The sequence below is a fragment of the Colossoma macropomum genome, unplaced genomic scaffold (assembly GCF_904425465.1).
Source record: "Colossoma macropomum unplaced genomic scaffold, Colossoma_macropomum, whole genome shotgun sequence".
NCBI lineage: Eukaryota > Metazoa > Chordata > Actinopteri > Characiformes > Serrasalmidae > Colossoma > Colossoma macropomum.
Window position 1 is genome coordinate 550,242 of NW_023494799.1, and position 72,089 is coordinate 622,330.

At 42.0% G+C, this 72,089-nt stretch overlaps 4 protein-coding genes across 7 annotated transcripts in view; 3 read left to right on the forward strand and 1 right to left on the reverse strand.

The window, feature by feature from the left end:
* Positions 1–4,185: 4,185 nt before the first annotated feature.
* nmur1a (neuromedin U receptor 1a) lies at positions 4,186–7,386 on the reverse strand. The gene is made up of 2 exons (XM_036586956.1): positions 6,501–7,386; positions 4,186–4,574 (listed from the first exon to the last, which is right to left on the reverse strand). The coding sequence occupies exons 1-2, from the start codon at positions 7,384–7,386 to the stop codon at positions 4,186–4,188; spliced, it is 1,275 nt and encodes a 424-aa protein (XP_036442849.1).
* Positions 7,387–27,593: 20,207 nt separating this feature from the next.
* On the forward strand, positions 27,594–41,619 carry LOC118819140 (hydroxylysine kinase-like). The gene is made up of 5 exons (XM_036586804.1): positions 27,594–27,654; positions 29,391–29,696; positions 34,045–34,187; positions 40,145–40,325; positions 40,900–41,619. Exons 2-5 carry the CDS (start codon positions 29,393–29,395, stop codon positions 41,322–41,324), a joined length of 1,053 nt encoding a protein of 350 aa, XP_036442697.1. The 5' UTR covers positions 27,594–27,654; positions 29,391–29,392; the 3' UTR covers positions 41,325–41,619.
* A 16,804-nt stretch (positions 41,620–58,423) lies between these two features.
* Positions 58,424–65,168, forward strand: LOC118819246 (hydroxylysine kinase-like). Its single transcript, XM_036586957.1, has 4 exons — positions 58,424–58,727; positions 59,566–59,708; positions 64,004–64,184; positions 64,705–65,168. The coding sequence occupies exons 1-4, from the start codon at positions 58,424–58,426 to the stop codon at positions 65,166–65,168; spliced, it is 1,092 nt and encodes a 363-aa protein (XP_036442850.1).
* A 6,393-nt stretch (positions 65,169–71,561) lies between these two features.
* Positions 71,562–72,089, forward strand: part of LOC118819213 (hydroxylysine kinase-like) — a 13,210-nt gene continuing 12,682 nt past the window's right edge. Inside the window, exon 1 of one of the 4 annotated variants that reach the window (XM_036586909.1) lies at positions 71,562–71,635. The gene's annotated coding sequence lies outside the window, so the exon portion shown is untranslated. The remainder of the gene's footprint in view (positions 71,636–72,089) is intronic. The other 3 variants (XM_036586912.1, XM_036586913.1, XM_036586908.1) reach the window with 3 other exon arrangements.

A 72,089-nucleotide genomic window follows, 5' to 3' on the forward strand; every position in this document is an offset into this window, starting at 1 on the left:
GAAGTATGTGGACACCTGACCATCACACCCATATGAGCTTGTTGGATGTCTCATTCCAAAACCATGGGCATTAATAAGGAGTTGCCCTCCTTTGTGGCTCTAACAGCTTCCACTCTTTTGGAAAGCTTTCTACAAGATGTTGGAGAGTCTGTGGGAATTTTAGCTTGTTCATCCAGAAGAGCTTTTGTGAGGTCAGACACTGATGTTTGACGAGAGGGCCTGGCTCACAATCTCCGTTCTAGTTCATCCCAAAGGCGTTCAGTGAGGTCAGGTCTCTGTGAGGGCCACTAGAGTTCCTCTGCACCAACTGGTCACTCCGTGTCTTTATGGAGCTGCTTTGTGCACAAGGGCTCAGTCAGGCTGGAACAGGAAAGGCTCTTCCCCAAACTGCTGACACAAAGCTGGAAGCAGATAACTGTGTAAAATGTCTTTGTGCTGCAGCATCAACATCACCCTTCACTGGAACTGAAGGGCCCAAACCCTGAAAAACAACCCAGCCCATTATCCCTTCTCCACCAAACTCTACTGTTTATCCCTCCTCCACCAAACTCTACTGTTTATCCCTCCTCCACCAAACGCTACTGTTTATCCCTCCTCCACCAAACGCTACTGTTTATCCCTCCTCCACCAAACGCTACTGTTTATCCCTCCTCCACCAAACTGTACTGTTTATCCCTCCTCAACCAAACTCTACTGTTTATCCCTCCTCAACCAAACTGTACTGTTTATCCCTCCTCAACCAAACGCTACTGTTTATCCCTCCTCCACCAAACTGTACTGTTTATCCCTCCTCAACCAAACGCTACTGTTTATCCCTCCTCCACCAAACTGTACTGTTTATCCCTCCTCAACCAAACGCTACTGTTTATCCCTCCTCAACCAAACTCTACTGTTTATCCCTCCTCCACCAAACTCTACTGTTTATCCCTCCTCAACCAAACGCTACTGTTTATCCCTCCTCCACAAACGCTACTGTTTATCCCTCCTCCACCAAACTGTACTGTTTATCCCTCCTCCACCAAACGCTACTCTTTATCCCTCCTCCACCAAACTCTACTGTTTATCCCTCCTCCACCAAACTCTACTGTTTATCCCTCCTCCACCAAACTCTCCTGTTTATCCCTCCTCAACTAAACTCTACTGTTTACCCTCCTCCACCAAACGCTACTGTTTATCCCTCCTCCACCAAACTCTACTGTTTATCCCTCCTCCGCCAAACTGTACTGTTTATCACTCCTCCGCCAAATGCTACTGTTTATCCCTCTTCCACCAAACTCTCCTGTTTATCCCTCCTCAACCAAACTCTACTGTTTATCACTCCTCCACCAAACTGTACTGTTGGCTCTGCATTCCGGTAGGTAACGTTCTCCTGACATCCACCAAACCCAGATTCATCATCAGATTGACTGATAGAGAAGCTGATTCATCTCTCCAGAGAACACGGTTCCACTGCTCCAGAGTCCAGTGGCGGCGCCACTCCAGCTGACACTTGGCATTGCGCATAGTGATCTTAGGCTTGTGTGCAGCTGCTCAGCCATGGAGACCCATTTCCTTCGAGCTCCTGATGCTCAGATCTTATGCTGATGTGGCTTCCAGAGGCAGTTTGGAACTCTGTAGCGAGTGATGGGTAATTTTCACACTACTTAAGCACCCAGCAGAACCGCTCAGTGAGTTTCTGTGGTCACACTGCTGATGCTTCCACTTCACAATAACAGCACTTACAGTTGTCTGGGGCAGATCTAGCAGCACAGACATTTCACAAACTGACTTGTGGCAGAGGCGGCATCCTATGACAGTGCCATGTTTAAAGTCACTGAGCTCTTCAGTGCAACCCTCTACTGCCAGTGTTTGTCTATGCAGACTGAAAGGCTGTGAGCTTGATTTTTTACACCTGTTAGCAATGAAACACCTGGACTCAGTAATTAGGAGCGCCGTACAGTGTGCGTCAGTAATGTGATAAATTGGGCTAGTATTTGATTTTTTTTTGAGAATTTTCCTCAGCCAATAGATGATATTTGGAGAAAGATGGGCTCATATTTTGGCAGCAAAAGTGGTACTTTGTGTCATTGATCCACAGCGTTAATCTTTAACTGCTAAATCAATTACACAATAGATCACAATAAATCAGATTTACAGGACATTTTGTTTAGACCTGGAACGGAAATTTCAAAGAAGAAGCTGGAAAGTCAGAGCCCAACTTTACTGAGACATTTAAGGCAAATGAGTGATGATTTAGGCACAATGCTAATTGGTGGGTATAGGCTTCCATTACATGTCTTGCTTCCAGGACAGACTCATTAATTCTGAACATAAACTACTGCAGGAACATCAGGACCATCAGGAACATCTTCATTTCTGCAGATTCACCAGACTAATCAAGCTCAGCTGCACAGTTACGCCTCTTTATCTCCACTCAGAGCAAACGGAAAAAGAACTGACACAGAACGGAACGAGTGAGACACGCTGACGCTGCGAAGACAGGAAATGGAAAATGAGCACAATGAATATGTAAGATGAATAAGACCAACTTAATAAACGTTGCCTTATCTAACAAACATCGGACTTCCTGCACTTGCATATTTTTTGCTGAAATGAATCTACAAATGGATATTCCATCACAGTTTGCAAAATATTTATGTTAATAAAAGTGAATATCAGTGTTATTGTGGTTTGATCCACTGTGAGAAGAAAGCAGGACAAACATGTGGAGGAGAGACAGTTCACAAAGATCTCATCGTCCAGGTTTAACAGCTGTGACTGGATTATGTAGAATCCAGTTTGATGATATGCTAATAACCCTTTTCTTTAGAGTACGTCTCTCTATTAAGTCTCAGGGAAAACAGCACCAAATATTACAAATGAACAGGTGAGTTTTGTGTAAAACATCCAACAAAGTCTAAACAAAGGTTTAGTTAAATATTAGTGGACACTGTATTTTAGTGGGCATTGTGACGTTATCCATACTTAGTGCATGTATATTGTGGCGCAGAAGAGCAAAATGAACCTAGTTAAGAAAAAAAAACACAGATTCAGGTTCCTTGGACCTTTAAAGCACATCTACGATCAGGACATCAACAACTAAATCAAACACCACTAATACATCAGATTTCAGGTAAATCACACGGTTCACTGTAAAAATGAACTTGCTGAGTGAAATTATTTGACATCATGTCAATATATCTAATATTTCTCATTTCGAAATTGCTGTAAAAACATTATTGTGCAACATTTTCTTCCATTTTTACCTGTTAAGTCATTTTATTGACTTTTATTGAGTTGCTGAAGATAATTTTACTCACTTTAATTACTCAAGTAAAGACAAAATGCCTGAAGGAAGTAATTTGCCAGTGTAATATGCGAAATACAGTTCAGTAGGTCACTACAAATAAACATGTCCAGAAATAGGTTGAATAAACTGATCATATTTTCCAGCAAATCTCATCATGAGAAATATTAAATACTGTAATGAGAGTTAAGATGATTCCACCTAAGATTTATGATTTACAGCATTGCAGTGGCCAAATTTCAACAAGTAACTCTTTATTTATCATAAACACTGAATAATAACTATAAACATAATCATGTTGAATTCTGGGTAATGATGATAAAGGAGTCTCTTCTTCTATAAACAGGGACGTTTTAAGCCACAGTCACACGTGTGGCCATTCTGATGCAGTAAAAACACGAGGTAAACACATTTATATCAGATAATTATATATTTGTGAGTTTAGTGCTGTGGTTAAAAAGTGTAGATGGGCAGTGTGGCTGGTGTGCGCAGCAGCACTTGGCCAAGCCGCTAACATAGCAGTTAGCAAGCTGGCTAACCTGCCTATTATAAACAGTAAAAATTAAAAAATGAAGATAGTACATCAGTCTAATACTGTCGCCCGACTGGCTGTGCATCTTACTTTTGTGTTTGTTTTGAGTCAGTGGAGAAGAAATGTTTGATGCTAACTGCTAAAATTAGCATTTCCTCCATTCAGGAACTGCAGTATACAAAGCTCCGCCCCTTCTGAGGTCAACACAGCCAAAGTAGCAGCACTATTGGTTGAGGACATGTTAAAGTCCACTCACTGGGACAAGTTCCGTTAAACTGAATGCACTTTCGCTGACATCTCAGTCGTGAGTCTTTATGGCAGGAAGTTATCGGCAGTGGTTGTAGCTGGACATCCTGAAGGTCCTTCTTCAGTCAAATGTCGTCTCGTTTTCATGACATTCGTAAAAGTCATAATCCCCGTCCGCAGTGACGGTGCCGTTGCCAGGGGCGACCTCACTGACCACGCTGCGTAAGGTCACCCGGGTCACGCTCAGAGACTGCTTCCTGGGCACTGGAAGCCGCGTGTGGCGACACATCACCTCCTTAAACATCTCCCTGAAGCGAGTGGACATCAGGTTGTAGAGGATGGGGTTAACGGCGGAGCTCAAATAGAAGAAAACCCCCGAAATCACGTGGACGTACTCGTACGCCTGAAAAATCTCCACCTGGCCACCGGCCCACTGGTCAAGGAAACTCCACATCAGACGGTCAGTGTGAAATGGAGCCCAGCAGATACCGAACATCACCACCAGCACGACTGTAGAGGAACAAACACACATTTGATGCATTTAAAGTGATAGTTCAGCAAAAGTGTTCAAAACCCCCAGCAGACGACAATAAGGAAAGGAAGCAGTGATTCAGTGAATTAAAGCGAATTACTAATATGCATTATGTAAATTACACAGTTATTCACAGTTAGCTGCGTTAGCATGTTCGGTCAAGCCGTCTCTTTAAAGCCGCATCTTTAGGCCTAAATATATGTTTCCTTAAGTAGGAACTCCACCAAAGTCTTAAAATATCTAAATAATACATTTTTTTAGATGTAACAGAGCCACTCAGAGTGGTTCAGAGTGGTTTGGCGTGAAACTCTCTGAAAGTTCTAGATAAACTTACCGAGTCAGAACTGTTCACAGTGGTGGTGATAGGAACCAGACGTCCACCTCTAAAAGCTCCCTCACAGAAAGTTCCTACAGTAAATGGTTATGAATTCACTGCCTGATGACTGAGACACTGTTTTATGATAGTTTAGAGAACTTAAACTCCATTCATGGTGGAGGGATACATGCAGGGCGCTGTGAGGCAAAATAGTCCCCAAAGAAAACTTATTATTTCAGATTTTCCACTATTTTCCATCATCAACATTCCATATAAACTCAGAAGACTCGTGTAGGTTCACTGGTGGTTCTGGATAGTAAATAAAATGTCTATATCTGTGTTGTAGTCATGGCGACCCCTGGTTCCTATCACCACCACTGTAAAGACATCTGAACTATTTCACACCAAACCACTCTGAAATACTTTTTGTGAAATTTTGAAATATTGGTGGAATTCCTCTTTCAGTTGTAAGTAGAATGTGAGACGGCTAATCTTGTTCTTATGGACACACAGTGTACATGTAGGACGTATGTCCTCTGAATAACTTTCCAGTAACCAATAAACAGCTGATGAATTTTGCTATAGTTCTGTCATCAAGTGTAAACTGGAAAGTCCTAATTTTGGGAACCCATATGGCAAAAACTATATTCCAAATGTATTTATCAAATATATTTTTGCAATGTATGAAAATGGCCAAAAAGTATTTATTAAATATATTTTAGATGTGTTTATCAGTATTAGTTATTATCTGTGTTCAGTTGAGTGTAATGAAGGTTCCAGATGTAACTAAATGTTCTTCTGTGATCTGCACTGTGCTCTACATTAACTATGTACGTCTGCAGTCAGACTCTCACACACAATGTATTTCACATAAACAAGATATCAGATCATAACTGCATTTCACAGAGTATCAATACCCACAACACTCGCTTCTGTCCTGTTAAAGGATCATTAGATCAGATTTAAAATGAAGATACTGGAACACAAATTCATCTCTAAAGGTATCAGACAGTGAAGAGCATCAGACAGGATTCTGGATATTTTCATACATTTTCAAATTGATCTGATAAACATTTACATACATTTATGTTTGTCTCTGTGTAAATATTTCCACATACATTTTAAAATATATTTGGTTAATATGACGATATATTCTGATACACATTTAAGTGTTCGGAATGTGTCTCAGCATCGACTGCAATGTATTTGAAATGTATTTCAAATATATAAAAATACATGTCCATATATTTTTTTTTTCATATGAGTAGTGTGTATGTAAGCAGCATCCTGACCAATCAGATGGCTGATTGAACTTACAGAGAGAGAGCTAACCTAACAAGCATAACAAAGGGATCAAGCAAGCTGTCTGTCTGACCGCTGCCATTTGTTTGTTTGTTTGTTTAAGCAGCCAGCAGTAAAGACTGGGACTGAGGGCTGTCAATCTGTTTTATTTAATTTCTATGTTTTTTATTCCAGCTTTGCTGGATGTTTAATGTAACACTTATTTAAGCTTCTTTAAGATTCTTTGGGATATTAAATATATCAGCTGTATGAAATGACCATCATACAGATCCACAGATTTACTCACACAGCATCTTAGTGACCTGCTGCCTGCGCGCTTTCTGCTGCTGACCGCGAACTCCGCCGTATCCGTCCTGCTGCGGTCCGTCTGCGGCCTGCAGCGCCTGCAGCATCCTCTCCCTGCGCAGCCGCAGGCCGATCAGCAGGTACAGCACGCTGAGGGTCAGCATGGGCAGCAGGAAGAAGATCAGCGTGGTGATCTGGATGATGAGGTTGTACATCCAGCGCGGTTTGACTAGCATGCAGGTGTCCGAGCCGGGCAGGCCGCCCTGGCCCCGCCCCCGTGGCCGCGGCAGGGTGAAGATGCCGTGCAGGCTGGTGTTGGGCAGAGCGCACACCACCGACACGCCCCACACGCACAGGATCACCCGCCTCGCGTGGGTCCGGGTCATCACGTACTTGGCCCGGAGCGGGTGGACCACGGCGATGTAGCGCTCCACGCTGAGCGCCGTGACGTTCAGGATGGAGGCGAAGCACACGGTCTCGAACAGGAAGGTTTTGAAGTAGCAGCCGCTCTCCCCCAGCAGGAACGGGTAGTTGCTCCACAGCTCGTACAGCTCCAGCGGCATGCCCAGCAGCAGCACCAGCAGGTCCGACACCGCCAGGCTGAACAGGTAGAAGTTGGTGGGCGTCCTCATCACCCTGTGCTGCGTGATGACCGTGCAGGTGAGAATGTTACCCATAACCCCCACGGAGAAGATCAGCAGGTAGGTGACGCAGACGGGCAGGAAGACCGGAGAGCGCCGCGGGCCGAGATACTTCTCCAGGTACTCATCCGGGTCCAGGCAGTAATCCTCCAGCTCCGCCGCGCTGAAGTTCTGAGCAAAGCTGGAGTTACACAGCAGGTCCTGGACACACGTCAGTGCTGCGGACGAGCAGTTGGGTTTGGCCATTGTCTTAGAACTGGAGATGATATTAACATAGCCAAATTTAGACAGCACCAGCTTCATTTACTTTACATATTCATTTAATGGTCTGATGGGTTGTGACGACATTAAACAAGCTGATAGTTCTGGTCCTAAACTCTTTCTGCTGCGTTCAGAACTCTTTTAAAATCCTTCATATTCACACGGCTACAACGTCACACAACAGCTCTGTTTCAATGCACCAACTCACTTTAAAGCCTTGAGCTGATAATGTAATAATGTAATAATCCTTGATTGTTATGCTGCTCACACAGAGCACTGAGAGCACTGATGAAATTAGATCCTGGTTCTGTTTAAACTGAGGGGCTGACAACTTACTTTCTCAACTAGAACGAGGCTCACCTGTGAGGAAAACCAGCAAAGACCAGCATGACTGAAAACCAGCATATGTTGGTGCTTTTGGATGCTGGTATGCTGGTCAACCAGTATAACCATGCTGGGTGACTTGGTAATCAGGCACCAGACCAGCATAAACGATTTTAGGCCAGCATAAACCAGCATAAGCCAATTTAGACCATCATAAACCAGCATAAACCAGCTTAGACCAGCATGGACTTCAAAGTGGTCCAAACTGTTTATTTCAGCAAGGCAGCTAGCTAACAGGCTAAAAGGTAGCTAACACGCTAAAAGGTAGCTAACAGGCTAAAAGCAGCTAAAAGGCTAAACAACTACTCCTTTTATATCGCAGGCTTTAAATACCGAAATACACATGAAGAGCTACTTCTAAAGTGAAGAATATTGAAGACACATTAAACACCTGTATATTATGGTATGTTCATTACTGTATGTGACAAAGTGTTGATAAATCGACTGTTTTATACAGTTTTATACAGTGACGTGTGACTGAATGTTCTTGTCCTCTCCATGGTCTGTGGTTTCTAGGCAACAATAACGGCCTCTAATGGATCTACATTTCTTGGCGGAATAATTTACCAGGCTTGTTCTTAATAATAAATGATTTATTGTAAAATTGTGTAATTTTTATGCTGTTATCATTTAATAAAAGCTATAAGCCACTTGAGGTTGTACGTGATTTTAATGCAAATAAAGAGGTTGTAATTCTGTGCCTTATAACCCCTCACTGTGATAAAATCACTGTAACGCACGGCTCTCGCTGCTCATTGCTTTATAATGCAGATTACGCAGAACACATTCATGTACCTGTTTCTGACTCGTCTCTGGAGCTTCACTTCAGCTTCCACAGATTCATCAGCATTTTCTACAACTGAGATAAAAAGTGTTGAAGAACTGCGTCACCAGTTAAACACATCAGACATCACACAGAACACCTACGCCTGCTCCGTGACGCTCAGATTGGCTAAAGAGAAACTATATGTTTAATAAAGTTATTAAGAAGTAGAGGAATAGAAGTCTTATAGCTCTTCTCACTGTAGTTAAAAAATCAAAGGCTTTATAGAGGAATATGAGTAAAACACTGGAAAGACAAAATAACATTCATATATTTAGGACAGTAGTTTTTCCTGCAGTGAAAAGAACAAGAAGAAATTACAGGAGAATTACTTAATTTCATGCAATGTTTACAGTCTTAGAAATGATGGTTCCTCCAGGGTTCCTTGAGTAAAGAAAATGGTTCTATATAGAACCATAAACACTCACTTTGCATGCTTAAACGGTTCTCTGCATCGTTAAGGGGTTCTACAGATTGATGGAGGATGTGCTGTGGATGGTTCTATATAGAACCTTTTTGAGAATGGTTCTATATAGCACCAAAAAAGGTTCTTCTATCATTACAAGCTTGACACTGGAACAATAGAGGAACCCTTTTTGGTGCTGTATAGAATCCCAACCCTGAATGTGACGCACAACTTCAAAGCTCTGCTCAAAACCCCATATTTGACCTGACGGGTTTTAAATCTTACTAGGCATAGCAACAGTAGCTTAGGGGCGGGGCTTAGTGAGCTTAGTGAGTCAGTTGGACTTTAGGTGGCGCTGTGTGTTTGTTTGGGTGGGTCTGAGTTGAAGTTGACGTTCTGAATGAAGGTGATTCACCCGCTGACACACTCTGAGCTGGAGACGGATTGTCGCGTGTCGCCTCTTGTTGATTTAATAACTTTGTCGTCATTCTGTCTAATTATGCTGACGTTCTCTCTCATTATCGTTAGTATGGGTGGAGACCAATGAGGAACGAGATGAACCGATAAAACTGGAGAACAAACACATTAACTCGTCTACATTAACGTTACTCAGACCAGAGCTGAATCACGTATGAATCACTGATTCATGAAACTGTCCTATGGAATTAGCTGAGGGCAAACAAGCCCCACCCACTGCAGCCCTCATTTAAATATCATCACAATTAAAGGACTAACGAACTAATAAAGATCCAAGACTGGAATTCAGATTAATATTTACAAATTAACATTCTAGCACAAGAACTGCTGAGTATACAGTTATTATTATATCACTATCAATGTTATTAATATTACTGATATTATAGATTATATTCGACATAATTTTGATAATTTACCCACAAACCAATCATTTTGATGAACCGGATGTCAGATTTGACTGAATGAGATTCAGCATCTTTAATTTCCTAGTGCTAATTATTATGTAGGGGTCCTCTTATGACATTTATTTGGTTTTGTGTACCATAAACAATCATAATTCATTTCTACATGATTATTTTCTTTTCTTTATCATTTTAAACAGGCTGTTTTTGTTACTGTGCCTTTAATACAGGAGGTTTTTCATGATATGAGTCCTTTAAAATCTAGACGATGTTGTGTGAACTCGTTCGTCCTCATCCAGCTCCGTTTACACATTTACACACTGCAGTGCTGTGAGCATTAATTCAGGTGTTAATTTACCTGCTAAAATGTAATTCAGTCTAAAAGAACCTGAACACATACGGTTACAGCAAGTGTTTAAACAGCTGCACAGCATTAATCAGTACTGTTTGTGTTTAAACAATCATGTTAGAAACCAGATTAAATATATTCTAATTCTGACGCTGATGAATGAATGTGAGGTGAATCCTGATTCTCTTTATCTGTCTGAGCCGCTCAGAGCTTCAGAATAAACACAGATAAACTGTAAACACTGCAGCTCCTCAGTGAGAGCTTTACAGTGTAAAAAAAACACTGACAGACAGAAAATCACCACTGACTGTATTAACACTAATGTTATTTGTGTTTATTCTGATATTAGTGTTTTTGTCCAGATAAAGAGCTTTTTAAACATAACATTCTCAGATATATTTGCTGTGTATGAATTCAGTCATCTGAAAACGCTGTTATAGAGTCAATGTGAAAAATGACCCTTTGATGTTTATTGTTATTATAAATAATGTTGAGTCTTACCTGAGAGAGAAGTTCTCCATGAAACCTGCATCGGTCAGTTTGTTCTTTCACAGAGCCGCAAGAGAGAATGAACCGCCCCCCCCCTCCCAACACACACAGAGATCTACATCACCACACACACACACACACACAGATCTACATCACCCCACACACACACACACACACACACACACAGATCTACATCACCCCACACACACACACACACACACACACACACGCATACACAAACACACACACAGATCTACATCACCCCACACACACACACACACACATACACAAACACACACACAGATCTACATCACCCCACACACACACACACACACATACACACACACACACACAGATCTACATCACCCCACACACACACACACACACACACACACGCATACACAAACACACACACACACATACACACACACACACAGATCTACATCACCACACACACACACACACACACACACACACACGCATACACACACACAGATCTACATCAACACACACACATACACACACACACACACACGCATACACACACACACACACACACACACACACAGATCTACATCACCACACACACACATTCACACACATATAAGAGAGAGAGAGAGAGAGAGAGAGAGAGAGAGAGAGAGAGGGAGAGAGAGAGAGAGAGAGAAAGCGAGATACGGAGAGATACCAGAGAGAAGAAAACAGTTGTGTGTGTGTGTGTGTGTGTGTGTGTGGGTGTGTGTGTGGTGTGTGGGGGGCTCTGATGTTCTCATGAGGTTCTAATGAAAGTGTTTTATCATGGCTGGATCTGCTCCTCTGTAGAGTCTGATCAGCTCTACCTGCTGGAGCTCAGCGTCTCCGTCTGTTCATTGTTCATGTCTGAGCTCCTCATCGCTGTGAGATATTTACATTATCACACTGTACAATCCTCAGAAATCTGCCTATAGTTTGTTGGTGAAAAGCGTAAACAGTTCAGATTGACTCTCATAATCTGGATTATAATATGGACCGACTGATAAACATCCATCTGAAACAAAACTACACCACTGATATATGCAGCAGTGGGCTACACCCGTTTCCATGGTCACAGTACTGTCGTTTCCACTGTACACCTATTCAAATGGTCACCCTACACCTGTTTCCATAGCCATGCTGCACCTGTTTCCATGGTAACACTACATCCATTTCAGTGGTTACGCTCCACCAAATTCCATGGTTTTGCAACATCTACACCAAAACTACATCCTTGCTGTTGTACATGAGCTGATGATGCCACAGTTGGCCTGATTTGGTCCCTAAAATAAGGAACATCTGTATTAATATATCAGGATGTACTACAGTCTGTCTGAACATATACAGTCTATATATTTACATCAGCACATTTAAAACTAAACAGTAGAAGCCATATCGCCCCCTACACTTCCTGTAGTGTATTACAGTCTGTCAGAGTGACTGTGTGGATCATATGAACATTATAGAGCTTTTTAAATTAAACAGTAGAAGCCATATCGTCCCCTACACTTCCTGTAGTGTATTACAGTCTGTCAGAGTGACTGTGTGGCTCATATGAACATTATAGAGCTTTTTAAATGAAACAATAGAAGCCATATCGCCCCCTACACTTCCTGTAGTGTATTACAGTCTGTCAGAGTGACTGTGTGGATCATATGAACATTATAGAGCTTTTTAAATGAAACAGTAGAAGCCATATCGCCCCCTAGACTTCCTGTAGTGTATTACAGTCTGTCAGAGTGACTGTGTGGATCATATGAACATTATAGAGCTTTATAGAATAATAGAAAATAAGCATTAGAGAATGTAAGTTATGATATTTTGACTCTTTCTAAGTGGACTTTGACTGATCTCTGCATCTGCTGAATGTGACGCCGTGCCTCTCTGTGGTCAAACTGGATGAGTGAGAGGTCCTCAGATGCGGTTTGGCTCAGAGTCGTGTGTGAAGATACGTCATGCTGACCGCTGTTATCCCCTCAGATGCTGATGTGATCTGACAGAAATCTGCAGACAAAGCAGAGCTTTTAGTCTGTGAGCGACTCTGAGGTTGATGTGACCGCAGCTCTGGCCTTTTCCTGCACACAGCACTCACAGTAACACACGCCGGACCAGATTCATAAAACCGGCCGGTAGCAGCGCTACGCTACGCAAAACCAGCGCAGTAAATAAGAGCTGTTCATAAAGTGAACAGCTGATCAGTGCACCAGTGGGTTTTTATTGCTGCAGTATTTTCACCTGTGTCCTGGACAAGAGCCAATCAAAATCCACATGTAAATGAGCTCATACATGTTAAAGAAATACCAAGTGAGGCTCTGTTTGGCTGCCAAAGGAAATAAAAACAAAGAAACAAAGAAAAGCAACATTTTCAGAAACAGAGCTGCAAATTTTAAGGGAGGAAGTGCTGACAGATAATAAATTGTTCAGTAAAGTTGCTTTACGTTTTTTAAAAAATGTTTATACATTCATATTTATATTTACATTTATATTTTCAATTCATTATATTTGCAGTAACAACTTTTACTGGCATACATTACAGTTCAACATTTGGTATTTTTTATCACAATTAAAAATTAAATCGACATGTTTACATTCTAATAATTATGTGAGCCATTTCAGCTTTTGTGTACTATTATTTATTTATTTATTTATATATTTTTACACATGTGGAAATTAAAATTCCACTGATAAATATTACATTTTGAATAGAAATTCAGAACTGAAATTCAGTTTGTCTGGTAAGTAATTACTTTTTACTAGTAAAATATCATTTTCACACATCTAAATTGAATTTCTTTGTAACATTTACAGTAAATTGAAAAATAGTATTAAAAGTTAAAACTGATTGCAATAAAATAAATTTAAACATATAATTAGAATTTCAACATGTCAAATTACACTTCACTGATGTGGAGTTCAGGCTAAACCTGCTTTCTACTCAGGACTAAACTGCTGTAGCTGAATGGGTGGGGCTAGACTGCTGTAGGCTGAATGGGTGGGGCTAGACTGCTGTAGGCTGAATGGGCGTGGCTAAATTCCTGTGAGCTGAATTAGCTTGAATTCTTTCATTTCTGAAAAGAGAGAAACGTGTTTTTCTGTGTTATGGGCTCTTCAAACTGATGTACTTTGTCATGTTTTATATCTTTTCTGCTGTTCTGTTAAAGAGGTCGGCGCGTATCAGAGAGTTTATCTTCAGTAAGACGGTTTGAGGACAGTTTGACAGTTTGAGGTGACAGTAATAATAACAGTGGTGGTAACGCAGTTCTTTTCACTGTAACTGTCTTTTCTCTCAGCAGTGGAGGAAACAGTGCATATTGAAAAATATAGCAGCAGAAAAGCTTCATTATGAACTACAGATTAGCTGTGAATGCTGATGGACGTGTAGCTGTATGTGTTTGGACGTGAGTGTAACGGCACTGTCTGATCCCATCTAACCGTCTCTGACGGACTGCAGTGACGGAAGACCATCTGCTCTGCTGTGAGTGCTCTGTTTGTCCACAGCTCACTGACCTTGAACACAGTTCAGTTACCTGCACTCTCCAAAATGCTTTAATTCCAGCTGGAATTTAAGGCGAGGCTGCTGACGACTCAGAGGAACATGGGTCTGATTCTGAGTGTGGTACGGTTCAGCGGGCTGTCCATCACTGACTGACTGACTGACTGATTCCATTGTTGAAGCAAGACAAGCAGCAGGTGGCGCTAAACACTAGTAAAGGATGGCCTCATACTACATACAGAAGTCTGATATAGACATATATGCACATATATCAAAAAAGGGTCAGACATATATAATTTAAAATGTATGGACATACACTATATGGCCAAAAGTATGTGAACAGCCCTTCTAACATTTGAGTTTAGGTGTTTCATTGCTAACAGGTGTATAAAATCAAGCTCACAGCCTTGTAGCCTCCATAAGCAAACACTGGCAGTAGAGGGTTGCACTGAAGAGCTCAGTGACTTTAAACATGGCACTGTCATAGGATGCCGCCTCTGCCACAAGTCAGTTTGTGAAATTTCTGTCCTGCTAGATCTGCCCCAGACAACTGGAAGTGCAGTTATTGTGAAATGGAAGCATCTAGGAGCAACAACAGCTCAGCCATGAAGCGGTAGACCACGAATGCTGAACCACATAGCGTGGAAAAATCGCCCATACGTAGGAGTTTGAAGGAAATGGGTCTCCATGGCTGAGCAGCTGCTCACAAGCCTAAGATTACTATGTGCAATGCCAAGCATCAGCTGGAGTGGTGTAAAGCGCCGCCACTGGACTCTGGAGCAGTGGAAATGTGTTCTCTGGAGTGAATCAGCTTCTCCATCTGTCAGTCTGATGATGAATCTGGGTTTGGTGGATGTCAGGAGAACGTTACCTACCGGAATGCAGAGCCAACAGTAGAGTTTGGTGGGGGAGTGATAAACAGTAGAGTTTGGTGGGGGAGGGATAAACAGTAGAGTTTGGTGGAGGAGTGATACACACTAGAGTTTGGTGGAGGAGGGGTAAACAGTAGAGTTTGGTGGAGGAGGGATAAACAGTAGAGTTTGGTGGAGGAGTGATAAACAGTAGAGTTTGGTGGAGGAGGGATAAACAGTAGAGTTTGGTGGAGGAGGGATAAACAGTAGAATTTGGGGGAGGAGTGATAAACAGTAGAGTTTGGTTGAGGAGTGATAAACAGTAGAGTTTGGTGGAGGAGGGATAAACAGTAGAGTTTGGTTGAGGAGTGATAAACAGTAGAGTTTGGTGGAGGAGTGATAAACAGTAGAGTTTGGTGGAGGAGTGATAAACAGTAGAGTTTGGTGGAGGAGGGATAAACAGTAGAATTTGGGGGAGGAGTGATAAACAGTAGAGTTTGGTGGAAGAGGGATAAACAGTAGAGTTTGGTTGAGGAGGGATAAACAGTAGAGTTTGGTGGAGGAGGGATAAACAGTAGAGTTTGGTTGAGGAGGGATAAACAGTCCAGTTTGGTTGAGGAGTGATAAACAGTAGAGTTTGGTGGAGGAGTGATAAACAGTAGAATTTGGGGGAGGAGTGATAAACAGTAGAATTTGGGGGAGGAGAGATAAACAGTAGAGTTTGGAGGAGGAGGGATAAACAGTAGAGTTTGGTGGAGGAGGGATAAACAGTAGAGTTTGGTGGGGGAGTGATAAGCAGTAGAGTTTGGTGGAGGAGGGATAAACAATAGAGTTTGGTGGTGGAGTGATAAACAGTAGAGTTTGGAGGAGGAGTGATAAACAATAGAGTTTGGTTGAGGAGTGATAAACAGTAGAGTTTGGTGGAGGAGTGATAAACAGTAGAGTTTGGTGGAGGAGGGATAAACAGTAGAGTTTGGTGGGGGAGTGATAAGCAGTAGAGTTTGGTGGAGGAGGGATAAACAGTAGAGTTTGGTGGAGGAGTGATAAACAGTAGAGTTTGGTGGAGGAGGGATAAACAGTAGAGTTTGGTGGAGGAGGGATAAACAATAGAGTTTGGTGGTGGAGTGATAAACAGTAGAGTTTGGAGGAGGAGTGATAAACAATAGAGTTTGGTTGAGGAGTGATAAACAGTAGAGTTTGGTGGAGGAGTGATAAACAGTAGAGTTTGGTGGAGGAGGGATAAACAGTAGAGTTTGGTTGAGAAGTGATAAACAGTAGAGTTTGGTGGAGGAGGGATAAACAGTAGAGTTTGGTGGAGGAGGGATAAACAGTAGAGTTTGGTTGAGAAGTGATAAACAGTAGAGTTTGGTGGAGGAGGGATAAACAGTAGAGTTTGGTGGAGGAGGGATAAACAGTAGAGTTTGGTGGAGGAGGGATAAACAATAGAGTTTGGTGGAGGAGGGATGATGGGCTGGGCTGTTTTTAGGGTTTGGGCTCTCAGTTCCAGTGAAGGGTGATGTTGATGCTGCAGCACAAAGACATTTTACACAGTTATCTGCTTCCAGCTTTGTGTCAGCAGTTTGGGGAAGAGCCTTTCCTGTTCCAGCATGACTGAGCCCCTGTGCACAAAGCAGCTCCATAAAGACATGCAGTAACCAGTTTGGTGTGGATGAACCCCAGTGGGGTCCTCACAGAGTCCTGACCTCAACCCCACTGAACACCTTTGGGATGAACTGGAACATCTAGAAAAGGAAGCTGGAACGTAAATCAGAAACTCTTCCAAGTAGTGGGCAAGTTATATGGTGTAAAATGAAGACGTAAATTATGAAGTTTAACATAAATGGTAAGAACCCACTAGAACCACAGTAAGAACCACTGTTTTCTTTTACAGCCCAGATTCTATTTAGTTTGCAGCCAATAAACAGGTTCAAATTACACCAACTGGTCACTTCATTAAGTCCTCCTTTTTGTTTCCACATTCAGTGTCCACTTGATCAGCTCCACTGACCGTATAATTGCACTTTGTAGTTCTACAGTGACAGACTGTAGTCCACCTGTTTCTTTGCATACTTTGTTACCCTGTTCTTCAGTGGTCAGGACCCCCATGGACCCTCACAGAGCAGGTACTATTTGGGTGGTGGGTCATTCTCAGCACTGCAGTAACACTGACGTGGTGGTGTTGTGTTAGTGTGTTTTGTGCTGGTCTGAGTGGATCAGACACAGCAGTGCGGCTGGAGTTTTTAAACACCTCAGTGTCACTGCTGGACTGAGAATAGTCCACCAACCAAAAACATCCAGCCAACAGGGTCCTGTGGGCAGCGTCATGTGACCACTGATGAAAGACTAGAGGATGACCAACACAGACTGTGCAGCAGCAGATGAGCTATCGTCTCTGACTTTACATCTACAAGGTGGACTGACAAGGTAGGAGTGTCTAATAGAGTGGACAGTGAGTGGACACAGTGTTTAAAAACTCCAGCAGCACTGCTGTGTCTGATCCACTCGTACCAGCACAACACACACTAACACAGCACCACCACGTCAGTGTTACTGCAGTGCTGAGAATGATCCACCACCCAAATAGTACCTGCTCTGTGAGGGTCCATGGGGGTCCTGACCACTGAAGAACAGGGTAACAGAGTATGCAGAGAAACAGAAGCCGGTTGGTGTTTATGAGACTCTGTATTTCTTTATAAACATTCTTTTGCATCAATAACTACACAAAATAATAAATAATAATAAAGAGTTTAACATACTTATCCACATACTTTAGTTAGACTGTCTTGGAACTTATTATCATGTCCCGCAAAATTATTATCTAGTACCTTGGAGTTGTAAGTTGTTCCTCACACTTACCTGATTAACAGAACGTGTGTGCCGTGTTTGTGGAACACTGTTCCTGGCGTTTGCGAGCGTCTCTGTTTGTTCCTGTGAATAAAGCTGATCTGTTCATGTTACCTGCTGTCTGTAAAGGTGACTGACCTCCATTAGTGGACAGATAGAATAAATAACCCACCTCAGCACATACATCCCTCAGATCGGTCCTCACTGAACCGCAGTGACCCTCAGAGTTCTCCTGACCTCAGTGGGGCTGCAGCATCTGCACACGGAGCTCCATGATTATTGAAGCAGGATGTTCAGCCACACACACTGAGCAAAGAACTGCTGCAGCAGGTGAGCTGATTTTAACCTCATCTATATATCCAATATTTCTCATAACAAATATTATGGTTAAGGTTATTTATACGTTTTTACTTGTTTATCTTGTGAATGCATCTTATTTTTCTTATTAAATATACAACACTGGGCCTCATTCAGCCACCGCAGTTTTGACGTAGACTCTATCATATATCAACGTTCTCTTATGTGGGGTTTGTTCTTAGGTAAGAACAGAATCTACACACACTCAAGAGCACAGAGGTGAGAACAGTTCTGCGCTTTAAGAACACGTCATGAATCTGACGGAGACTTTTTCTTAGGACCTTTATCAAGAACACATTTGAGAACAGACTCCCGAGGATATTGGAGAACGAGGCCACTGACTAGATTTAAAGTGATTTCACTCAGGAAGAGGCGAGTTTTTCTCTCTGTCTCTGTGATGAATGAGCTCAGCTGCAGTCTGGACAGACCTGTAAGAGCCACAACACATTCACTGAGTGAAAATACTGCGTCACATGGGCAGGTACACACTTACAAACAATAGTTCTTCAAGCGTTCTTTAGTGAAGAAAATGGTTCTAAATAGAACCATGAACACTCAAAGAACCTTTTGCATGATTAAAGAGTTCTAGAAAGAGATGCTTCTATATAGCACCAAAAAAGGGTTCTTTTATTGTTGCAAGCTTGACATTTATCACCAGAGACAACTCTTTTTGGGGCTATCATAAAAATCACAAAAAACGATTCTGTGACTGTTCATGGTTCTATAGAACATTTTCCTTAGTAAAGAACCCTTGAAGAACAGTCCTTTCAAGAGTGTAGTGTTTATCTCACAACCCACCAAATACTTTTTTGAGGTGAAATTAAACTCTTTTAAAAAGTTCTAACACTGTCCATCCAGTTTTACTCAATATCACTGCAGAAATGAAGTTTCTCGTGTTAAGCACATTTTAGATCAGAGTCTGTTGTACATGGTTCTATATGGCACCAAAAACGGTTCTGCTACTGTTTTGATGCCAAGCTTCACACAACAGAAGAACCCTTTTGGTGATATATAGAACCATTTTCAAAAAGGTTCTATACAGAACTACCTACAATACATTTTCCGTCAATCTGAAGAACGATTTCACCATGCAGAGAACCATTTAATCATGCAAAGGGTTCTTTGAGTGTTCTTGGTTCTACATAGAAATATTTTCTTTACTAGAGAACCCTTGAAGAACCACCATTTTTAAGTATATAGGTCAGCTTTGTCTAGTGTGAAGTAGCTGATAGATGTGCTTTCAAAGCAGCTTCCTCAAAGCTGCTGGCATCTCTGTCACCATGTCCACGCCAGAGACGGCCGTGATTGGTCAGAGTGTTCAGGTTGTTGGGGAAAGTTTACAAGAACTGAACTGAGGGCTGATAAAATAATGTTGTGTTTTTGCCGTCTGAGTTTGGTGTGTTACACACGTGATCAGACATATTCACTGTTGTCAGAATGAATCGTGTTCAGTGTGTAAAGGCCTTAAGAGTGATTGATAACCTCCTCACGGTTAGCTGAACCACACCACTGTCCACCACCCAATAATGTCTGCTCAGTGGTGGTCTGTGGTGGTCTCACACTGGGGGGCTGATAACCTGTACAGTAACAGATGAGCTGCAGTCTCTAACTGAACACCTACACAGTGCACCTGTACGGCAGGTGTTTCTGATAAACTGGCCAACGTGTGCATTCACAAAGCAGGTGGACTTAATAAAGTTTCAAGTTAGACTAACTGACCTTAGATATGTGTCTGTGTTTATGAAGACGGTGGATTTTAGCGGTCAGTGAACGGCAGCAGGTCTATTTATTTAACAGGCTAAATGTCCTTTAATGATGGATGTCCATCTGTCCGCTCATCAATATTCACCCACTGACCCACAAACTCATCACACTCTCAGCGAGAGCCGCCTGTTTCAGCCGTTACTGATCTGACGGTGAGAAACGCACCGTGAACACCATCACACCGGCGCTCGGGATCCCTTACATACCCCTCACACCGCACAGCGGATTAGACACCATGTATATGATGAGCTCAGGGCTTTCTTTAGCATCCCATAATAACCCTCCTCACAGCACACACCTGTATTTTAAACGCACTGTAACTGAGCTGGAGAATAAAGCTTTGACTGAAGTAACCAGAACTGAGTTCACAGAGAAAACACCTCATTACATTCATCTAATTAGTGTTATTACTGAGAAGTACGGCAGCAGCTATTCAAATTCAAATGCAAATTCAATTGTGTATATAATTCCATTCCCAGGGCGAGTGTGCATTATTTTAGACAGAATTCAAATTCAAGCAAAAAATGTTCTGACATTAAAAAACAGAATATCAGTCGCTCCTCCTCATCGTGGAGCTCCAGCTCTGCTAGAATGAAAATGTATTTGTGATCCTGTTCGCAGTTGCATTTTCACTGTTAATGAGGCTCTCCTGTCAATCAAACGAAGTGGGTGGGGCATCGTGCGGGGCTTTTAGTGCACGATGTGTTTTCAATCAATCAATCAATCAATCAGTCAACCTTTATTTAAAGTCGGAGGACACTGAGGGAGACCCTCACTTACAGTTTAGAAACAGAACAAAACAAAAACCAAACAGAAATCAGGGATTGTAAAAACAGTCAAATGCTAAAAAAGTACTACTAATAATGATATTAATAGTAAATTCAATAGTAAAAAAAAATCAATAAAGCATTAAAACTGCTACTATATAATAACTTAATGAATAACAGATCAATCTGATCAAATATTGCTAAAATAAAAAAGTTTAATTAAGTTAATAAAATAAATAAAGGTACAGAAGATGTAAAATAATAACCTGGCAGTAGCTAAAAAGTAAAAGATGATAATAAGAAAAATAAAAAGCATAACAAAAGTGCAACAATAACTAAAACATACCAAAATCATATTAAAAGCCACTAAAATCAAATAAGTCTCAGGCTGAACTGAGGAGGTTACAGACTAAAAGCTTAAAATGTTCATGTGACTCCAGAGAGTCTTTTGAGTTTCTGCAATGAACTCCAGCTCAATGATGCTGCAGCTAACAGCAGATTTTTCCAGTTTTAAGGTGAAGTGATGAATCTAATGTTCCAGCAAAAGCCTTAACAAGCCTCAGCTAGTCCAGAACGCTGCAGCCAGAGTCTCACAAGAACCAGAAAGTTCGACCATATCAGCCCAGTTTTATCAACCCTACACTGGTTACCAGTTAAATTCTGCATTAATCACAAATTTTTTTATTGACCTATAAAGCTCTAAACGGACTCGCCCCTCAGTACCTGAGTGAACTTCTCTCTCACTATGAACCATCACGCCTACTTAGATCACAAGGTGCTGCTCACTATTAGTACCTAGAATTAATAAAGCTACATCAGGGGGCGGAGCTTCTCATACAAAGCCCCCCGGCTTTGGAATAATCTTCCAGTCAGTGTTTGGGACTCAGACACAGCCTCAGTGTTTAAGTCTAGACTAAAAACCCACTTGTTTAGTGGAGCCTTTGGTGATTAGTTTTCCCTGTTAGATAAAAGGTGCAGATCTGGGGGTTCATGGTCATGGAGTATTATGGTAAACTGGGAGTGTTGGTGCTGTCGTCCTGCTGCTCACGCGCTCACTCAGGTTTGCTGACGGTGGAGCGGAGGGGCACCGACATCTCAGAGAGCCTCATGTCGCTGTTAGTGAGTCTGTCCCTCTTAGAGAGGCTGTGATATCTAGACCTGCCAGAGTCTCTGCTGCTCTGTTACACTGTGATCTGTGATCAGTCTCTCTGTACAGAACTGACTCTGTGTGTTTCCTTTCTCTGCTGAGTTGAACAGCTGCCCATCCTGTGGGTCTGATGCTGTTGCTTCTTCTGCCTTGATCAGGTGCCACTGCTCACCAGCCTTCTGACCGGTTTGACCACCATGGAGCTTCTCGCTGTACAACGCAGAGCAAACCTCACCTGCATGAACTGACCCTCCTGATGCTGCTGCTGCTGCACAGACTCAAACTGTTTAACCAGAGCCTTTGCTTCATATTCACTGAGCTCTTTTCATATTCATAATAACAGATCATCATTACAGATCATCATTCTTCAGTTACTGATGTTCATGGTTCTCTGTGATTCTCTCCTAACAGCAGTTTTCATTAGTAACACTGACTGATTCTCATTGATCTGTTTCTCAGTGTGTCTCTAAAAGGCCTCTTACAGTCATCAGTCATCACTGCTTAATCTAAACGCTTCTGTCCAATCACAGGCTGTTTTTCCCCTTTTTTGTATTTTAATATTTTATACTAATTGTAAAACCTTATTCTCTGTTCATTTTCCTGTGTTATTGTTTTGCTGTCCGTTCTGGACGAGAGGCAATGTTGCTATTGGCGACGCTCATGAGGGCTCAGACCTGTATTTTTCAGTAAAGCTGCTTTGTGTAAAAAGCACTATATAAACAAACCTTGACCTGACTTGACTTGACGTGAATGAGACTGTGGTCAGAATGACCTCGTGACGGTGTGATAGGCATTTTTAACAGTGATGCAGCAAAGAGCCAAAATATTCTCTTCTACTGCAACACGCCTGACGCTGTCTGTACCTGGACTTTCTTCTTATATTATGTTGTTAAAGGCATGATATGTAAAACGTGTAAATGCACAGTCGCTGCTCCTTCTTCACTCAGCAGCTTTAACATACAGTGACAGTTCGAAGTGCTTTACACAAACAGAAAAATAAAGCATTAATAAAATCAAACGTCACCCCGTTACTCGCCGAGAGCCCCAGTCTCCAGCGGTGGACAGCAGCGCTAACTCTTGTTTTGCTTCTATTTACATCACTTATTTCCTTTGCTGCTGAACGTGGTTCTTTGCCAGGAGCTGGAGGCGGTGATGATGGTCGCTGCCAAGAGCTTCAGCCATTTACAAACTGGTATTACGAGACAGAAAGGGCCCAGAAAGGGTTCAGCTGATTGGCATGCTAACTTCAGTAGATATATCTGCACCGTGATGCACAGACGTCTTCAACAAAACACCAAAACTCTTATTTCTTCACATTCTCTTGATCATTTTTGTTAATTCTGGAATGTTTTAAGCTAAAAATCGAACAAATTCCACCTTTAAAGTGTCCCAGAATGTTGAGCTGTGATTCCCGATTCGCTCTTTCTGCTCTCGTTATCTGGTCGATCAGCTGTTTCTGCATGTCACTCAGGCGCGGAATGTAAACAGTGACCAGAATGAAGAATAAAGCTCTTGTACAGAGATGAACGGTGGGTTTGAGAAGTGCATGATTAGTAGTCCTGTGACATGCACACCTGCATTCCTTTACCCAGAAGCAGATTCTTCCTCTCGGTTTAACCGGTTTGCTCTGAGCTGGACGCTGCGGAGGTGCAGTGTGCTGTCCAGGGTCATCTTAGAAAACCAGGTCTCTGTGAAAAAAAGGGCAGGAGAGGTCAGGAAGTTTTGTGGATTGGAGAGGAATAAAGACGGTAAAGGTGTTTGAAACCCACACCGTCTCAGCTTTACGAGCGCGCCCACACATCTGCCTCTCCGCCACCTCCTCGCCAGGTTGGGCAGAGCCAGCGCCCCCCACTGTGAGGATTTAAAAACTCTGATGGTTTTAGAACAAACTCTGGACTGATATCAGGAGAAATGCTGTCCATGAAGGTCAGTAACCGCTCCTGCTCCAACCGTCTGAGTTCGACATACAGTTGACGACATTAACAAACAACAACAAATGCGAAACGTACAAGCAGACGACTGTGGCACCATCTTGGATACCATAACATTATAACATTATATTATTTAATGTTATATTTCACATAATACAATATAAATTATAATACATAATGTAATATGATATCAATTATTATATATATGTCTTAATATAATGATATGTATGATTAATGATAATGTATGTACAATTAACTATAAGCACATTTCAGGATGTATATAAATATATCCAATATTCGTGATTACATTAGTCTCTACTCTCTAATCTCATTACTCAGTACTGCTACCGTACTGTGTACCAGATTATCTCACTAGATCTTTTTGCTTGATCCAAATACTTTTTCTTAAAGCCAGCAAATAGCATCTGCTGATGTTGTGAGAGTTTCACCTGATACAATTACTTTAGTAAGGAATGTTGTGAAATAAGTTTACAGTATTCATAAAACAGTCGCAATAAATCAACTATATCAATTAGATTTAAGATTTCACTCACCTACACATTTAAAACAGTGGTTCTTTGAGACTTCTTTAGCACAGAGAATGGTTCTGTTTAGAACCATGAGCTCTATATGGAACCATTCCATACTTATTGCACCAAAAAGCGTTCTTCTGTTGTTACAAGCTTGACAACACATTCTCCATCAATCTGAAGAACTGTTTCACCATGAAAACAACCATATAAGCATGCAAATGGTTCTTTGTGTTTATGGTTCTATATAGAACCTTTTTCTTTACCAAAGAACTCTTGAAGAACCATGTTTTTAATGATTGTATACAGAACCATTTGTATGGTGAAACGGTTCTCCAGATTGATCCTGTTTGCTGAATAGTGCTACTCCTCACGCTCACTATTGTAGGTCAGAGATGCACGTTTTGTCACAGTTATGAGGTCCATTATATAGAAATATTAAACACATTTTAATTCACTTTCTGAATCATTTCATAAGAGCTGTTTGGGTGCACAACATTTGAATTTTTGGCAATGTAGACATTTTTAATCTTCCAGCCACTGAAACTCCATCTACTCCATCTCCATTACTAAAACGTTATCTAGCGTTGCACCGATACTGATACCATATCACTATGGTGTATGCTGTTCAGCTCTGTTTTTAACTGTTCTGCACAATAAAGATATTTTACACTGACTTAAGTTGTTAAACATGGTTCTCATTACTAATTATATAATAGTAAATACTGAATATATACAGTAAATAAACAAAAACAGTTTTTCTTAAGCATCTAATAAATATAATCCAACAAGTAAATGCCATCTAGCCAAACTGAGTGTATTTTACATTTACATTTACAGCATTAAGCAGACGCTCTTATCCAGAGTGACTTACTTTTGTTGTCTACTCAGAGAAAATATCTAAGCTAGTTAAAATAGGTGAGAGAGAAAGCCAGTCCTGAGCTCAGACACTGCTAGAAACAAAAGTCCAAGTTGATACAGAGAGAAAAAGAACAGAGTTAAACACAGAGCAGTGCAGTACATTTCAATAAGTACTTAACTCAGAGCTCACTTAAGTGCGGTATAAAGAGACGGTCTTCAGTCTGTGTTTGAAGACGCGCCTTGAAGGATGGCAGGTCGAGCTGAGCTGTACTCGAAGCTCAAAAGGCTCGAGGGACAGTTGGAGTTTTGACCATTGCCATCAGGTAGGGAGGGGCTGGTCCGTTTTTGGCATTGTAGGCATCAGCGTTTTAAATCTGGTGCAGCTGCAGGAAGCAGTGAAGGGAGCGCAGCAGTGGAGTGACACATAGGAAGACCAGCCAAGAGCGAGTTGCAGTAGTCAAGTCTTGAGATGACAAGAGACTGAATGAGCACCTGGGTGGCCTCTCGAGTGAGGAAGGGTCAGATCCTCCGGATGTTGTACAGGAGAAACCTGCATGACCGAGTTAGGTTCGCGATATGAGCCGAGAATGATAACTGGCCATCCAGAACCACACCAAGACTTTTTGTCTCTACAGACAGAACAATCAGAGAGTTTGAGGATCTGAAGTTACTGGGATGAATAGCAGCTCAGTCTTGCTAGGGTTGAGCTTCAGGTGTTGAGCTGCCGTCCATGTAGAGATGTCAGTTTGTCAGTGTTTCAGAAGGTGGGAAGGAGCATTAGTTGAGTGTCGTCAGCATAGCAGTGATAGAATAAGCCATAAGAGGAAGTTACATCACCAAGAGAACAAGTGTGGCATGAAAGAGAAGATGAGGTTCATGAGAGGCATGTTCCCCCTTTAGTGACAGTTATTGTCGTTTATGTTGTTGTTCCAGAGTTGAGATTCTGTGTTTTTATGTTGGGGGTTCAGTTAAACCGGGTTGGGAGTCACCGCTGAGACAAACTGTAAGGCCAGGAGTGACGTGATCTCATTTCAGTTAATTCTCATTTTCTGCTCGTCCTAATAAAAGATCCCTTTCCTAAGCAGATCATGGCGTCTCCTGATTCTTCCTCACAACTCATAAAGAAGAGTGACAGCGGGCCTTAAGAGGAGCACAGACTGAAAGCTGGTAAGTTCTTTGTTTGCTCAGAGTTGATTTGTTGTGATCTCTCCTGGTCAGCCTGCTGTAATGAGGGCACAGAATATAGAACAGAGAACATATATAAAGCTTCTGTTACCAGTAACCAGTGGTCTGATTCCTCAACTGGTGGCACCTGATAGGCACTTGAGTGAACTGTAGGCTGTGAAACTGAAGGCAGCTGCCTCGACGCCTCGCTCCCTGTGCTGTCTCCGAAATCAGTGCCTTAGAAGGTGGTGTTGTCCACTGTTTTAGTGCTGATGTTGCAATTGTCTGCCAATATAGTGAAAGAATTTTACAATATCCTTACACCAATCTCAAAAGGAGAAATATATATATATATATAGACCAAACTTAAGGTGATTCACATCAAGATATCAGTGTAGTGTAGACAGTTGCACCGCTTGGGTAGGGTGCTCACTAGTGTGTATGTGGTGTTTCACTGCACGGATGGGTTACAATGCGGAGGTGAAATGTCCCCGTAATGGGACTAATAAGGGTCACTTAACAAATCTTGTGAAGCAAGAAATAACATTTTTTTACAGGAATATTGTAATTTATTCCCATTCATGATGACTATTGTCTTTATTGAGTGTTCCACAGTTGAACAGCTTCACTCTCCACCATAGTTACTGTATGATTTTCTGAAACGGTCAAGTTACTTAGTTAGTACCCAGTTTTATCAATCAGCCTTCAGCATAGTTTATTACGATACAACAGTTACCGTGGCCAAAATACATGAAACTGGAAGCGACCCCCTTTTTCATTACATAGATAAAAACATAGGATATTGTAATGATATAATGACCGCTGAACTGTAAATGTCCCCGGTTTTCACTTCAGAATCGGCTCACTTCACACCTGTGAGCCCAGAGACTCAACTGATTTAAAAATGTGCATCTATGAGGCCTGACTGCTATTTTTTCACAGAGGCCCAGAATCACTATATCACTAATTTAATGGGAACAGAAAAATCACATTTGACCAGAACCTGTAAACCACCAACCTCACTGAGCCGCTAATCAGGAAGCACGTCCAAAAAACTGCTTAGAGTCTTTATCAATTCTATGAAATCATATTAATAAACATTTGTATGCGTTGTCGAGGGTTTTGCCTCTTGAACTCACCTCAGCCCTGCGTGTGACGTCACGAGCCAACGAGCCCAGTAAGCGGTTTTCAGGCAGCTCCGCGGTGAGTACGTTAGCGCAGTCAGACAGACTGAATGTAACTTTAAGAGCCTCTAACTGGTCTGTGCGCTCTGTGCCCGCGGCGCTGAGGCGCTGAGGCGCTGTGTGTGATGTGTGCGAGTCTGTGTGGCGTTTTGATAATTAAATTAATTAAATAATTAAGTCACAGAGTCCTGTATCGGTATTTACTCTCCTGTGGAGCGCAGACAGGTGTGAAAGTGAACGTTAACGCGTTTTATCGTCGGTAAAGTCATTTTACGTTGTTTTTAAACGTTCATCGTGTTGCAGTCGTGCACAGGACGCACAGCCAAGTTCTTGTTCACGCCTGTAGCGGTTTGCTATTTCCCACCTGTATTGCGGCAAGCCACGCCCCCTGTGCTATTTGATCACAAGCCTCGCGCCCTCGCTAGGATCGGCGAGCGGGTAATACTCACAAGCAGTCCGCCAATAGCGAAGGCCCATCCTAACGCAGGCGGGGCATGCCGGAAAGTGGGAAACAAAACAACGCCCACAGGCTAGTGATGGGAATTCCGGTTCTTTTGGCTCGGCTCACTAAAAAGAGCCGGTTCTTTCGGCTCCCAAGTGGCTCCTCAGATTTTTTGTCGCCTAAATTAATGTATTACCAAATTATGTGTAAAATGAATTACTAATGTAAAAACATACATTATATCAAATGTTTTTTATATGGCTTTATTTATATACTCAACATGGAACAGAGTGCTACAGAAATAAATTATAAAATACAAAAATCAAAGACCCACCTAAATTAGACAAAAAGGTCTAATCTCTGATTGTGTATATTATTTGTAAATTTGTACAGTGAAACAACACATCAACAAAACATCACTCAACAAAATATGAATTAAAATGTGCAACAAAAAAAAAGAAAAAGCAGCATCCTTTAGCGAAGTGGTGGTGTACTGGATGATGCTGCAGACGTTGTAAGAGCAGCAACAGTTGCAGTAAACACACTGGCACCTTTATTAATAGCAGGTTCCCTTGCCTGTCTTTTCTCTTCTAATTGCCTCGATGGATGAACAGTTCGCATATGCCTGTGCAGGCTGTTTGTGGAACCTGCTCGATATGAAATTTTAACTTTGCACAATCTACACTCTGCCTTTGAACTGTCTATCACATTAAAATGTGTCCAAACTTGACTACGTTTCCTGTCACTCATGTGTAGTCTGTCTGACTATGTAAAGCGCGAAGCTCTCTCGCTCTCTCTTGTCTTCCGAGAGCACTTTGTGGGAGACTTTCCCTCCTGTTCGTGTGCTCTGCTGTGTGTGTTTGTAACCCTTCCCCTACCGCCTCCCGCTCAGTGAAGACTCACAGACGTCACCACACATCTTGACCAATCACGCTTTAAAACAGATCGGCTCACAATCAGGAGCCGGCTCCAGTCGTTCACTTCAAAGAGCCGGTTCTTAGCCGGTTCTTAGCCGGCTCCAGTCGTTCACTTCAAAGAGCCGGTTCTTAGAGCCGGATCGTTCGCGACCGACCCATCACTACCACAGGCTGGACTTTCTGGTGGAATTTGGACTTTGAGCTTGTAGGACAGCGATGATTATCAGCTCAGGGTTTGTCCCTCCTGCAGACACACACCCAGAGCTCTGAGCTTCTACCAGCTCTACCACCCAGAGTCCACCTGCTTTCTGTTTTAAAGCAATGTTGAATTAAATCAGTTAAATCCATCTTCATCTTCTTCATCATCATCTTCATCATCATCTTCTTCTTCTACAGCCATGTCGGTGAAAGAGTCCAAGCCAAATCTCACCGTTTCCCAAGCTACCGACATCACGGGACGACTTTTTGGCCTGACTGCGTCCAGCGTCCGTCCACTGCCCAGTTACGATGACCAGAACTTCCATGTGGTCTCTTCAGAAGGTGGACAGTATGTGCTGAAGGTCATGAACTCTGCAGACAGCCAGAATCCCACTCTGCTGGAGGTCCAAACCCACACCATGAACTTCTTATGGCAGAAAGGACTTCCTGCCCAGACTGCTGTCCCCACGGTAACCGGTCAGCTGATGAGTTTGGAGGAAATCGGTAGGACAGAACTTTAATTTGCTTAATCCATGTAGAAAATAGTAAATAGTTAAAGGGGAATTTCACTGATTTTTCTAATTTCCTGCATAATTAACTGGTTGAGATGTAATTAGAGTCATTCAGAGTGGTTCAGAGTGGTTTGGTGTGAAACACTCCGTTCTAGAGAAACTTAGAGTCAGAACTGTTCACAGTGGTGGTGATAGGAACCAGACGTCCACCTCTAAAAGCTCCCTCACAGAAAGTTCCTACAGTAAATGGTTATGAATTCACTGCCTGATGACTGAGACACTGTTTTATGATAGTTTTGAGAACTTAAACTCCATTCATGGTGGAGGGATACATGCAGGGCACTGTGAGGCAAAATAGTCCCCAAAGAAAACTTATTATTTCAGATTTTCCACTATTTTCCATCATCAACATTCCATATAAACTCAGAAGACTCGTGTAGGTTCACTGGTGGTTCTGGATAGTAAATAAAATGTCTATATCTGTGTTGTAGTCATGGCGACCCCTGGTTCCTATCACCGTTTCACACCAAACCACTCTGAATCATTTGGTTTACATCGCACACACTGAATTATGGGGAATTTTGAAATACAGTCAGAAAAGCTTTAATAACAAGCACAAATATTGTATAAATCATTGGTAATTAACTTGAAATCTATAATATCTGCTGAGACTGTAAAATCTTCTGTAGATCATTCTGAGATGATGAGGTTCTGTAACTGAAAGCTGCTTCATTAAATTCAGATCTGCCCCTTCTGACTGATTATTATCAATCAATTAAAATAATTAATTGTTATTAGTCTCATAATTCTGTCCAGTTAATCATGAATGAATCACATTTGTCCTATTTCCTCAAGTTTGACCTTAAAGTAAGATTAGTTTGTGTTTATAAAGCAGTGCAGTGTGTTTAAGCTGTGTGACAAAATCAGCTTCATTAGTGTCTATTTAATACTTTCAGTTAGAGCTGCGTGATACAGCAAAATGTAATATTATGATACTTTGGAGGTTTTTACGATACACAATGTGTCACTATGAGTTCAATAACTTCAACATTTCACACACTGCACTGCACGAAATCTGATTAAACAGGACTAATCCAGCTCTCTTCATAATCAAACATGCAGTTAGGAAGTGTTTTTAAGTACTGATGATATCTCAACATGCTCAGAAAAACGTGTTGTGACATTTTATGATGTAATTTTTCACAATAATGATCAATTTTGTCATATTGACCAGCTCTACTTTCAGTAAATTCAGTAACATTATTGTGTGAACCCAGACCTTGAACATGAAAATCAACTATTACCAACATAAAAAAGGCTTTAATCATTAATCCTGTTAAACTTTATTCATGCATTAACTTTCACAGCATTATTATCATCACTGATTAATAACAGAGTCTGAGAGTTTACAGGCTCTGTCAGGTCACAGAGCACAAAGAAGGTAAATAAGTGAAGACTCGCCACAAACCAGGGAGCCGTTCGTCTGGAGAATTGAAGCTTTATTTCTTGTGTGTAGGTACCAGAAACACTTAGGCTGGACCGATGCCAAGATTAGGCCCAGCCTATACAAGACAAGCGACAGGTGTGACAGACATGACCATGTAGGGTTTAGACACAATCACAGCACGCACCATGACCTAATGACTGATAACACTGCACTGAAGACATTACCCTGCAGTACCGTCCTTCATTGGTGTGATTTTATGCGCTGAAGTTGACTGTTTGTTGTGAACTCAGGCTAATGGAGATGCTCATGATGCACAGCATTCACTTAAGACAGACAGGTAAATGGTTTGAGTGAAAGAAATAATGGCTAATTAAATGTTTCAACAGCTTTTCTACTATTTCCTGGATTAAAGGTGGCGCGTGCATGAAGGAGCCGCTTTATCTCTGTCATTTAGACTGAGATTTCTTATCCAGTTTGAATCGCTCATAAACGTTGCAGATGTCCTGAGGTAAACTGCCGCTGCCCTCCTTCCCCTGGAGGAGTAACCCCGTCCAAATAGGGCTTACGTCCTTCACCTCTGCTTCCACTCAAGGGGTTCCACAAGATTCAATCCTTGGACCTCTCTTGTTTATTATTTATAGTGACGCATCGATACCATCTTTTTCAGACCAAGAACAAGTACATATGTTTTAGTACTCACTGATACTGAGTCTGATACCACACTGAGTACCTATTTAGAATGAAGTATCTGTCAGTGTAAATGAGTGTAATGAATCCTAACAGTTAAATCATTAAATCCATCTGATTGTTAATGAAGTGCGTTCGCTCGCTCTGCTACATCAGTGATCTCTGATCGAGCAGCGCTGCAGTGGAGAACAGGTTTAGTTCCCCATCAGAAAAGCTCTTCTGTACAGCTGTAAGTAAAGTGGGCTCCTCACTGCTCCTCCATCAGACCTCCACAGCTTTGGTGATCGAGCTTTCTCTAGATCTGCTCCTCGTCTCTGAGACTCTCTCCCTGTGCAGGTCCGACAGTCTGATTCTCTCCTCATATTCAGATCTAACTGGCGCTGAATGATTTTAAAAGAAAATCTAATCACAATTTTTCTGCCGATATTGTGATTTTGATTTAATTGCGTTTACTTTCTTTATATTGAGATATGGGCTTTTTTGGCTAAAGGAATCAGTAAAGGAATCTAATTTTACTTTTTTTGCCATTTATTCTGTGCGGAACAAAATTATAGAAACCATTAAAAGTGTCTGCTGGTTCCTGCTGGTGTCCAGTAGACTCTAATGGTGTTTTCTGTTTTCCTGATGGGTTGATATCACAGTGTTAAAGTTTCTAATGGTTTAACAGCTGTTCTAATGGGATCCAAAGATGTCCTAAAGGAAACTAGTGGTCTCTAATGGAAACCATTAAGCCAATCCCCATTAGAAAGCAAAATCATCAGGTTTTAATCCTAATGGTTCTAACAGTCATTTTTTGCAGGTGTTTAGTTAATGATTCCTTTTTTGTGTTTAAATTAATTTTGTTATGATGGTGGCGACGTCTGTGCTGCATCGTGATTGGTCACAGCTCTGACTTTGGAGCTTTAGCATTTTATTTTAGACCAAAATAATCCAAAAAAGAGAAAAACAGAGCCGCAGTCTTCAGATCCTGTGCTGAGAGATGCTGGTTTTAGTAAGAAGCTCCACTGCAGTTCTGTATGTTACTCAGTAATTAAGTTTCTGACCTGAAACTTTTATGCTTTTACTTGTGTTATTATTTTACCCAAGTATCAATAATTTTACTGGAGTATGGATTTAGGCTCCTCTACCTCCTCCGACTGTGAAAGACTGAGGGGTGAACAGTCACAGTCACTAAAAAAGTCTGATGAATCAATATAAACACAATTCAATATAGTGTGATATTTGACCCTAATTACATAAAATATTTGCATAAAAATAAATATCATTAGCGAAAAATTTTATTTTAGTGTAGTAGCAGAGAATAACAGAAATAAATTGTATTTATATGGTAATCTGTAGCTCATTTCTGATGAATCTGTGAATGTTCAGTAAAGTGTCCTGTAGTGGGTGTATATGGGTTGATATTATATGTAGTTCTGATTGTTTACTTTGGGGGTCTTAGTTTGTTGGGTCAATGTGTTAAACTAACCCCCCACCTCCTGGTGTTGAGGCACGTTACATTTTATTTTAGTTTGTGCCGCCGGTAATCTGTAATCTCTCTACTGTAATTCACATTTTTGTATTGTCTTTAATCTGAAAATATTCCTGTTGGCTGTATTTTAGTAAATAACGTACAAACAAAACTAATAAACGTAATATTATGACTTAGATGAGGAAAGATTAAGAACTGAGATTAATTATATTCACTACATTAATCTCACAGTAATCTCCCTGGATTCAGTTTAGCCTGTTAGCTTACCTTTAGCTAACATTAGCTTTGCTTGTACTAGTCAAATGATGAAATTAGCTAACAGGCTTTCACAACAGAACATAAAAGCAGCATAGTTTAATAAAATAAAACGTTTTTATTCTAGAACTATAATTTAAACAGAACAGTAAAAGGACACAGCACTTCCTTAGCTAAGCTTAGTTAGCCCCGAGCTAACTGCTGCTCTGCTCGCTTCTGAGGCTGGACGCTGTGAAAACAGGAGACGTGTACAGATTTAAGGAGACATAAAGCAGCTCATATTAAAGCTGCTGTGTTTGGTGTTGATCAGAGGAGACGGACGCAGACTGTGCTCTTCATCTGCTGATCTTTGAGCTCATGACTTTAGCGTTTAGCATCGCGCTCCACCAGCTGAGCTGCAGAAACGCTGTACTTTGAGATGAAAGGTGAACAAAGCTGTAGAACGAACGATGTTCAGTGTTTTGTCTGTGTTTTGTGCAGATTGTGGTTTCGGGGTGCAGAAATATCTGGTGCGTTTGCTGACCTTCATGCCCGGCACCACGATAGCAAAGGTGACCTGCACTCTGCAGCTTTTATACGAAGCTGGAAGAACGGCCGCCACCATGGACACCGCTCTGCTGCAGGTAGAAACCACAGATTAAAGCGATAGTTCAGCCAAAAACTAAATCAGCCGAGACACAGTGTGCTTCTTTACCCAGCTGGCACATGACCGACCTTCAACGTTGAAATGTGGTTGAAATAATGTCGGTTGTTGTTTCAACGTTGAAAAAACGTTGAAACAACCGTTAATGTTAAATAGTTGTGAAATGGTTAACAAAATACTCATAAATCAACGTTGAAATTTCAACTTTAAATCAACATAATGTCTTAATCATCTTGCTTTACAAATATGATCATTATTATTGTTAATTTATTGCCATTTTTTATATTTTGATCATAAGAGCACTTAAAAAATCTAAATGTATATGTTAAAAATAGCAAACAACAGAAACAATAATAGTAACAGGCAAATTAAGTTTGCGGAGAAAAGCTTGTTTGCCGCCCATTGAAACAGCATGAAGAGCTATGTAAACTGACAATCAGCGCCCGTACTGAGGCGGGCTGACTACACCCGTTTCGAGGCTGCCCGAGTGCGCCTGCGCTGCAGCGACGCGCGCGATTCACCAACGTTCAGCTGAGCGGGAAAAGCGTTCAGAGCGGCTTCTGGAAACTTCGGAGGCTTCAAAGCGCGTTTGGTGAGTAATACTTGGTTTATTTGACGTACCAGCAGTTTTAATCGAACATTTACTTAGATTTAATCCTAAAATCTGATAATGTTCAACTCTTTATACAGTAAATCAAACATTAGCGTCACTGGCTAAGTTAGCTAGTTAGCCGGTGGTCTGCTATGGTGGGATAGCTAGGCTAGTCACCTTTGACTGTTTCTCTCGTTTATGAAGGCAGTTAAAAGGTAATTGTTCTAATTATTATTTTAAATTTGGAGCGACGTTGTCGAATTCATGCTCTAAGTATAGCTAATAAACTGAGTTGCTGTCTAAGTTAGCTCAAGGTTAGCTAACGTTAGCAGGCTGTCTAACAGCTCTGCTGGAAGTCCGGTTCGGTTCCGGCTAACTTGTGCTAAACTCCGACGAATTTCAAGGAAAATGACTCAGATTTGAGCGAGTGAAGTCGAGTGGACGGTGCTGGAGTGTCCGATAAGCAGAAACTAATCAGGGTTTGTGGTGTGTGGGGCTGTTAGTTTGCTAGTTAGCAGGTAAAGGCTTCACAGCCCGGACCAGGTCTGATTCTTCACTCAGACGAGACGAAGCAGAAATCTTTAGAGGGAGAGTCGCCGAGTGACGGGAGCCGGAGTTAAAACTTAAAGGAGAACCCCACTGATTTTCAAAAATTCTGCACAATTAAATGGTTGCGGTGTTTACAGTCATTCACAGTGGTTTGGCGTGAAATGCCCTGCTGTAGTGAAACCTACGATTGAGGAAATGTTCAAAGTGGAACCAGATGTCCGAAGAATTCAGTGCCTCTGAAAACTCTCTCTTAGAAAGTTACTATATGAAATGGTTAGATATATACTGTGTGATGCCTGAACCTTTGTTTTATGGTAGTTTTGTGATTAAAAATTTAACTTGCTGTTTTTTTTCTTTTAATTCATTAATGCCGGAGGGGTGCATGCAGGGCAATATAGTCTCCAAAGAAAGCTCTTTTTTTTTTTCCCAGACTATTTTTCCCACCATTACACAAAAACACATGTAGGTTCACTGGTGGTTTCAGATAGTAAATAATGTGTCTATATTTGTGTTGTTGTCATGGTGACCCCTGGTTCCTATCACCACTGTAAAGAAACAGTACACTTATTTACAATTAACCATTTTATATCAAACCACTCTGAATGACTCTGCAGCCACATGTTTACATCATTTACATGTTTACATTGGACTGAATTATTCAGGAATTTTGAATTGGTAGAAATTTATTATCCTAACTGGATAAGTTATCCTCACTGAGCTGAGCTATAAATTGGGTACTTTCTGTCCGATAGTTTTACTTGCTTGAATTCGAGTATCTAAAGTGATGAACGTTAGTCGGTGTTCACCTTTTGGAAATTCAGTATCTGTTGTATAAACTGAAGTTTGAGCGTCCACTTTATGAGAATATTAATTTGTGTATGGTAAGTGAAATAAAACCATTTAATGCTTGTACAAGAAATCACTGCGTCACTGACCGGAGGTTATTCAGAGTGCTATCTGGTGAGGGTTTTACTGATCTTGCTGACTTTTTTTCTTTATTTTAGATGCAGCTATGAAGAATCCACAGTAACAGTCACGCAGCAGGTGACAAAGAAATCGACCAGAGACATCCACGTCTGCTAAGAGCTGAGTACATTTAACATTATTGGGTAGGGGCCAGATGTTCATATTCTGTCTGCCTCTCTCTTCCACACATGCTCTATATATACATTCACTGACCGCTTTATGTACACCTTACTTAAGCTTGTTTGCAAATTACATTACATCACTGCGTTGCTGTGGCACATACTGGAGGGCAGGAAGTGATTTTCATAGAAGGCCCTGTCACAGGTTCTCGAAATGCCTATGGTTTACGTTGTTTATGGTTGCTAAATTAGTTCTAACTGAGAAACTACAAGGTTCTTTTATCAGGTCCCAAAGCTTGTTCATTGGGGGAAAATGCAAGAAAAACACCAGCAAAAAATATGTTTTGCACAGTTCATCTGTGCACAGGTGATATATTTAAAAGGTACAAGCAACACCACTTACACTTAAATTAGGATTAACAGTTAAACACAAGATGGGTGAACAAACAAGTTGCCTATATCTGCTGCCTCAATAGCAGGGAAGTCTTTCAGTTCAGTTGGGGGAAAAAAAACACTCCTTTTGAAAACATAAGGAACCTCTGTCCAACATTTCTCTCGTAACATAGTCTAAATTAGCATAGTATGGGCTTGCCTCCATGTTGTTTTCCGCTTTACACTTCCTGCCCTCCATCTGGAATTTGTTCCCTGTTCTTCAATGGTCAAGACCCCATAGGACCCCCCAGGACATTTATTTTTTGGGTGGTGGGTCATTCTCAGCACTGCAGTAACACTGACATGATGGTGGTGTGTTAGTGTGTGGTGTTCTGGTGTGAGTAAATCAGACACAGCAGTGCTGCTGGAGTTAAACACTGTCCACTCACTGTCCACTCTATTAGACACTTCTGCTAGTCCTTGTAGATGTAAAGTCAGAGACGATAGCTCATCTGCTGCTGCACAGTTTGTGTTGGTCATCCTCTAGTCCTTCATCAGTGGTCGCTGGACGCTGTTGGCTCGACATTTTTGGTTAGTGGACTATTCTCTGTCTAGCGGAGACACTTAGGTTTTTAAAAACTCCAGCAGCACTGCTGTGTCTGATCCACTCAGACCAGCGCAACACACACTAACATCAGTGTTACTTCAGTGCTGAGAATGATCCACCACCCAAATAGTATCTGCTCTGTGAGGGTCCATGGGGGTCCTAACCACTGAAGAACAGGGTAAAAGGGGGCTAGCGAAGTGTGCAGAGAAACAGATGGACTACAGTCTGTAACTGTAGAACTACAAAGTACTCACCTATTGGTGAACCTGATTAAATGGAAAATGAGTGAATAGGTAGCTGTAAATGATAGTGTGTGTGTGTGTGTGTGTGTATAAAATAAAGCACAGTGGTGTGCTGCACATTTCAGTTTCGTGTGTATTTTTCTTTAACACATGTTTATTGGTATATGTTAACTGTTTATGTACTGACTTCCATTTTGTTAGTGTTGTAGGCATGTACTGTATATTTATGTAAGACAATTAAAGCAGTTGTTTCCAAATCATTTCTAGTGTTGTCATTGAAATTCATGCATGCTTACAGGTGAAAACAGGTGAGCTTTAAGGATGTGTTACTTTACAAGTCATGATACAGTGTGTACTAACTTCATAGATGATGATGCATATTAAAACTGTGACAAACTATTGATTGTTCAGCTGTGTTCGCCTGTGCTTCACTGTGTTCATTGGCTATTGGGTCAGATGGTTTTCTTTTTATTGTTGTCTGGATTCTGTTATGCTATGGTACATGTAGTTATAGAGATTTAGGTTTGTGCAGAAACTGTATGGAAGTAAATTGAGTATATTTTGCTAGCTGGGAGTGTTAATAGCACAACGTATCCGGATGTGAGCCGAGCATTTAGGCCAGAATTGGGCGGAGATACAAACCAAAGTCTCGGCAAACGAGGTATAAGATCGGTGTGGCATGCGCCCGCCCCCCCGGCGACGAACCTCGGCCAGGGCGGCAGGAAGAGAGCCGCGAGTGTGGAGGGGGCGGAGCGAAAAGCCCGAGCTCGTCAGAGGGGCGCGAGTGACGGCGGGAGGAGGAAGACGACGACGGTGCCAGTAACGAGAGGCACCAGGGGAAGGAGCGAGTCCCGAGCTCCGCCGCCTGAGCTCCGCCGCCTGGGCCCCGCCCCCTGTTACGCAGCGAGGCCGCGCCACTACACCTCACCTTCGACCCGGGCGGCTGAGCCGCCAGCTGGGGGCGGTGACGCGGAGGCCCCGCCTGCCGCCGGAGAAGTCGCGGAGGCCCCGGGTTCTCCCACCCTCCCGCCCTGTGCTGGGTCTTCCCCCGGGGGGGTGCGATGGCTCAGTCCGGTTCCCGGCCTGAGTTGGGTGGTGGGGGTATGTGGCATGCGCCCGCCCCCCGGGCCCCGACGATGACGGCCGCGAGAGTCGGCAGGAAGGCGGGGCCCGAACACCCAGCGGCGACGAACCTCGGCCAGGGCGGCAGGAAGAGAGCCGCAAATGTGTGGAGGGGGCGGAGCGAAAAGCCCGAGCTCTGCGGAGTGGCGCGAGTGACGGCGGCAGGAGGAAGACGACGACGGTGCCGGTAACGAGAGGCACCAGGGGAAGGAGCGAGTCCCGACTCTCGCGGCCGTCATCGTCGGGGCCCGGGGGGCGGGCGCATGCCACAATCGGTATGCAGTATTCAGCCGGGATGTGGGCCCACTGATTTTTGCTATCTGGGAGCCTCAACGTTGAAAGGTAAGACGTTGAAACAACGTCGCGATATCAACGTTGATTCATCTTTCAAAATCGAAACATAATACAACGTTGTTTCAACCATGATCTGTGACGTTGATTCAACCGTGAATAAACGTTGAAATGCCAGCTGGGTAGCTAAGGCTAGCTAAGACACACTCAGCTAGAGGCGACTCTGGTGATAATGTAGCTCCAATATGATTTATATATTTAATTTAGTGTATGCAGACTGCTGTTTTATATAAATGCTACTGTGCAGTTGCTAACTGTTGGGGTATGAGTTTCCTTTATTTGGTAGCTACATTAGCCTCGTAGCTCCAGTGCTAAAACTAAAGAAGCAAACTTCAGATACTTAGTGTGTCTCGGCTGATTGACCACATTTGAGATAAGGGGGAATTTTAAAGGGGAATTCCACCAATTGTACAAAATTCCCCCATAACTCAGTGTGTGAGGTATAATCAGAGTGGTTCAGAGTGGTTTGGTGTGAAATGGTTCAGATGTCTTTACAGTGGTGGTGATAGGAACCAGGGGTCGCCATGACTACAACACAGATATAGACATTTTATTTACTATCCAGAACCACCAGTGAACCTACACGAGTCTTCTGAGTTTATATGGAATGTTGATGATGGAAAATAGTGGAAAATCTGAAATAATAAGTTTTCTTTGGGGACTATTTTGCCTCACAGCGCCCTGCATGTATCCCTCCACCATGAATGGAGTTTAAGTTCTCTAAACTATCATAAAACAGTGTCTCAGTCATCAGGCAGTGAATTCATAACCATTTCATGTAGGAACTTTCTGTGAGGGAGCTTTTAGAGGTGGACGTCTGGTTCCTATCACCACCACTGTGAACAGTTCTGACTCAGTAAGTTTCTCTAGAACAGAGCGTTTCACACCAAACCACTCTGAACCACTCTAATTACATATTAACCATTTAATCATGCAGATTTTAAAATAAGTTTGTGGATTTTTTTGCATCTTTTTAGTCTTTCTTGATTTGTTGTTCGTTGCGTGACCTTTATGCAGATGGAGCATCCACACCTGAGTGTTCTTCAGAGGGAGAACTTCATCTGGAGTTTAGCGAGTGTTCCTCTGTTGGAGCAGTTCCTGCCTGTGCTGGATGGAGATCCGATGCAGGAGGTGGTGAAGAAGGTTATTGAACAGTTCAAAAACCATGTAGTGCCAAAGCTCAACTCCTTCCGCAAATGTAAGAATGGTATAATATTGTTAATTGTTAATATATATATTAACTGCCTGAACAAGTGATTTGTTACAGAAAAAATTTGGAGAAAGATCTGATTAATACACTCACTGCAAATGTAGTCGGTCGTTATGGATGAAATTCAGGTTTGAAGATTTTTGCTACAGTGATTATCTGTGCTAATGTACTTTAGTCCGTGTTTATAGAGAACAGTGAGTAATACAGTGTCAGAAACCACATAATCAACGGTATTAGAGATACTGAACGACTCCACACGCTTTGAGGATGCTTTTCTTTCTATTCATCACTTCAGGCGCCAGAATGTAACGGCTGCACCATTTAAGGCAGAAATGGAAAATTCAAATAAAAAGATTACAAAGCCAGCTTCATTAGTGTCTTTGAGGAAAGGCATGCAGTTAGCACTGCGCTAATTGGTGGGGTGTGAGCTTCTATGGTTAGCTACATTAGCCTTGTAGCTCAGATTCAGACACCAAACGCATCTTGGCTGATCGACTACATTTGCACTAATTATATTTTTCACTGAACTATCGCTTTAACGAGTCTCTCCCTCGTCCTGCAGGTATTATCCACGGAGACTTTAACGAACAAAATGTTCTGGTTGAAGCTGATGGTCCGTCCAGCTACAGGATCAGTGGCATTCTGGACTTTGGAGATATGAGCAGTGGCTATTTTGTGTTCGAGCTGGCCATCACCATCATGTACATGATGATCGAGAGGCCCAGGCCGTTAGCGGTGGGGGCAGCGGTGTTGGCGGGCTGGGAGAGCGTAATCCCCCTGAACCCGGAGGAGAGAGATGTGCTGTACCTGCTGGTTCTGAGCCGCTTCTGTCAGTCTCTGGTTCTGGCTCGCTACACTGTTCTCCAGCAGCCCGAAAACGAGGAGTACCTGATGATCACGGCGAGGCCTGGCGCCAGGCTGCTGCAGCTGCTCTGGGAGACGGGCAGAGACGAGGTGGAAAAGATCTGGTTCAACGGCGCTGCATAGTTCTTACAGAACAGCCATAGAACAAACACAGAGGGATAATAACTAAAAGAACCGGAGGAGACTTTTAATCTGAGTTCAGAATTAATGTTAACCAAGTCTTCACACTATTCAGTGTTAAAATGCCTTAAAGGGACAGTATTGTGGACCATTCTATTGTGGACAGGCTGTAGCAGTTTAGGTCCACCTATTTAGTGTAGAGCAGTTTAGCCCTGTCCATTCAGCCTACAGCACAGTTTAGCCCCACCCATTCAGCCTATAGCAGTTTAACCCAACGCATTCAGCCTGCAGCAGTTTAGCCCCGCCCATTCAGCTACAGCAGTTTAGCTCCACCATTCAGCTACAGCAGTTTAGCTCCACCGTTCAGCTACAGCAGTTTAGCTCCACCGTTCAGCTACAGCAGTTTAGCTCCACCATTCAGCTACAGCAGTTTAGCTCCACCATTCAGCTACAGCAGTTTAGCCCCACCCATTCAGCTACAGCAGTTTAGCCCCACCCATTCAGCTACAGCAGTTTAGCCCCACCCATTCAGCTACAGCAGTTTAGCCCCACCCATTCAGCTACAGCAGTTTAGCTCCACCGTTCAGCTACAGCAGTTTAGCTCCACCGTTCAGCTACAGCAGTTTACCTCCACCGTTCAGCTACAGGAGTTTACCTCCACCGTTCAGCTACAGCAGTTTAGCTCCACCGTTCAGCCACAGCAGTTTAGCTCCACCCATTCAGCCTACAGCAGTTTAGCCCCACCGTTCAGCCTACAGCAGTTTAGCCCCACCGTTCAGTCTACAGCAGTTTAGCCCCACCGTTCAGTCTACAGCAGTTTAGCCCCACCGTTCAGTCTACAGCAGTTTAGCCCCACCGTTCAGTCTACAGCAGTTTAGCCCCACCGTTCAGTCTACAGCAGTTTAGCCCCACCGTTCAGCCTACAGCAGTTTAGCTCCACCGTTCAGCCTACAGCAGTTTAGCCCCACCGTTCAGCCTACAGCAGTTTAGCCCCACCATTCAGCTACAGCAGTTTAGCTCCACCGTTCAGCCTACAGCAGTTTAGTCCCGCCCATTGGCTGCTCTGTATTATCTCTCATTCAAAAAGCAATCTGGGCTGAAACACACCTTATAAATTCAGCGTGAGTTTTGTGACATCACAAAAACAGTGAATTCCCAATGGGCTGTTTTTGCAGCCTGGTTTTCATATATAGACGTATGTCCTCAGGAGTGAACGGTATCTTTAAAAATCCTTTTTACTCCATCAGACTCTCATTAAAGTTTCCATGATAAGGGAATGATAAGGGCTTCCATGAGAAGCCATCCTCCGTCGTAAAGAAATGAATCAGTTTGTTCATTTTCTAAGTGTCTTCCGCTCCAGTCTGCACTCATCTTACGGGTTAATAAGAAAGTGACACTAATCATATCTGCAAAGGGAATAGCATTAATGTTAATCAGGATTATATGAGGTGGAGAGTTTCAGTGTTGAGTGTGATGGAGCTGTTTGAACAGACCGGTCAGTTTGATGAACGGCCGATCGAAATGACTGATCTGTGATGGTTTTTGATGCTTGAATATTTCATGCAGATGTGAAATCAGAAGGTGAGATGAGGATGACTTTTCAGTGCCAAAACTTCATAACCTTTATAAACTTTATACTAGTGAATTTACCTCCTTAATCACCAGCTTGTAACTGCTGCACCATTTAAGGTGGAATGGAAAAATAGAATAACAAGCTGGCGAGTAAAGAGCTTTGTGCCTTAAGCCATGCAGTGTTGTTCAGTAATCTGTAATAGACTGACTCCAGTGTCAAACTAAAGAGAAAAATCTTCAACCATCTCACATTAATTATTCAATATTTAATATAAGTAATATTAGTGGTTCTCAGTTCTGGTTCTACTGCTCTGCACATTTTAGGCTTCCTCCAGCTCCCAACACACCTGATCCAATTAACTAACTAATCAACTATTTAACAAGCTCTTCCTGAGTGATGGCTGTGTTATGCCGCTTTTGAGAGGTATTTACCACTTTACTATGTACCATTTTCTGACTTTTTGCACTCAAACATCCAACAAAGACATAAAAGAACATTATTCAGAGCAGCAGTACGGCAGCTCCAGGTAGAGCTGGGCAATATGATCATTATGTCACAATATGCTGTTATATCCAGCCATACAAGACCAGATTCCTCTCTCTCTGAATGGGGAGAGACCAATATACTCCAAACTGAAGGTCAGATTACCAACAGATTTGAAATCCTCTGGGATCCACAAAATCTCCCACACGTCAAATTCTCTGTTTCTGTATTTTTGAGATGATCCAGCTCAGAAATCCAGTTCAAACACTTCCTGAATCTGTAGAGTCGCCCTTTCCATTCCATCTTATCACGAGATCATACGAGACTCACATCCGGAGTTATGAGCCTATGAAGAGGGGATATGAGATACACGTCATCTGCCTCTCACCGTGTGGAGCTGGTGGATTTGTGTGTCCATCTACATTCTGTGTGAAACCGACCAATGGACTCACTAAGGACTGACCATCACACTGGAAACCCTTCATTCTTCATTCAGTCCACATCGGAGACTCATGTGAAATGGCGAGCAGAGAGTTTACAGCTGCTGAAGCGGGTTTGGAAAGTCGTGATGAAGATAACGGAGCAGATTTTAAGAGCATTTACATAGAATTTAAGAACGTGCACAAATCGAGAGAATGACCCCATGAGGGTTAATGAAGGCTGAGTGTCTCACTTTCCTTAATATGGGGTTCTTTAGTAAAGACAATAGGTTTATATAGAACCATGAACACTTAGAGAACCATCTGTATGATTAAATGGTTCTCTGCATGGTGGAAAGTGTTGAATATGGTTCTATATAAAACCTTTTTAAAAATTTCTCCATCAGTCTGAAGAACCATTTCACCATGCAGAGAACCATATAATCCTGCAGATGGTTCTCTAGGTGTTCATAGCTCTATATAGAACTGTCTTTATTAAAGAACCCCCAAAGAACCATCTTTTTTAAGAGTGTAATGGTTGTAATTATTTACTGGTTTAATGATTTGATGATTGTGTTTTTTGCAGTGATATGATACGTTTTTAATGATCTGTTATGAAGCCACCACCCCACCGCGACCCAGAGGGATGGGCGGTTTAGATGATGTGTGTGTGTGTTATGAAGCCTGTTTGTCGTAGCATTTCTGTGTGTCTGTGGCCATTACTGGATCCGGTGATGGTGTAAATATCTACAGTGGTGCTACGGACCCTGACGACCCGGTGCGCCCCCTGCTGGTGTGTGTGCATGTTTAGCTTTTTGCCAGCTAGTTTATTGTTAGCAAGCTGTTTCAACATCTTCAGCTAACGTGGCTAATCCAGCGTTCTGGTTATGGTTATTTACACCTCCACTGATGTATCGCTCTGTAGTCGTAGCTGACGTTACAGCTGAATTTTTCCACAAAGTATTTATGTCCTTTATTCAGTTTGGACTCCCGCATTGTTGCGTCTTTGGTTCTCCAACAGTTCTGGACTCATCCTCGAATTTTATTCTTGGCAACGATTTCTGTGGTGAGCTGAAATGATAGCGGAACTTGTTTAACCCAGCGTTTCCGTGCTTCTGTTTATTGTGAGGCCTGTTAACACAAAACGTGATTTCAGTAGAAGCTAAAGCTGATTTCAGTGCATGCAGAGCGTGAGTGGTTCAGTTGCAGCTCAGAGCATTTAATCCGTTTATAGTTGTGTCTTTTGGGGTAAAATATCTTATTTTAATTGAACTGTTTTTTTTCAGCAGTATATCACAAATAATGTTATTTAGCTTAGATATAAAAAATTAGGAATATGCGCACTGTGACATGCTGACAGCGTAGTGAACGGAGTAATTTTGGGAACGACTGAAAGATTTATTTTTGAGAATTTGAACATCAACACACGTCTGACACACTGCATACAGTACTGTGCAGAAGTCAGAGACCCCTGCCCCTTCATTTAGAGAAGAGGAAGTTAATGTACCAAAATATCTTCAAAACTGGAGTTCAGTTAATAGCTACAGAGAAAATGAGGCTCTTAACAACCACCTGGAAGACCTGGTCGACACCAAAACTGCCCCCATCAGATAAACAGCACTTAAAGCTTCATCAAAGCTCTGTTTACTGGAGTCACTCAACCATTTTAAACTTCTACTCTATAAGCTCCTCCACTCTTACTGATCTTAGTTCCTTCTGCTTTGTTTTATTTTATTTCACTGTTTTACTGCAGCTGTTTAATTTGATGTTAATTATTTTCCTGTTCAATTTTATTTTACTATCTTATTGAATAATTTTATTTCTAAAATCTTTTGTGTTTTTGAATTGCCTGTTATCATAGCTGGTTCTTCTACTTTTCATTTGTTTTCATTGCATATTTTATGGCTAAACTAACCCAAACTCTTATTTTAATTTCTGTATGAATCTTGTTGATTTTGATTTGTTTTTGTTGACAAATTTCATTTTAACTTTTCTTTTTCAGTCCCTGTTTAACTTGCTCGGCTACAGTGTAAATAAGGGTCACCCTCGAGTCTAAATAAAGGTTGATTGATCTTTGAGAGAGAGTAGAAAATCAAGCTGCTTCAGATCTGAAAACATCCACAGGTGTTTCTGTCCATCCTTCCACTGTGAGAAGACGACTCAGCTCTTCTGAATGGATTCAGTGAAACAGGAGAATAAAGAGGATAAACAGAGAGTGTAAGAGTCGAGGAACAGATACAGACCTGAGTCAGATCAGCAGATTGATCAGAGGAGAAAAGATAAACCTGAGAAAACCATGCAGAACACCAGCCTTCAGTGAGGAGAACATTAGAACCGTCAGCGTTCTCTCTCTCTCTGAGCTCAGTGGAGTTTATAATTCAGCAGGACGTTCACAGCCGGAGCCGCTCACCTCCTATTATTATCTTCTCGACATTATGATTAATATTTAATCTGCTACACTGTGAATGAGAATCTGCTGAGGCTGAAATAAAGTCTGAGCAGGTCACAGTTAACTAAACTCATTGAGTCATAAAATCAATTTCAATGGACAAGATACATCAGTTATCAGCTTATATGATAATAATGCATATTAATATTCATCTACACTATTAAAAAAAGATGGTTATTTAAAGGTTCTTTAGTAAAGACAGTGGTTCTCTACAAAACTATGAGTTCTAGAACTATTTGCATGATTAAGTGGTTCTCTGCATGGTGAAATGGTTCTTCAGATTGATGGAGAATGTGTTGTAAATGGTTCTATGCAGCACCAAAAAGGGTTCTTCTATTAAAAGCTTGACACTGTAACAATAGAAGAACCCTTTTCCAAAAGGTTCTATATAGAAATATATACAACACATTCTCCATCAATCTGAAGAAGAACCATATCACCATACAGAGAACCTTTAGGAGTGTACTGCTCTCTACTTACAGTATTACAGTTTTAACACATTATTATCACATAAAGTTTGTAGTACCTTATGTCTGTACTCATCGTGCTTTTAGTTTACCTCATACCACTCAGTGCCTGCTATCATGTAAATACAACAAATCTTATATTTACATACTATGTAAATATGCAAATAGATATGCTTTTATTTCTACTGTCTTATACTTATTGCTATTTGTAAGGGCCCAACCTGTGCCGCTGGCTGCCAGCAGAGGGCGACGGCAGTGAGGTGCCATAAGTTCAGGGAACTCCAATTCCCAGAAGCCCTCGGGCTGATAAGGCCCAACCTGGCACACCTGTGGACTCCTCTACTTAAGGCTGTGGCAAACAGCAGCCCTTTATCACACCTTTGTAGAGGGGTGACCGGTGCGATACGCAGCCCAGGTGGGTATTTAAACAAAAAGAGAGAAATTTTCCCAAAACTCCTCAAAAACCAAAAGAAGGCTTGAGAAACAAAACGGCTCCAAGCCACACAAATGGTGTTTGCTTCTTAAAGAGCATACCAGCGAAACATAAAGTCTACCTTCCTCTCAGAATCACAGAGGAAGGGTTTTTTTGTTTTCTGAATATCTTTTATTTCACTTCTTTATTTCAGCCTTTGTTTGTTTTTCACACCTTTTTATTGCCCATTCCTTGAGGTGTTTCTCCCATTGTTGCCTGTGCTTCCCGGTGGCGCTGAACCACCTAAACTCCATCATGCACCATCACCAAATTCCCACTCCATCACCTCAATAAACTCATTCATGGGTTTCCCTCCCTGCTCTTGGGTCCGCCTCCCTGCTCTTGGGTCCGCCTCCCTGCCGTCCCGTAATACTATTTATTATTTTCTGCATAGTGTATGAAGTTTATGTGAAATTGTGTTGCTACTGAAACACTGCTATATGTCTCACATCTAGCTGTCTCTCTGTCTATCTGTTATTATTTTTTAAATATTTATTTATCAGTTTGTTTAAAGACTTCCTTGTTTTTCTGATGAAGTGAATGTTTGAAAGGCTCTGCATGGTTAAGTCAAATTTTGATGTCATCAATAATAACAGTTCCACTATGAAGAAACTCTTATGTGTGAGAGGTTTTAGGAGTCAGAGTGCTGTAATCTATTAATTAACTTAGCCAAAATATTAGGACAGGAGCTTTTCATGGGTTAAACACTTCCTGTCCAAATAAGAGGGACAAGGGTCAGTTTCCAATAAAATGATGACTATCCAAATTCCTCCATGACTGAACGGTTAAGACGGCTGTGGCTATAAATCTCTGTTTGTATTTGTAGTCATGGCGACTCCTGGTTCCTATCACCACCACTGTAAAGACATCTGAACCATTTCACACCAAACCACTCTGAATCTCTCTGATTACCTCTCACACACTGAGTTATGGGCAATTTAAAAAAAAATCAGTGGAGTTGTCCTTTATTGTATAGCTGTCGTCTGAGTGCAGCTTCCTCATGTTGAACTCACAGATCCACAGTGTGAATCTCTCTGATGGAGCCGCTGTGCTGCTGTACTGTTTTCTCTGGTGTGTGCTGGTGTGTAATTGTTCATTCTGTGGTAGATGTGTGACCTGAGGGCTGGACGCACTGCTGACCAGAGCTAACATGGACACATGTGATGTCAGATGCCATAATAGATCAGAGCAGAGTCTGTCAGCAAAGTGCAGTAATGAACGACCTCTAATGGTCCAGAGACTGGACACTGACATTTAACTGACCTCTCCAGGCTCCGCCCACACCTGCTCTTTAGCAGTTCATATCACAAAACCTACATTTAGAGTCGGTTATTCATTCAGCCTAATGAGAAACTGTAGAACAGACTCAGTTTATATCACAGTACCTACATTTAGAGTCAGTTATTCATTCAGCCTAATGAGAAACTGTAGAACAGACTGAGTTTATATCACAATACCTACATTTAGAGTCAGTTATTCATTCAGCCTAATGAGAAACTAGAACAGACTCAGTTTATATCACATTACCTACATTTAGAGTCGGTTATTCATTCAGCCTAATGATAAACTGTAGAACAGACTGAGTTTATATCACAATACCTACATTTAGAGTCGGTTATTCATTCAGCCTTATTTGCATAGCCCCCCAAAACGCCCAATGCACCCCCCCAATAATAGAGTCCAGTGCGCAGCCAGTGGCAGAACGCCACAGTATTATTCATCCTACATTCCCCAGCTCTGTCTTTCACTCCCACTCTCCTTCTTCCAGACTGCTGAGACCGCACTGAGCTGAATTTGGCTGCTTGTTTGCCAGATTCTTAATTCAATAGTCTGTTCCTCCTTAAATTGTTCAGCTGTTGCATTCCAGCACTGGCAAATAAGGAGCATCAATTAAACCTTATAACCATTATTTCACAAACAGCCCCACCTGCTGGCCGGAACACGCAGTTACAGCTGCACTGGAGGCCAATGTTGCAGACTCAGTCAGGTTTATTAATATGGTGCTTTTTACAAGAAGTGTCGTCACAAAGCAGCTTTACAGAAAAGTAAAGTCTGAGCCACCGCAAGGGTCACAAACAGAAACTCCCTCAGAGCAAGAGGAAGAAACACTGAGAGGAACCAGCACTCAAAAGGGGAACCCATCCTTCTCTGGTCGACGCCGGATAGAAAACAATAACACGAGAAACATGAACAGAGAATAAGATTTTACAATTGATATATGAATTAAATTATTTAAAATATTAAATATAGAAGGGAAAACTGACCAGCCTGTTATTGGACAGAAGTGTTCAGATTGACCAATGATAACGGATGAGTGTTAGAGGCCTTTCAGAGTAATAATGAGGAACAGATCATCGAATCACCCAATCGCTGTTAGCAGAGAAAACAAACATGAACGTCAGTGACTGTTGGAGCCTGTAATGATGATCTGTTGGTATGGAAATGAGAAGCTCAGAGGCAGGTGAAGCAATGTCTATGATTCATTTGTGAATTTTAAACTTCTGAGCACAGTTAGGAGGTAAATTATTTTGCACTTTGTATATTATCTGTAGAGTATTAAAGTCAACTAGATCACAAACCTTTAAAGCATCTAAGTTAAGACTTAGTGTGTTGGCTGGTTTATAATAATCCAGTCGATTTACAATTCTTACAGCTTTTTTCTGTAACATTAGTGTTGATTTTGTGTCCCAAGAGCCCCTCACCCAGTCCTCACACCTCCACACAGCAGGCAATACATAATTTTTACAGTCAGAACAGAACAGAGACCTGCAGACTCAGTGCAGAGCGCTGGTATTAGTGCTCAAGTTCAATTTACATACAAGTACACAGTGAAACTGAAAAATGTTCCACCAGGACCATCATGCAACACAAAAACATGAGTGCAAAACAGTACAATATATACAGTGTAAACAATACAGTGAAGTGAGTATGAAACACCTATAATCAACAACAGAACAGACAGTGTAGCACTAACCAGCACGCAGTACTGAGAGTAGGTAGAGAGGAGCAGGAAACGTGACGCATTATGGCATATTGTGATATAAGCAATAGCAGATAACCTAGAACATAGGAACATAGCAGTCACTGAGGTAGCAGCCATAACAGCAGTGGCAGTACGTAGTGCAGTATTGGTTAATACGGTATTTTAGCAGCAGATATCGTTATGGAAAAATTGTCAGATAATATATATTTAATTATATTTATATTTAGGTACAGTGCCTTGCAGAAAGCCCTGTGAGTGTGTGTGTGTGTGTGTGTGTGTGTGTGTGTGTGTTTATGAAGGTGTCCGTCAGTTTAGTCTCCGGGAGTTGAGGAATCTGATGGCTTGTGGAAAAAAGTTGTGCCCAGTCTGGCTGAGAGGGCCCGAATGCTGCGGTACCTTCTTCCAGATGGCAGGAGAGAGAACGATTCATGTGAGGGTTGTCTGGGGTCATCTATAGGTGCTCATGGCTTTAAGGGTGGAATGTGTGGTGTAAATGTCTGTGATGGAGGGAAGAGAGGCCCCGATGATCTTCTCTTCGCTGGAGGGTCTTGTGGTCGGAGATGGTGTTAGTGATGGAGATAGTGTTGTAGTATTTGAGTCCGGTCTCGAGACCGTAAATGAGCAGGCTCGGTCTCAGGGTGAGGTGGAATATTGCTGTCGAGACCAGCCGAGTGCAGTGCCTCCACCTGAGAAGCTAAATTATTACTGAATATCAACAAAACCAGAATGAACAGAATTAAGCAGTGCTTTCTCTGCATCAGGGGTTCACTAACTTTTACAAAGAGTTTAGATACATATTCAGTGTTTAGATTCATATTCATGGTTTTGATTCATATTCACTGTGTCTGGATTCACAGTCAATGTGTTTAGATAAATATTTACTGTATTTAGTCTCTGAATGACGATGTAAACTGTTCAGAGCTTCATTTGTTAAGACCCCTGAGCAAACAGCTACTCATTTTCAGCTCTGATGCAGGTGAAGCTCAAAGCTCGTGTTGATCACTCTATTCTTTTCATTTCGGTTTTGCTTGCACCAAAAATATAAACATAACTAGCATTTTGCCATAACAATCAATGAGCTAGCTTTTGTGGAATCAGCGAATAAGAAACGTTGTTCTTTAAGCAAAATGCTCTTTTATTGAACACAGCCACAGTGGAGAACCACTGACAAGCACTGCCTGAAATGGCAGGCAGGTCACGTCTAGCCATACATTCCACATTAAAGGTAGGCACGAACACTGTACCACTCAGAATATGTTCATTTCATAATAAAAATGGAGGCAGTTTAGTTTATGCTTATTTGGCTTTAGATGGTGATTCTGATTAGGATTTAGAGAAGAAAGAGAATAACCTCACCACTGCTTCCAGTTACTGTGCAAAGTTGGACTGAGACTATGATACAGTAATTAATAATGTTTTAGGATGAATCAGAATCGCTTTATTTAAGTGTGTTAAATACAATCAGTCTTGGTGAGTAACAGATGTATGAGGTAGCACACTGATAACAAGAATTCACCTAATAAGACTAATAAAATAAGAATACAGTAAAGAATACAGTAAATAGAATAAAGTAATAATAAAGAGTTGTGGAGGAGCTAAAGAGATGAATGTATGAATATCTGTCCATATGCAGGTCTGAGTAGATGTATAACGTAATATCTATTATATACAGAATATTGCTGTATTACTGTAATACAGTGAGGAAGTTTGATGGTCAGTGTAAGTGTAAAGTGTGAGTGTCCACTCTGGTTAATGATCTACAGCTCTGGGGAAAAAGCCATTAGCATGTCTGGCTGTGCTGGTTTTGATGGTCCTGAATCTTCTTCCAGACTCTTGGCTCTGGTAGAGGGATGTCTTTGCTGAGCTCTCTTGGTGATGGAGACTGTGTTCCAGGGCTGTCGAGATGCTGTAGCATCGTCAACAGACCTGTTAGCTCTGTCTGAGAACTGCAGGGGATCCAGCAGAGGGCTTCTAATGGCCTTCAGGTGGGCTCAGAAAAGGTGTTCAAAGACAAAGGTGTTATTTGGCAACCTAGCCCTCGATAAATATCGGACAGAACACATGCTGGGCTATTTTAACCTAACTGGTTAATTGAAGTACAAACCCGTTTCCAAAAAAGTTGTGAAGCTGTGCAAAATGTAAATGAAAAAAGACGCAATGATGTGCAAATCATTTAAACCCTATATTTCATTGAAAATAGTACAAAAACACCAAGGTTGAAAGTTTTTTGAAAAATATTTGCCCATTTTGGATTTGATGCCAACAACACGTTCCAAAAAAGTTGGGACGGGGGCAACAAAAGACTGGTAGAGTTGTCTAATGCTAAAAAAAACACCTGGTGGTTAATTGGCAACAGGTCAGTAACATGATTGGGTATAAAGAGCATCTCAGAGAGGCGGAGTCTTTCAGAAGTAAAGATGAGGAGGGGTTCACCACTCTGTGAAAGACTGCACCATCAAATAGTGCAACAATTCAAGAATAACGTTTCTCACGTAAAATAGCAAAAACTTTAGCTTTTCATCATCTACGGTGCATAATATCATTAAAAGACTCAGAGAATCTGGAGAAATCTCTGTATGTGAGGAACAAGGCCAAAAAGTACTGGCTGGCCATGGTATTTGGGCCATCAGAATCAGAATCAAGTTTATTGGCCAGGTTTGCTTACACATACAAGGAATTTGGCTTTGGTTACAGGAGCTCACAGAGCACAGTATCAAACAGACATTTACATGTAGTGAATAAAATAAAATAAGATAACATGCATTCCCACACACACTCAAACACACACACTCACACACACACACACACACACACAGTCATACCTGTAAACCTTACAGTGTGCAAAGTATGAGTCTAAAGTTAAAGTGCTGAGTGCAGCAGCAGTTAAAGGGTGTATAGTAGTAAAGAAAGGGAGAAATGAGGTAACAGTCAGATAAGTGGGGTAATGAGGCAGGTAAGTGAGGTAACAGTCAGATCAGTGGGGTAATGAGGCGGGTAAGTGAGGTAACAGTCAGTTAAGTGGGGTAATGAGGCAGGTAAGTGAGGTAACGGTCAGATCAGTGGGATAATGAGGCAGGTAAGTGAGGTAACAGTCAGATCAGTGGGGTAATGAGGCAGGTAAATGAGGTTACAGTCAGATCAGTGGGGTAATGAGGCAGGTAAGTGAGGTTACAGTCAGATCAGTGGGATAATGAGGCAGGTAAGTGAGGTAACAGTCAGTTAAGTGGGGTAATAAGGCAGGTAAGTAAGATGCTAGAATAAACACTGGTCTGAGACGGTAGTTTCAGAGGATGGCGTTGAATTAGATACTATATACCAGTATTTACGAAGAGCAGTTTAGAAGCTGAAATATTGTTTATGTATAATAAATAACTGTTTAAGAGAGTGATGGCTTGTGGGAAGAAGCTCCTCTGTAGCCTGGATGTCCTGATCCTCATCTGGCTGAAGCGCCGGCCTGAGGGAAGGAGCTGGAGCAGGTGGTGTCCGGGGTGTGACGAGTCAGTGGAGATCTTCTCTGCACGCTTCCTGGTTCTGGAGGCATGCAGTTCCAGTAGTGTGGGCAGCTTAACTCCAATAGTCCTCTCTGCAGACCTGATGATGTGCTGCAGTCTGTGTCATGCTTGGTGGCTGAGCTGCCCCACACTGTTATGGACATGGTGACTCATTTAAAATGGATCGAGTGGAAGTGGAAAAGTGTCCTGTGGTCCGACGAATCAACATTTGAAATTCTTTTTGGAAATCATGGACACTGTGTCCTCCGGGCTAAAGACCACTCAGCTTGTTATCAGTGCACAGTTCAAAAGCCAGTATTCATGATGGTAAAGGGGGGCATTAGTGCACATGGCATGGGTGACGTGAAGGCACCATTAATGCTGAACAATAGATACAGGTTTCAGCAACATATGCTGCCATCCAGACGACGTCTTTTTCAGAAAAGGCCTTGATTATTTCAGCAAGACAATGTCAAACCACATTCTGCATGTATTACAGCAGCATTGCTCCATATTAAAAGAGTTTGGGTGCTAAATTGACCTGTCTGCAGTCCAGACCTGTCACCGCTGATAACATTTTGCACTTTATGAAACAAGAAATATGACAAAGGAGACCCTGAACTGTTGAGCAGCAGATCTGTTACGTCAGCTAACAGACGCCTGCGCTGACTAGCATCGCGTTGGGTGATGGGAGGGAGAAGGAGGGGCCTTACCACAGAGTGTGCCTTTACAAACTGGTTTGACGAGGCAGGACGGGCTGGATTTAGCAAATTAGCAAGCTAACTTCCGCAGATATATCTGCAACATACACAGATGTCTTTTGACATAATATCAAAACTCTTACTTCTTCACATTCTGTTGATCATTTTTGTTAATTCTGGAATGTTTTAAGCTAAAAATCGAACAAATTCCACCTTTAAAGTCTCCCAGAATGTTGAGCTGTGAGTCCCGATTCGCTCTTTCTGCTCTCGTTATCTGGTCGATCAGCTGTTTCTGCATGTCGCTCAGGCGCGGAATGTAAACAGCCATGTGGCACCTGCATTCCTTTACCCAGAAGCAGATCCATCCTCTGGTTTTAACCATTTTGCTTCGTCTCTCTGTCTCCGTTGTGCAGCTGAATGCTGCGGAGGTGCAGCATGCTGTCCGGGGTCAGCTTAGAAAACCAGGTCTCCGTGAAGAAGAGGGCAGGGGAGGTCAGGAAGTCCTTGTTGGTTTGGTTGAACAGAAGTAGTTCTTCTATTTTGTTGGGTAGAGATCACAGACCAAAGAGGAATAAAAACAGTAAAGGTGTTTGAAACCCACACCGCCTCAGCTTTACGAGCGCACCCACACCTCTGCCTCTCCGCCACCTCCTCGCCAGGTTGGGCAGAGCCAGCGCCCCCACTGTGAGGATTTAAAAACTCTGATGGTTTTAGAAAAAACTCTGGACTGATATCAGGAGAAACGCTGTCCATGAAGGTCAGTAACCGCTCCTGCTCCAACCATCTGAGTTTGACTTATACCATCTTGGATGGTATTGGATACCATAACATGATAACATATTATTTAATGTTATGTTTTACAAAATATATTATGAAATATAATATTATGTATTATGTTTGTATGAAAATATATAATGTATAAGTAATGATAAGGTATGTGCAGTTAACTACAAACAAATTTCATTGTGTGTGTGTGTGTGTGTGTGTGTGTATATATATATACATGTCTGGAAAAACACTACTAAAACTAATACCAATTAATTCTCTCATAGTGTAATGATTACTTTACTCTCTAATCTCATTACTTTACTGCTACTGTACTGTGTACCAGATTATCTGACTAGATCATTTTGCTTATTCCAAGCATTATTTCTTAAAACGAGCAAATTTATCTTTAGTGAGTTTCACCTGATAAAATTACTTCAGTAAGAAATGTCGAGGAATAAGTTTACAGTATTCTTAAAACAATGTCAACATGACAACTACATTGACTAGATTTAAGATTTCACTCACCTGCACATTTAAAGATGGTTCTTCAAAGGTTCTTTTGCACAGGGAGTGTGCTTAGAACTAGGAGTTCTACATGGAACCATTTCATGTTTAAAGCACCAAAAACTGTTTTTCTGTTGTTACAAGTTTGACCACATACAACACATTCTCCATCAATCTGAAGAACCATTTCACCGTGCAAAGAACCATTTAAGCATGTAAATGGAGTCAGGTGTGATGCCACACCTCCAAAAGTGGTGAACAACAAACAAACAAACAAAAATATGGCTGGCTGAGTGACGAAATGCAATGAGGCCACTGACTAAAATCACCTTTCATGACTCAGATTAAAACAATAGATTTTAAAAGAGAAGAATCATTAAATTAAAAATCAAATAAAAATTATTTAGGATAATTAAAAATCAGATTAAAGCTGAAATGATGATAATAGAGCGGTGTTAGAGGACAGCAGAGCTAACAGTGTTTAAACTGAGCTGAAAGCTGCTCAAACAGGGTCGTTTTCAGGCTGGTTAAAAGTGTCCAGTGTCGGCTCTTCTAATGCTCTCGGTCAACTGGGTCCATTTAAGAGCAGCACAGTATCTAAACGCTGCTTCTCCATGTTTAGTCTCCACCTTCAGCAGGACTGACTGACCAGTTCCTAATGATCTGAGAGTTCTGCTCAGCTCATGTCGCTGCAGCAGGACAGATAAATACGCTGCTCCTGCACCATTAAGACATTTGTAGAGCAGTAACAGCTTCTTAAAGTCTATTCTGGAGCAGACTGGAGGCCAGTGTGAGGATTTAAGAATGGGGAGGGGCTCCTTCTTTTACTCCTGGTCAGACTCTGGCAGCTGCATTCTGAACCAGCTGAAGCTGTTTGAGTGTCTTTTCTGGGGGTCCAGTTAGGAGACCATTACAGTGATCAATCCTGCTGGAAAAAAGGTGTGGATGAGTTTCTCCAGGTCTGCTTTAATCAGAACATCTCTGATCTTGTTGATGTTCTTAAGGTGTTAAAAAGATTTTATCTTGATTCAACTGTAGAAAGTTTTGTTCTATCCAGTTTATGATGAGCTCAAGGCACTTACAGAGTGAGTCAAGGTGACCATAGTTGTTCGGGGAGAGGGCCGAGTAGATCTGAGTATCATCTGCATAGCTGGGGTAAGATATTCCACAGTCCTGTAGCATTTGGCCAAGAGGCAGCATGTATAAATTAAATAAGAGTGGCCCAAGAATTGAACCCTGGGGGACACCACAGGTCACTGGCACTCTCAGAAATATTTAACATTTTTCACAAAGTAGTTCCTTCCATGCAGGTATAAACTGAACCTTTTTAGACAGTTCCTGAGAGCCAAAGCCAGTTCTCAAGTCTATCTATGAGAATTGTTTAGTCAATGGTATCAAAGGCAGCGCTGAGATTGAGTAGTTGTAGAACAGATGTTTTTCCAGAGTTTGTATTTAAGCAAATATCATTAATAACTTAGAGCCATTTCAGTACTATGATTAGGTCGAAAACCTGACTGAAATTTTTCTAGACAGATATTTAAGGACAGGAAGCCAGTAAGTTGCTTAAAGACAATTTTCTTAATATTATTTCCAATGAAAGGTAGATTTGAAATTGGTCTGTAATTACTTAATAGAGCTGCTTCTAGATTTTTCTTTTTTAAGAGAGGCTTCACAACTCCAGTTTTTAATTTGTTAGGAAAAATTGCCCGGCAGGAGTGAAGTGTTTACTATCTGAAGTATGTCCACTGCTATTGAGTGAAACACCTTCTTTAAAAAGTTGGTCAAGACTACAAGTGAAGGATTTGAGATGACTCCCTGTATCATTTAGAATTTCATTATTGAAAGTAATAAAATGGGACATTTTAACCATGATATCTTTATGTGGTGATGGAAAGAACACAGGCTCTTTGGTGGATACAGATGTATTAATGGCTTGCCTGATATAATGGTTTTTTTGCTCATCAAAAGTGTAGCTGTGCTGTCATTTATAAATCTTTTCTTAAAGCAGACGTGTCTGCTCTTGATGTTTAGTGAGGTCCACATTTCAAAGAAAACACAGTAATGATCTGACCAAGTGATGTCTAACCCTCAATTAATAATGTTTCTGCACTAAATTCATGAAGCCGTGTTTCTGTTAAAAGTATAAAATCAAGCCCATGAGCTGTAATCAAATAATTTATTAAATAAGATCTGTTTGTGAGAGATCTAATATTGAGAAGAGCTATTCTAATAACCTGTGCACTTTGCTCCAGAAGCTGTTACTCATATTTTACACAATGCAGATTGAGGTAGCAATGGGGATAAGGTAACAGTAGATTTGAATATATATTGTTTAAGGTGGCAGTAGATTTAACATACCAGTGTATTTAAGGTACCATGGGATTTAAGGTAGTATGAGATTTAAGGTACCACTATTTAAGGCAGCAGTGTATTTAAGGTCCCAGTGAATTTGAAATAACAGTGCATTTGAGATATCAGCAGATTTAAGGTGTCAGTGGATTTCAGGGAACAGTGAATTTAAGGTAGCAATAGATTAAAAATTAACAGGAGATTTAAGGTAGCAGTGCATTTAAAGTTTAAATGTATTTATTGTACCAGTTTAATAGCATAGCAACCACCTTATAACAGCTTTTCAACCGTTGGATACCAAAGCAACCGCCTAGCAACATCTAATTTAGCTAATTTAGCAACCACCAGCTGTCCTCCACTATTTTAACGTTTTAATATAATTAGCAAACTTTTTCAAGCCAACTGCTTCTTCTTCTTCTTCTTCTTCTTCTTCTTCTACAGCCATGTCGGTGAAAGAGTCCAAGCCAAATCTCACCATTTCTCAAGCTACCGACATCACAGGACGACTTTTTGGCCTGACTGCGTCCAGCGTCCGTCCACTGCCCAGTTACGATGACCAGAACTTCCATGTGGTCTCTTCAGAAGGTGGACAGTATGTGCTAAAGGTCATGAACTCTGCAGACAGCCAGAATCCCACTCTGCTGGAGGTCCAAACCCACACCATGAACTTCTTATGGCAGAAAGGACTTCCTGCCCAGACTGCTGTCCCCACGGTAACCGGTCAGCTGATGAGTTTTGAGGAAATCGGTAGGACAGAACTTTAATTTGCTAACTTTAATAATAGTTAAAGGGTATCGAATGCAGAACTTGAACAAGAAAATTGACTAGGAAAATATTAACATAAATTGTGCCTTTAATAATTTATCACATAATTAACAATTAACACTTTATTCATGCATTAACTTTCACAGCACTGTTATCGTCGCTGATTAATAACAGACTCTGAGAGTTTACAGGCTCTGTCAGGTCACAGAGCACAAAGAAGGTAAATAAGTGAAGAATCCAAACTCGCCACAAACCAGGGAGCCGTTCGTCTGGAGAATTGAAGCTTTATTTCTTGTGTGTAGGTACCAGAAACACTTGCCAAGATTAGGCCCAGCCTGCACTGTAACTGCTCCATGAGCTGCAACTAACAATTATTTCTGTAATCGATTCATCAGTTACTGTTCTATTAATTCACTAATCTAACTGTCCTTATATAATCCTTATATTATTGGACTTAAGTGCAGCTTTTGACACAGTATGGCATTCAGTCCTCCTGTCAAGATTGCGTGAACTGGACACTGACAGCTCTGCGCTGGACTGGTTTACATTTTACTTTACTGGTAGAAAGCAGTTCATTACTTTCTCTCTAATGTCCTATTTTACACGAGGTATTGTGGCTTATCTTTTACATTGTATTTGGTGTTGATCAGAAGAGACAGACACAGACTGTGCTCTTCATCTGCTGATCTTTGAGCTCATGACTTTAGCATTTAGCATCGCGCTCCACCAGCTGAGCTGCAGAAACGCTGTGCTTTGAGATGAATGGTGAACGAAGCTGTAGAACGAACGATGTTCAGTGTTTTGTCTGTGTTTTGTGCAGATTGTGGTTTTGGGGTGCAGAAATATCTGGTGCGTTTGCTGACCTTCCTGCCCGGCACCACGATAGCGAAGGTGACCTGCACTCCGCAGCTTTTATACAAAGCTGGAAGAACGGCCGCCACCATGGACACCACTCTGCTGCAGGTAGAAACCACAGATTAAAGCGATAGTTCAGCCGAGACTCAGTGTGCTTCTTTAGCTAAGGCTAGCTAAGACACACTCAGTTAGAGGCGACTCTGGTGATAATGTAGCTCCAATATGATTTATATATTTAATTTAGTGTATGCAGACTGCTGTTTTATATACATGCTACTGTACAATTGCTAACTGTTGGGGTATGAGTTTCCATAGTAAGGCAGAAAAAGCCGCCCTGTGGTATAATGATCACACTCGAGCTTTAAAACAGACCGCCAGACAACTTGACCGAAAATGGCGCCTGACTAAGCTAGAAGTGTTCCAGTCCGCCTGGAAGGAGAGCCTTATAGACTATAGAAGAGCACTTGCTAGAGCACGCTCAGTCTATCTCTCCACTCTCATAGAAAACAATAAGAATAATCCTAGATTACTATTTAGCACAATCTCTAAACTAACAGAGAACAAAACAGTTAGTGAACCCCAGATGCCACCAGCCTATAGCAGCAACGATTTTATGAATTTCTTTAGTGATAAAATTGAAAAAATTAGGCAGAAAATTCAGAATGCACAACTAAACTCTACAAACCTGCTTCCCCATAATGCCAGCCTCAACCTTGAAAATATTACAATCCCTGCAGAGAGGCTGGAATCATTTACCTTACTCCAAGAAAATGAACTAGTTAAAATTGTTTCCTCCGCAAAATCAACTACTTGTATGTTAGATCCGATTCCTACAGATCTCCCTTTTATATCTAAGATCGTGGAAAAAGTTGTAGCAAAACAATTAAGCTCCTATTTGTATAAGAATCATCTACATGAAAAATTTCAATCTGGTTTTAGGCCACATCATAGTACAGAGACAGCACTAGTAAAAATTGTAAATGATCTATTATTATTTTCTGACCAGGGAAATGTGTCCTTGTTAGTCCTTCTCGATCTTAGTGCGGCGTTTGACACAATAGACCACGCTATCTTACTAGACAGACTAGAAAACCTTGTAGGGGTAACAGCTCTTTCCTGGTTCAGGTCCTACCTCACTGATCGCTATCAGTTTGTTAATTTAAACGATGAATGATTTCTCCTTACAAAAGTAAAGTATGGTGTTCCACAAGGCTCTGTTTTAGGACCTATATTATTCACAACATATATGCCACCGTTATCAGTAAACACGGCATAAATTTCCACTGCTATGCCGATGACACTCAGTTATATATATCAAGCAACCACATGATAAAATTCAACTCGGCAAGATTGAAGACTGTATGAAAGACATAAAGGACTGGATGTCGAGTAACTTTCTCCTTCTAAACTTGGAAAAAACAGAAGTTCTGCTTCTTGGTCCAAAAGCAGCTAGAAACAAACTGTCTAATTTAACACCTAAACTTAACAATTTCTCAGTTGCGTCAGGTTCATCTGTAAAAAGCCTTGGTGTCATTATAGACCCTGATCTGTCCTTCGACACACATATAACTAATATTACTAGAACAGCCTTCCTGCATCTCCGCAATATTGCTAAATTGAGAAATGCATTTTCTCTACAGGATGCAGAAAAGTTAGTTCATGCATTTATTACTTCAAGGCTGGACTACTGTAATGCCCTGCTGGCTGGATGTCCCAGCAAAAGCCTTAACAAGCTTCAGCTGGTCCAGAACGCTGCAGCCAGAGTCTCACAAGAACCAGAAAGTTTGACCATATCAGCCCAGTTTTATCAACCCTACACTGGTTACCAGTTAAATTTCGGATTGATTATAAAATCCTCTTACTGACCTATAAAGCACTAAACGGACTCGCCCCTCAGTACCTGAGTGAACTTATCTCTCACTATGAACCATCACGCCTACTTAGATCACAAGGTGCTGCTCACTATTAGTACCTAGAATTAATAAAGTTACATCAGGGGGCGGAGCTTCTCATACAAAGCCCCCCGGCTTTGGAATAATCTTCCAGGCAGTGTTCGGGACTCAGACTCAGCCTCAGTGTTTAAGTCTAGGCTAAAAACTTACTTGTTTAGTGGAGCCTTTGGTAATTAGTTTTCCCTGTTAGATAAAAGGTGCAGATCTGGGGTTCATGGTCATGGAGTATTATGGTAAACTGGGAGTGCTGGTGCTGTCGTCCTGCTGCTCACGCGCTCACTCAGGTTTGCTGATGGTGGAGTGGAGGAGAGGACGCAGCAAACCTCACCTGCATGAACTGACCCTCCTGATGCTGCTGCTGCTGAATAAACTAAAACTAATCTAATTAACCATTGCTCCACCTGTTTTCCCCATTTTGTACTATAATACTTTATACTAACGCTGTTTTCTATCTGGTGTCGACCAGAGGAGGATGGGTTCCTATGGCATGCGCCCGCCCCCTGGGCCCCGACGATGACGGCCGCGAGAGCCGTCAGGAAGGCGGGGCCCGAACACCCAGCGGCGACGAACCTCGGCCGCGACGGCAGGGAGAGGGACACGCAGCAGCCATATTTCTTTTATTCACACCACACAAAATAAACACACTCTAAAACCTAACCAAAGGTACGCTGGCCACTTTTCAGTGGCTTCCTTCAGTCTTTTTACTCAATCCTTCTTCTAAGCTTTTCAGCTCTTCCTCCGTCTTTAGTTGCTGCTGAGTGTCCCTCTCCCTGCCGTCGTGGCCGAGGTTCGTCGCCGCTGGGTGTTCAGGCCCCGCCTTCCTGCCGGCTCTCGCGGCCATCATCACCGGGGCCCAGGGGGCGGGCGCATGCCACAGTTCCCCTTCTGAGTCATGGTTCCTCTCAGTGTTTCTTCCTCCTGCTCTTAGCAAGTTTTTCCTTGCCACTGTCGTCATTGGCGACACTCATGGGGGCTCAGACCAGGATTTTTTTGTAAAGCTGCTTTGTGACAACACCTGTTGTAAAAAGCGCTAAATAAATAAACTTTGCTTGCTTGCTTTGCATTATTTGGTAGCTAAATTAGCCTTGTAGCTCCAATTCTACAAAATGTCTGCATAATACAGTGTGAGGTGTAATCAGAGTGATTCAGAGTGGTTTGGTGTGAAATGGTTCAGATGTCTTTACAGTGGTGGTGATAGGAATCAGGGGTTGCCATGACTACAACACAAATATAGACATTTTATTTACTATCCAGAACCACCAGTGAACCTACACGAGTCTTCTGAGTTTATATGGAATGTTGATGATGGAAAATAGTGGAAAATCTGAAATAATAAGTTTCCTTTGGGGACTATTTTACAATTTAGGCCAAAACTCTTCTCAAAACTGTGCTCCTGTCGGTGCTGTTACATCCAGTTTATGAAACCTGGTGAATGTGTGAGGCAAGGACCAACTCAACACTGTGCACACATTCTGAATCATTCCTTTGAAGACTGTCCATGAGGTGGCTGCTCCTCTTGTCGAACACATCTGTACGCCAGCTGGAACTGTCAAATCTTTGCTGGAATATGCCAAAGCAGTCGCCTTTGTAATACAGTGCGAGCATTGTTTACTGATCACTTTTCACGTGTACAGGTTGACCCAGCACAGAAATAGCTGATCAGTTTTTCTCTACATGTAAACATGCAGTGACCGCATGAAGCATAAGGCATTCAGCTGCCGCTGGCCTAACAATGCAAAAGGTGGAGGGTAAAAGGCCTGGAGCTCCATAGGGAGACAAGACTGGATAACTTTCGGAATAAATGCAGGATTTGGTCATAGATACATGTTCAAGTTCTTCCAGAGTGGATCTTACTAAAGCTTTGCTGATGCTAAGGCTACTAACAGTGCTGTCTTGACTGAAACTGTTTTAAGATCCACCTGATCCATTTCTCATGCCTGGAAAGTGGTAAAAATGGACACGTCACTGTCCGGCTGGGGGGGCACTCACGAGGGCAGAATTATAAATGGCAAATGGAATTGCCATTTGCGATCCCTTCACAGAAATTGCCTGGAAATGCAAGCAGTTTACCCAATGCTGAGACATTTCCTCCCCTTTCTGAAGGGTCACCATGTCCTCGTAAGGATGAACAACACTATGGTAGCACCGTATATAGATAGAGAGACAGATAGATAGATAAATAGATATCTACGGTGCTACCATAGTGTTGTCCATCTCTATGAGGACATGGTGACCCTTCAGAAAGGGGAGGGGACGTCTGGTTCCTATCACCACCACTGTGAACAATTCTGACTCAGTAAGTTTCTCTAAAATGGAGCATTTGTCTGTTTACATCTTAACCACTTAATTATGCAAAAGATTTTTTAAAAATGAGATTCTTTGCATGTTTTTTACTGTTTCTTGGTTTGTTGTTTTGTTGTTTTTGTTATTTGTTATGTGATCTTCATGCAGATGGAGCATCCACACCTGAGTGTTCTTCAGAGGGAGAACTTCATCTGGAGTTTAGCGAGTGTTCCTCTGTTGGAACAGTTCCTGTCTGTGCTGGATGGAGATCCGATGCAGGAGGTGGTGAAGAAAGTTATTGAACAGTTCAAAATCCATGTGGTGCCAAAGCTGAACTCCTTCCGCAAATGTAAGATTAAATGTAACGATTAATACACTCACTGCAAATGTAGCCGATCGTTATGGATGAAATTCAGGTTTGAAGATTTCTGCTACAGTGTTTATCTGTGCTAATGTACTTTAGTCCATGTTTATAGAGAACAGTGAGTCATGCAGTGTCTGAAACCACATAATGAAGACTATTAGAGATACTGAACAGCTCCACATGATTAGAAGACATCTTGCTTCCACTTTGCCAGCTTGTTATTTGAATTTTCAGGTGCCAGAATGTAACTGCTGTATCATTTAAACTGCAATGGAAAATTTGAATAACAAGCTGGAAATTATGAAGCCAACTTTATTAGCAGGGTTGAGGAAAGGCATGCAGTTAGCACTGCGCTAATTGGTGGGGTGTGAGCTTCTGTTGTTAGCTACATTAGCCTTGTAGCTCAGATTCAGACACCAAACACATCTTGGCTGATCGACTACATTTGCACTAATTATATTTTCACTGAACTATCGCTTTAACGAGTCTCTCCCTCGTCCTGCAGGTATTAACCACGGAGATTTCAACAATCACAATGTTCTGGTTGAAGCTGATGGTCCGTCCAGCTACAGGATCAGTGGCATTCTGGACTTTGGAGATATGAGCAATGGGTATTTTGTGTTCGAGCTGGCCATCACCATCAATTACATGATGATCGAGAGGCCCAGGCCGTTAGCGGTGGGGGCAGCGGTGTTGGCGGGCTGGGAGAGCGTAATCCCCCTGAACCCAGAGGAGAGAGATGTGCTGTACCTGCTGGTTCTGAGCCGCTTCTGTCAGTCTCTGGTTCTGGCTCGCTACACTGTTCTCCAGCAGCCTGAAAACGAGGAGTACCTGATGATCATGGCGAGGCCTGGCGCCCGGTTGCTGCAGCTGCTCTGGGAGACGGGCAGAGACGAGGTGGAGAAGATCTGGTTCAACGGCGCCGCAGAGTTCTTACAGAACAGCCATATAACAGACACAGAGGGATAATAACTAAAAGAACCGGAGGAGACTTTTAATCTGAGTTCAGGATTAATGTTGACCAAGTCTTCACACTATTCAGTGTTAAAATGTCTTAAAGGGCCAAAATCATGGAAAAAAAGGCCTACAGTTCTTTAGCTCCACCCATTCTGCCTCTAGGCTTTACCCCTGCCCCTTCAGCCTACAGCAAGTTTAGCCCAACCTATTCAGCCTATAGCAATTCAGCCACGCCCATTCAAAGCCAAAATCAAAGTCAAGTTTATTTATGTAGTGCTTTTTACAGCAGATGTTGTCACAAAGCAGCTTTGCGGAAAATCCAGGTCTGAGCCCAGTATGAAGAAACACTGAGATGAACCAAGACTCAAAAGAAGAACCAAGGCTCAAAAGGGGAACCCATCCTCCTTTGGTCCACACCAGATAGCAAAACAATAACACAAAAGCAACATAAAGAAAGAATGAAAGTGAAAATAAAAGCTATCAAACGAAGACTGATGAACTCATTCATCGAGTTCTTAGAGCAAAGAAAAACAAGCAAAGAAGGAGTTTCCCAACACAAAGGAACAGGGCAGGAAAAGGTAGACAAAGGAAGAAGCTATATCTGGTGTGGAAAATGACAGAGAAAGGTCACAGCACTAGCTGTGAACTCCTATGTAATATTTCTTTTTTTATTTGAAAACTAGATAAAAGCGCTTGAGACAAGCACAGGAGCAAGAACCAGAGAAACCCAGAGGGGGATACTTAAGGGTTTAGGCCTGGAGGAGTCAAGAGGAGGGTAGAGGAGAGGCAGACCCAAGAGAAAACTTGAGAGGCTTACCAAATTATTGGCTAGCCTAACCTAGCACTCTGAAAAGAGAACCAAAGACTGAGCACGTAGGTGAGGTGAGCTTCCATTAAGTAGGGGAGGAACATGTGCTGCTGATTATCCCTTATCAAAATAGAATGGCCCTGTACCTCCTTCTGGTCGCCAAGGATGGCCTGGCAGGTGGCTCAGCCCCAGTCTGGGCTCTTACAGGACCCTTTCTTAGGAATGCCACCCAACATTCCCAACCTTGCAGCAGAGTCACGCCTGAAGGCCTTGACAAGCTTGGGGTCCAAGATGTTGCGAGCGGGGGGCCACAAGCATTCCTTTAGGACATACCCTTTTCCAGTCCACAAGGTACTGGGTGCTGCCCTGGACACACAAAGAGTCCAAGTGGATTAATACACACAGAGTGCGGGAGAAGCAGATGGTGCAAGACTGGGTTAATCTCCTGACAATCTTGACCACTGCCCCTGTCGGAAAGTGGGCCTAAGTCTCTGTCTCTGATCTGCAGCTCACTTCTGGACTGCGGAGGCAGCTCAGAGAGCAGCTCGGGCCTTCTGCCATGTCTGGCGGCAGTCTCAAACTAAATGTTCAGCCACCAGGACCCCCATCCCCATGGCCTCCTGCTCTGGGAACGTGGGGGGAGCATACCAAAACTGGCAATTGAAAGGAGACATTCCCAGGGATGAGTGCCATAAAATGTTGTGGGTATACTCTGCCCAAAGAAGGTGATCAGCCCAGGATCAGGGTTTAGAAGAGGCCAGACACTGGAGGGTTCACACCAGGTCCTGTTTGACCAGTCCGGCTGTTTGACTGGGAGTCAAAACCCGAAGATAAATTGACAGAAGCTCCTAGTAGCTGGCAAAAGGCCTTTCAAAACTGATTGGCAAACAGGGGCCCCAATCAGAGACCAGATCCATAGGCAGCCCGTGGACCCTGACCGCATACTGGAGCAGCAATCTGGCAGTCTCCTTGGCCGATGGGAGCTTGGGTGCTGCAATAAATTTGCAGGCCTTGGAGAACCAGGCCACAAAGATCACTGTGAGATGGTTCTCTAAGAGCAGCTAGAGGACCCTTCTGATGTGAGCTACATGTGTGTCCAAGGAATGGATATAGATGAGGCTGTCATCAAGATAGACTAACGTAGCGACCTAGGGCTTCTCTCAAAACCTCGTTAATGTAAAATTGGAAGATGGATGGGGCATTCATCAGTCCAAAGGGCATGACCAAGTATTCATAATGCCCTGATGCAGTGATAAAAGCTTCCACTCATCACCCTGCCTGACCTGGATGAAGCTCTTAAAAACTGAGACTTGCTGCAGCACCTTGAAGGATGAGGTCATGAGAGGCAGGGGATACTTGTCCTTGACCATGATCTTGTTGAGACCCCAGTAGGCAATGTAGGAACAAAGACCCTATCCTTCTTCCCCACAAAGAAGAAAGTTGCCCCTGCTGGAGAGTTGGAGGGCCGTCTAAAGCCTGGATGTAGTCCTCTGTAGCCTTCCGCTCCAGGCCTGACAGGAAGAATTGTCTGCCCCAGGGAGGACTAGTACCTGGCAGGAGGTCAATGGTACAGTCATATGGCTGATGGATGGGCAAGAGCTGGGCCTTCTGTTTACTAAAGATCTCCCAGAGGTCAAAGTACTCAAGAAGGACACGAGACAGGCCTTGGTTCCCTAAGGTGGAGGAAGGCAATGAGGGAGGCCCAGCGTGGATGGCAGGGGCCCCCTAAACAGGAACGCTGGCAATTGGTTCCCCAGACTGCCACAGATTGGGTCTCAGTTCTGCTCCTGGAGTTCCACTGTTCTGCACGTTTTAGACTTTCTCCAGCTCCCAACACACCTGAACCAACTGATTAACTAACTCTGCTTTGGTTCTTCTGTTATTATTATTATAAGAGCTCTGTTTTCTAACTCCTAAACACTTTTAACACTTTTTGGCTGTTCAGATTTGGAAAGTTGAAGAGAAATAAGAGCAATGTTTTAAGAAAGAAATGATAAAACAAAATGAGCAGTATTTGACGCGACTGGGCAAGTTTACAAAAAAGCTGTAGGTTTGAATAATTTTTGCTTTTTATTGTTTTTTAAAGGTGATTTTCTATGTAATACAGGGCCCTCCTTTTAATAAATAAAGCTTTTACTAGGAAAGTGTGGTTGTGTTCAGAACTGTTAGAACAGGGTGGCCGGGTTTGACCCAGTGATTTTATTGGGGTGGCACACAGCTAAAATAACAAATAGGATCAGATAGCATTAAAATGGCAAAGTGCTGAGTTGTTTTTCTCTGTACGTAACTAAATCTGTCCATTGTTTCCACATGAATATTATGACAATACAGTTATTGCCAAAAGTAAACAGACAGACAAAACTGTGTTGATGTAACATATTTTAGTCACTGATGAGTAAATTATGTGTTTGAATTGAGTAAATTAATTTTCAGCACACAATGTAAAACATTTTTTACAGACAGATTATAGAGGTTATTAATTTCAGCTGCTCTCTCTGCAGGTTACACAGTCTAATGGTTAAAAAGCTCAGAGATGTGTAAGGGAACCTACACACGCGCACACACGCGCGTATAAAAGGTAATTATTATCATGATAAACAATTATAGCTGATCAATCTTTACCATCACATAGCCCACTTCATAGTGTAGCTCACAGAGCAGCACTGTTGACATAGTGCACATTAACTCACCTGCTTGCTGAGTAAATTAACCAAAGAGGATCTATTAAGTTCATTTTCAGTGTTCATAATTGTATTTTTGGGCTCTATTAGAATAGACTTAGATGCTTCAATGTTTCAAAAACACTTTTTTTTCCTCATACTGTTCATCTTTATTCAGCCTCTGTCTGAAACGCTCTGTTCGAGCTCCTGTGTCTTTAAGCCCCGCCTCCCGATGAGCCCAGCATGCTCTGATTGGTCAGCTCGCCCTCTCTGTTCTGATCGGTCACCCTCCAGAGCGGTTCCGCCCCTCCATTATGGCTGTTTCTCTGAGGCAACGGTGCTACCCACTGTGCCACCGGGAAAAACCGGTGAAGCAATGGCTCTGAGCAGCATCAGGAGGGTCAGTTCATGCAGGTGAGGTTTGCTCAGCGTTGTACAGCAGGAAACTCTATGGTGGTCAAACCGGTCAGAAGGCTGAAACGGTCCAGAAGGCTGGTGAGCAGTGGCACCTGATCAAGGCAGATGAAGCAACAGCATCAGACCCACAAGATGGGCAGCTGTTCAACTCGGCAAAGAAAAAGACGCACACAGAGAGTCAGTTCTGTAAAGAGTGACTGATCACAGATTACAGTATAGTCATAAGATCTGTCATGAGGCTCCCTGAGATGTCGGGGCCCCTCCGCTCCACCGTCAGTAAACCTGAGTGAGCGCGTGAGCAGCAGGACGACAGCACCAACACTCCCAGTTTACCATAATACTCCATGACCATGAACCCCCAGATCTGCACCTCTTATCTAACAGGGAAAACTAATCACCAAAGGCTCCACTAAACAAGTGGGGTTTTAGTCTAGACTTAAACACTGAGGCTGAGTCTGAGTCCCGAACACTGACTGGAAGATTATTCCAAAGCCGGGGGGCTTTGTATGAGAAGCTCTGCCCCCTGATGTAGCTTTATTAATTCTAGGTACTAATAGTGAGCAGCACCTTGTGATCTAAGTAGGCGTGATGGTTCATAGTGAGAGAGAAGTTCACTCAGGTACTGAGGGGCGAGTCCGTTTAGAGCTTTATAGGTCAATAAAAAAATTTGTGATTAATGCAGAATTTAACTGGTAACCAGTGTAAGGTTGATAAAACTGGGCTGATTTGGTCGAACTTTCTGGTTCTTGTGAGACTCTGGCTGCAGCGTTCTGGACCAGCTGAAGCTTGTTAAGGCTTTTGCTGGGACATCCAGTCAGCAGGGCATTACAGTAATCTAGCCTTGAAGTAATAAATGCATGAACTAACTTTTCTGCATCCTGTAGAGAGAATGCATTTCTTGATTTAGCAATATTGCGGAGATGCAGGAAGGCTGTTCTAGTAATATTAGTTATATGTGCATCAAAGGACAGATCAGGGTCTATAATGACACCAGGATCTATAGTGACACTATAATGACAAGGCTTTTTACAGATGAATCTGACGCAACTGAGAAATCGTTAAGTTTAAGTGTTAAATTAGACAGTTTGTTTCTAGCTGCTTTAGGGCTAAGAAGCAGGACCTCTGTTTTATCTGAGTTTAGAAGGAGAAAGTTACTCGACATCCAGTCTTTTATGTCTTTTATACAGTCCTCAATCTTGCTAAGTTGAAGTTTCTCATCTGGTTTGGCTGATATATATAACTGTGTGTCGTCGGCGTAGCAGTGAAAATTTATGCCGTGTTTACTGATAATAGTACCCAACAGGAGCATATATAATGTGAATAATAGAGGTTCTAAAACAGAGCCTTGTGGAACACCATACTTTACTTCAGTCAGGTAAAATCTGAACCAGGAAAGAGCTGTTCCTGTTACTCCTACAAGGTTTTCTAGTCTATCTAGTAACATACAGTGGTCTACAGTGACAAATGCTGCACTAAGATCAAGCAGAACCAGCTAAGATACATTTCTTTGGTCAGAGAATAATATGAGATTGTTTACAATTTTCACTAGTGCTGTCTCTGTACTACGATGTGGCCTAAATCCAGACTGAAATTTTTCATGTATATGATTCCCATGCAAATAGGAACTTAGTTGTGCCACAGCTTTTTCCAAAATGTTTGATATAAAAGGAAGATTTGAGACGGGTCTATAATTTGCTCACTTTCAGGAATCAAGTTTTCTTAATCAGAGTCTAATTACCGCTAGTTTTTGGAATATAGCCAAGGCCAAGAGAGGAGTTTATTATTGACAGAAGAGGTTTAGATATTTCTGGAAGTATTTCTTTAAGTAAGGTTGTAGGAATTGGATCTAATATGCAAGTAGAAGAAATACTTTTAATTACCTCAGTTTGTTGAAGTAAGGTAAACGATTCCAGCCTCTCTGCAGTAGTTACACTGTACTCAACATCTGGATTAGCTTCGTAGGGCAGCAGGTTTGCAGAGGTTGGCTGTGCGTTTTAATTTTTTGCCTGATTGTTTTAATTTTATTTGGTTCTTAGTTAATTTAGAAATTGTGGTAAATAATAATCTAGGGTTATTCTTACTATTTTCAGTCAGAGAGGAGATCTCCACCAGCTCCCATAAAGACCCGCATACATTCTGGAGCTCATTGTTCGGAGGCATTTTCAGACCAGCTTTGATCAGGAATTTCAGAATGTCAGAACAGCTCTGTGGCGCGATCTGACCATCTGTAGGGTCAATCATTTCTCACTCATAGCTTGATATGTCATCGTTTATTTTAAAAACCTTCTTCTGTCACCCTTTTCACATTTCGGCTTTAATGATATTTTAACTTTCCCACCTCATCCGAGCGACCAGCCTACAGCCTTGTGCAGTTTAAAGTTCAAACCAGGTGATCACAGGTTACTGTACTCAGTACATCTGGAGGGGTTTATATAGTAATAATTTACTTTGTGGTAAAAGTGTTATTTATTGTTTTGCTCATTTTACCTCCTGTGTTTATGTTTCACAAAGAACCTGAACAGAAATCTGCAGAGCGACTGTGAGACTCAAACTTATGCTTGTACAGATGTGCGACGATGCTGCTCTTCACAGAGGTGCGTTTTACATCTGCAGATTTCACTCGCTGAGGTATAAACAGTGGTTCAGGGTGGTTTGGGGTGAAATGCTCTGTTCTAGAGAAACTTATTGACTCAGATCTTTAAAGTGGTGTTATTGATTTTGAGACAGTGGTGACAAAAACTGGTTAACATGAAATCATATTTACTCTGGTTTGTTATTCAGTAAATAACAATGTATTTTTCTGCGACGTTTTCAGATCACTATCAGTGTGAGCTGCACCGATAAGGACCACATTAAACAGAGTTTAGAGCTAATGAAAGATTTGGGTTTTATTTTAAAATGTGTTGTGTTGGACCATTTCATTTAAAACATGGATAAACAAATCCTCTACAAATCCACCTTAATCTGTGATTAAAACCTTTTGATTGTCCAGCATGATGGACTGGGCAGGATAAATAAACAGCAACAACATTCTACTTCACACTAATC

Bases quoted from the DNA above. Each gene is read 5' to 3' on its own strand.
- nmur1a (XM_036586956.1), bottom strand. From the start codon at position 7,386: ATGGCCAAACCCAACTGCTCGTCCGCAGCACTGACGTGTGTCCAGGAC. The intron at 4,575-6,500 runs GTGAGTAAATCT...GTTCCTCTACAG, and splicing joins GCAGGTCACTAAGATGCTGT to TCGTGCTGGTGGTGATGTTC.
- LOC118819140 (XM_036586804.1), top strand. From the start codon at position 29,393: ATGTCGGTGAAAGAGTCCAAGCCAAATCTCACCGTTTCCCAAGCTACC. The intron at 29,697-34,044 runs GTAGGACAGAAC...TGTTTTGTGCAG, and splicing joins GATGAGTTTGGAGGAAATCG to ATTGTGGTTTCGGGGTGCAG. The intron at 40,326-40,899 runs GTAAGAATGGTA...CTCGTCCTGCAG, and splicing joins GCTCAACTCCTTCCGCAAAT to GTATTATCCACGGAGACTTT.
- LOC118819246 (XM_036586957.1), top strand. From the start codon at position 58,424: ATGTCGGTGAAAGAGTCCAAGCCAAATCTCACCATTTCTCAAGCTACC. The intron at 58,728-59,565 runs GTAGGACAGAAC...TGTTTTGTGCAG, and splicing joins GATGAGTTTTGAGGAAATCG to ATTGTGGTTTTGGGGTGCAG. The intron at 59,709-64,003 runs GTAGAAACCACA...ATCTTCATGCAG, and splicing joins TGGACACCACTCTGCTGCAG to ATGGAGCATCCACACCTGAG.